The following is a 72,089-nucleotide window of genomic DNA, read 5'->3' as shown; positions in this document are numbered from 1 at the left end:
ACCCATGTCCTATGACTAGCAACTCTACTTCTAGGTATATATCCAAGAAAATGCATATGTATGTTCACTAAAAGGCATGTATAAGTATGCTCATAACAGCACTATTTGTAATAGCCCCAAACTGGAAAAAAACCAAATGTCCATCAACAGTAGGATGAATCAATAGTGTTATAAGTATATAAAGGAGAACAAACTAACTACAAATACACATGACAACATGGATGAATCTCACAAACCTAATATTGAGCAAAAGAAGCCAGACACAAAGGCGTATACACTGAATGATTCCTACAAAAGAGACAAAACTAATTGTCAGGAGAGTGGTTACAGTCCTTGGGCATAGTCACTAAAAGGGGGCATAAGAGAGGCTTCTGGGGGGCTGGTCGTGTTCTGTGTCTTGATCCAGAGGCTGGTTATATGGGTGTCTTCATTTTATGAACATTCATGAAGATGTACTCTTAAGATATGTCCATTTTTCTGAATGTATATTGTACTTAAATAAAACATTTTGAAAACCTGACTAATAGGATGCTTTCTTATACATGGCTCCCACCAGTTGAGTTGCATGTGTACCACAAATCATCTTTTCCTCAAACAGGTTTATTCCACTTACACTGTTGCAAACCAACAAAATATGAATGCAGAAAAAATTTTGCCAAAAATATTATAGACTAATAATTAGATTATAGAATATGTGAATCACCCGTAAGAAGAAATACTAAAAGACAAACAAAAGAAAAATGGGAAAAGGATATCAAAAGGCAATTTATAGAAGAGGAAATACATATGGCCAGAAAACCAATGATGTTCACCTCATGAAATAATCTGGGAAATGGAGATTCAAACACTAGGGAGATGCTCATTTTCATCCATTAGATTGGTAAGAAGAAATCTGGAAATACTTATTTGCAAGAATGTGGGGAATATGGGAACTCTTCTACACTGCTGATATGCATGTAAATTGGTGCAATTACTGTGGCAAGCTATTTGGTAGTCTAATCAAGTTAAAGATGCACATAATCTGTCATTTAGCAATTTCACGTCTAGGGGACATGTTTATAGACTAACAGGAAGCTACAGCAAGAATATTAATTGCAGCATTGTTTGCAATAGAAAAAAAGGAAACAACTTAAATGTCCACAAGAATAAGAATGTATCAACTATGGCAAATCCATATAATGGAATATTATATATCAGTTAAAATGGATGTACATATGTTACAGTATAAACATGCATAAATCTAGCAATCATAATGTTGGGTAAAAAACGCAAGTTGTAGAAGATTACACATAGTGTGATATAACATGTCATGATGCAAAAATCACCAGAAAACTTGACAAGCTAATAAATGCAATGGGATAATGAAGTAACCATTTGAGGAAAAAATTTAGGCAGAATTTTTTTTTTTTTTTTGCTGAGGAAGATTCTCCCTGAGCTAACATCTGCTGCCAATCTTCCTCTTTTTGCTTGAAGAAGATTCACTCTGAGCTAACACCTGTGCCAATCTTCCTCTATTTTGTATGTGGGTCACCACCACAGCATGGCTGATGTGTAGGTCCATGCCTGGGAACTGAACCTGCGAACCTGGGCCATGGAAGTGGAGTGTACGAACTTAACCACTAGGCCAGGGGGCCGGCCTCTAGGCTGATTTTTATATAACAACTTGTAGTATAAATTCCAGAGGGATCAAAGATTTAAATGTAAATTATAAAAACAGAAAAGTACTAGAAGGAAATGAGTAAATATTTTAATCATCTCAGAATGTGAGTAGTCTTTCTGAGCACGGCAGGGAAGTAAAAAAAAAAACAAAACAGAAAGCAATTCATTTTGTGCATAATTCTAGGTATTTGGGTTCAGTGAACAAAACAGAGATCTTTGCCCTTGTGGATTTACATTTCAATGGGGAAAGATTGAAATAAAACAATAAATATAGTAAGTAAATAAGTTGTGTCATGTGTTATACAGTGATAAAAGCAGAGCGGGGTAAGGCAGATGGAGAGAACGGGGATGGGCAGGTTGCAGTATTAAATAGCATAGTTCAAGTATGCCTCATTGAAATGGTGAGATTTGAGCCTTGAAGGAGATGAGAAAGTTTAAACAAATGGATATCTTGGACAAGAGCACTGTTGGGGGAAGAGGGAGAATCTCCCTCTGCCCTTTTCCTTAAAGTTCTTATGGCTGGCCAAATAATCAACAAGACAGGTTAGCAAGAGAAAATAATACCAAGTTTAATAACATGTATACATGGGAGAAACTCAGAAATGAGCAACTTGTCCCTCTGTCTAAGCTGCTTCCTTAAGTATTGCAGCTAAAGTCGAGGAACGTGTTGGAGGTGGATAGTGGTCTGGGACTTCAGAGGGCAGGAAGACAATTCTTTTCAGGGTCATCTATAGATAATGTGGTCAGGGAGAGACAGAGTTTTTGATAAAAGAGGCTTGGTGCCTTTCCTATTGTAACCTCTATCTTACATTATCTTTACAGCCATCATGATAATAACTCCTTCTTGAAACAGATCTTTTGTTTTAAATTCTTTAGGCAGTTTGGGAGGGGAAACTCAAATATTCTTCCTGAGTTCTCTGAGTCCTTATTGTCTTCAGCTCAAAATAATCCGCATACCAGAGTGGTGCCTCCTGGGGTAGCTTGCCCTGAGCACCATCAGCACTCCTTCCCGAGGGACATTACAAAGCCCTTATGGCAATAGTGAGCCTGGCTTGTTTGAGGAACAGTAAGGAGATCACAGATGGGACACAGCGAGTGAGGAAGAGAGCAGATGGAAAGGTCAGAGATATAATAGAGTGCCAAAAAATGTAGGGTTTTTGTAGAAACTTTGGCTCTCACTCTGAGTGGAATTGGGTAACTTTGCAGGATTTTGCGCAGAGAAGTACCATGATTTGATTAATATATTAAAATGATTACGTTAGTTTTTTGTGTTGAGAATGTACCATACAAGATCAAGGATGAAAGCAGAGAGACCTGTTAGAAGGCTATTGCAGTTATTCAGATGATAGATGATGGTGGATTAGACCTGATATATAGCAATGGAGGTAGTGAGAAGTGGTTGGATTTTGGATGCATTCTGAGGTAGAGCCAAAATGATTCCCTGGTGGTTTGGGTATACAGTGGGAAAGAAAGGAAGGAATTGAAGATGATGTCACGATTTTCGGCATGAGTAGATGGACTGATGGAATTGCCGTCAATTGAGATAGAGAAGGCTGTAGGAGTAGTTTTTGGGGAAAAGATTAGAAATTCAGTCTGCGACATTTTGAGTTTGAGATCCGAGTGGAGGTGCTGAGTAGGCAGTTGGATATATTAGACTGTAGTTTGGGATACAAATCTTGTCTGCAGACATGAATTTGGGAGTTGTCAGCAGAGAAATGGTTCTACAGCCATTGGACTGGAAGCGATCACCAAAGGAGTGTAGACAGAAATGAGAAGAACAGGGACCCAGCCCAGCGGCACTCTCATTTTAAGAGATCTCGGAGGAGAGGAGGAGCCAGTAAAGGAGACTGAGAAGGAGAAGCCAATGAGGTCAGGGAATACCAGGAGAATGTGGTGTCCTGGAAGCCAAGTGAAGAATGTGAACCAAGGAGGAGTGACTCATTAGCTAACTAGTGACTAATTACCTTGTCAAATGCTGCTGATAGGTCAAGTAATACAAGGACTAAGAATTGACCATTGGATTGAACAATGTGGAAGTTATTCACGACCTCGACAAGAGCAATTTCAGTGGAGCGGTGATGAACTCTTGATTGGAATGTGTTCAAATGAGACTAGGAGGAGAAAAATTGCAAACAGTGAATAGATACAACTACTACAAATGGGTGAAGAGGTAGTCCAAGTGGATATCTGGGGGAAGAACATTCCTGACAGGAACAGACATTGAAAAGGCCCTAGGCAACAGTGAGTGTGGCTTGTTTGAGGAACAGCAGAAAGTCCATAGCTAGGGCAGAGTGAATGAGGTGGAGAACAGGGAGAGAGGGTAGGGGGCTAGAGAAGGATGGTTGTCTGGGGCTCCCTCTTGACACCAGATTGATGTAGGTAGAAGGCCTATGGGAATGCAGTCGTAGATCAGGAACATTGGTTCAAATGATGCCTTCAAATATTTGTGTATTCAATAATATTCAAATATTGCACATGGAAACATAAATCACCTATTTCTGTAAAAGAGATTTGCATCAAAGGGGAGCAAAGAAATGGGGTGATAGTAGGTGGGGGAAGTGGAGTCAAGAGAACATATATATAAAATAATGCATATATAATGATGAAAATGTGTATGTATGAAGATAAGAAATGACAGCATGATTGTATCCTGAAAGAAACGACCTATCAGAGAGCACAACACTGATGATGTTGGAGATAAGGGGGAGAAACATGGTAGTGGTATCACTGAATTGGTGTGAGAGAAAGAGATCTAGTAGGAAAGGAGAGGGGCTGGCTTTAAAGGGGGATCTGGGATAGTCTATTCTATTCTAGGGCTGCCATAACAAAGGACCACAGACTGGGTAGTTTAAACTACAGAAATTAATTTTCTCACAATTCTGGAGGCTAGAGGTCTGAGGTCAAATTGTCTACAGGGTTGGTTTCTGGTGCGACCTCTCTCCTTGGCTTGCAGGACTTCTCCCTGTGTCTTCTCATGGTCATCCCTCTGTCTGTGTTGTCTGTGTCCTAATCTCTTCTTATAAAGACACCAGTCATATTGAATTAGTGCCCATCCATATGACCTCATTTTACCTTAAATGCCTCTTTAAAGAGGTAATTGAGTCACATTCTGAGGTACTGGGGGTTAGGACTTCAACATATGAATTTTGGGAGACACAATTCAGCCCATAACAATCATATATGATATCAACAGGAAGGCAATGTATACAGATGCAGGAGCTTGTGGGTGAAGCAATGTGGTGGTAACAGTCTGTGGAACTTCTCTTCTGATGGCTTCAATTTTTTAGTGAAATAAGAAACAAGTGAAGAGTTGGGATATGAAGGTGGTGCTGGGAGTTCGAAGAAAGAGAAGGTATGAAATGGTAACTTAGAAAAATTGGAAAGTTAAGGGACAGGAGACCTATAGAGCGAGTGCCTGGCAGCATTAAGGGCCCAATTGAGGTTCATAGTCATGAATTTAAACTGAAATTAGTCATGTGGTTGTGTATTTTCCTCCAGAAAGTTTTAGCAGCACGCGTTCAGGTTCCTTGAGGTGTATTTAGATAGAGTCTAATTTAGATTGGTTAGAGTTATGATTTTGCCAACGAAGCAATACAAAGTGAGAGAGGGGCAGGAGAGCGGAGAGTATATGTAAATGAATAATTATAAAGACTGAACACGACATTTGAGCTGGGGAAGGAGAGAGAAGACAATAAGGGAGCAAGTGATGGTGAAAATCTGGTAGGACCAATGAACTGGAGATTCTGGTGAGATTGAAGAATAGTGGAGTGTGGGTACCAAAGGAAGTGAGCTGGAAAAAAAAAAGGAAGTAATGGTCATAGAGAGGGATGTTTGAAATTGAGATTATGGAGGTGTTGCTATAATTTCAATGACAAGGCCTAGGGTATGGCCATGCCAGTGAGTAGCTGAGATGGGGTCAAGGACAATGTCATGGAGGAGAAATGTTCAACGAACTGAAAGAATCAGTGTGTCAGAATGATCATTCTTGAGCTCACTAGGAATTAAGACAGGACTACCACCGTTGAAAGCAACAACATTCCAGGAGTTAAAATCTTTGAGAAATAAAGGGGAGAAAACTGAAGTTTGGTAGACAACGATAACAATGAAAGCTAGTTGGTAACAAGCTGTCAAAAGCTGGAAGTTTTCAGGGAAGTGGGAAAGGAATGGTTTAAAGGCAGCAATGAGAAGCAAGGAAGACATTTTACCTGACCTTCAGGCTCTGTGGTACAATGGTGGTGCAAGAGAAAAATCACCTGCTCCTCTTGAGTGGGCTTCAGGGGACACAGAGTCCTCAGGGAAGAGCCTAGTTTCTGTTAGGGGAAGACAATGAAGGGCCTGTTCAGAGAAGAGGTTGAGGATATAGAGGAATTATTGTGGGTACATTATTTTAGGAGTAGGGAAGGGGTATGAGAAGTGAACTAAACAGGGGATGTGGTCACAACCTTATGGCGGTTAGAATGAGGAAGTTGAGGGGTGTGGTACAGATTTAGGGGTTCTTGTGGTTATCACACAAAATTAGAGTACTCTTGCCCAATGAGCATAAAAGATGCCAATTGTTATGGCATCAGCTTTTGGGAAAAGAAACCAGCTTTATTGCTAGATTGATCTGCAGGGAAACAAGGGCATATGCTCTCAGATCTGTCTCCGTGATCCAGGGCTTGGGGCACAATTTACAGGCTGAAAGCAGGACAGTCTGAAGTGTGGAGATAGATGATTGGAGGTAAGGAGAAGTGAGGTAACTGATGATCTGCATAAGTGTAATCAAGCTTCATACCTCCTCATAGGACACATGTTCACCAAAGGGCAGAGTTACCATGATCTGAGGGTGGAGTTTTTAGCTCCTTGATGTCAAAAAGGTCACTCATGGAACATTTGTGCAGGCCCAGTTGATGGGTTGATGGTCTCAACTAGCCTGAACTCGACAAGCGTTCTCAGTTCCTGAAAAACCACTCTTAATTGCTCTGTTGATAAGATGGGGTCAGTTGAACTGGTCCTGGAGGGCCTGCGGTTACATGGTCACTGGGACAAATGGGGACAAACGTCATCATTAGATGAGTTCTGATGGATTCAAGGCAGATAAACTCAAAATAGATTTTGAAGTTTGGGCTAGGGAGGCGTGGGTGGGTGTCTGGGGCTCCCTATCAACCCTAAGTGATGTTAGGAGTTCAGTCTTAGACCTGGAGCATCCATACAATGCTCCATATTGCTCCTGGAAACAGAGATCACATAAATCTGTAATGATAGAAAAGTGGACTAGAAACTACATATCACATTCAGGATAGGACTACCCCTGAGGAAGTGGGAAGATGAATGGACGTGTGACAAGGGGCAAGGAAACCTCAGTTTTTCTGTAATGTTTTTATTCCTTTAAAAAAAAAGGACAAAGCAAATACACCCAAATGTTAACAACATTCAAATCTGAGTGGTGGAAACACTGGTGTTTATTACATTTAATGCCTGGGATATTGTAGGGACTCAATGAAAATTATTTGTTGAATGAGTGTGGCTTTCTGTTTTAAAAATTTCTCCAACAAACATACAAAACTCTCAAATTAACACAACGTGCTACAAGACCACAGAAAAGGGCACGGAGAGAGGTGGGGAAAACTTGAGAAATCCTTGTGGAGAGAGTGATTGCTGATCTATGCAGATCTCTACCACCATACAGGAACCATATGGAACATATGGGGTACAAGCTAAAGACATAGTCCTATCTCCATTTTACCTTAACACTCTAAGATTCTGGGTGAGTATCCAGAAAGACCTTGAACATTTAGTCCTTTCGAGGAACTACCAGATCCACCCTCTTCTCCCCCAACATATACAGTGGGTGGTGCTGCTGTCCAAAAATTCTGCTCTATCATGGATTTATTACTTCAATCTACAGACAGGTATTTGTCTAGCGTCTCCTGTGGGCCAAAAGAAGTGGTAGGGATTGGGGAAATAAAGATGAATAGCCTCAGTACATGCTCCTCTGATTACCTAAACTGACTAGTACCATGTTCAGCGGCTGAGAAAATCGAAAATGTGACTTTTACGTAGGAGAGCACCACTGTCACAGAACTGTCCAGCTGTGGGGGTGAATGACCCTGAACCGCCCACCCTCTCCATGAGCACCCTTCCTCCATGACCTGGCCGGGGGTTAGAACAGACAACACTGAGCACCGCTTCCAAACCACTGTTTGGTTTTCACAGCGTACTTGGGCTCCTACGGCTAAAAAAGGCCAGAGAGGCTGATTAGGGCTCCTTGAGCTTGGATCTCAGAATTCCAGACGTTGAAAGCTCACTGGGCAAGAAGGGTCTGCTTATGGTAGAGGCCCCAATCATCATGGAGGAGCGAGTATACTTCAGAAGGGAAGTGGACCCTCAGGACGAAAGTAGCGGGAGAGGCAAGGGAGGCAAGCTGCATTTGGATCCCTCGGCGAATCAGAGAGGGCTTGGATGCGGTCTTGGGAGGCCGGTCTGGTGTGACGTCATCAAGACCCTGCTGCAGCGGGGGAGGTCCTGAGCAGAGGGGAGACCGTCTGGACTCAGGCCGACAGGGCTAAAGCGGAGCGACGGGCGAGGAGGCGGGCCAGGGATCCCTCGGCCAATCGGAGAGGGCTGGGGCGGAGTCTGGGGCGGAGTCGGCTACGCGGCAGAGAACTGGAGCTTCGGCGCGGGAAGGCAGGCTCGTTCAGTGTGCGGCGCCGTCTCAGCCCAGCGGTCTGTCTTTCACGGGTCTTCAAGCCTTCAGGTGAGGACGGGCGGCCCCTCCGGAGCCAGGACTGTGGGGACAGGGGACGCGGCGGCCGCGGGCCGGGGGGTGTCGGTCCTTCGGGAACTGGAAGGGCCGGGTTGGGACTGGCGTTTCGTATCTGCGCCTCCTGGCGGGTCGGCGCCTTTGTCTTCCGCGGCGCCGCCTTCTGCGCGCGACGCCGGGCCTCCCGGGTTGGTCCCTGGAAGGCCCAAGGGGGCGGCCCCCGGAGCGGCCCGTCGGCGGGGGCTGCTTGTCCGAGGCTGCGAGGACGAGGAGTTTGGCGGCACCCGCAATGGGCCCTCTGGGGCTGGCCCTTCGCTCTCTCCCCTCCCGGGGCCGATAGGTTAGGCTGGGCGCCCCGACGACGATGATGGTGATTTGATAATGTAAGAAAACTACCCTTGACAAACTGGCGTATGCACCCGGCCATGTCATTATTTATGTATTGGTCCTGGTTTCCCTAACTCTGGAGATTGGCGTCTGATCGCTTGTCAAAGGAGGGTTTTAGAGTGACCTCGACGGAAGAGAGGCACACTGGGGACTTTTGGCTGCTTGGGGGCCTGTCCGTCCTACTCTGGGCACTAGAGGTGTCTGACCCCACCAGGGCGGGGCCAGGCACGCGCATGAGAGCCCTGCTTTCCGGTTTCTGGAGTCTGCTCTTGTCTCCTCCTCTGGACAAACCCGAAATGGTCATAGGGCACCTCGTCTTCTAGCCTCTCCCTTTGCAGAGAGAACATGGTGAAATAAAAAGCCACTCTGTTTGGTTTATCCCTTTCTGCTGAAGTCTTTGGTCTGATCCTAGTTAGCTGTGCCATCTTACAGCATTTACAAACCTGTAAGAACCATAAGGAGCTATTATGAGAGGTGTAATTAGTTATGACCAGATTAAATCCCTCCCTCTCTTATTGTAGCTCCTTAATCTAGTGTCTTTGGGCAGATAAAATGGAAAGGAAGTAATACAACTTATGCCACCTTTTTTTGTCTGCTGCTCCCAACCCCCCCCAAGAAAAATGTCCCCCAAAAGTAGTTGAGTACAACGTGAAGGTGCTCAAATAACGCTATCTCCTTTTACAAAATCATTAGCTGGTTGAACCCAGTCCTTATTTTTTCTTCTATCCCTATTACTCCTGTGTTTCTATCACTTCCATTTTACCTTTGCTATGATTTTAAAAGAGTCAGACATATTGGCTGCAGAATTCTAGAGCATCTTGGTTTCTAGTGCATCCTGATTCAATGGCATTTACTGTCTATCAGTAAATGATGTGGAATAAAAACTATTCTAATAAAAACACAACTCTTCTAAGATCTGTTGCTCTTTTCCTCTAGAAAATCACCAGGTAAAATACACAATGATATTAAATGTGAGAATTTTGGCTGTTACTCCTTAGTCTGATAATAGTTCTACCAGATAAATTTTTAAATTTTTTTTCAGTCTTTCTTTTAGTCAAGATGAGTGATAAGCCAGACTTGTCTGAAGTGGAGAAGTTTGACAGATCAAAACTGAAGAAAACTAATACTGAAGAAAAAAATACTCTTCCTTCAAAGGAAAGTAAGTCATGGGGGCTCTCTAGTTGAGACAAACAATGATGAAAGTTCATAGGTTCAGTAAATAAACTCCTCTAGTAAATTTTGCCACAAAGTAAGCAATAAGTGGAGTACCAATGTATTTAATGCAACGTTTAAAAACATCAAATAGTTGCCTTCTTACAAATAGGTTCTTACAAAATAGGCCATAGTAGTAATGGGGGAATAAAAAAAAGAGTTTTTTGTTGGAAAATTACTAAAAACCACATTAAAACCAATCTTGGAATATTAGACTTAGTATTAGAAACATCTTAGTTTTGTCCAATTTTTGGTTATTTGCCGTGTTTCTGCATCTAGCAGTTTGTGTCTGTGATCTCATCCCTATAGAGCCATACAAACTCTGGGGTTTTGTCCTTCTCTACCCGATGACAAGATGAGGTGGGAGAACTAGTATAGATCTTGGGTATACTCAAGTCTTCCAGGGATCAAGGGATCAATTTTGCCCTCCTGATTTACAGCCTACTGGAGAAACTTCCTGATTGTATAGCAATAAATAAATCTGAAGAAAATGCTTCACTTGCTCCTCAGCCTCAGAATAATCTGTGGAAAAAATGACAACAGCATAAATCTACCTCTCAAAGGGGAAAAAAACACACAGTTGATGTAGATTCTAGTGAACATTCAGCTGGTTAACATGTGTGCGTGCACACACACACACACAGCCCTGACTGAGGATTTATGGTTAGTGCCTTGGCATTCGAAATTTAAAGCAGGTATGGCAGCTTTCAATGACTTGGCAAAGAGCTCCTTTGGAAGAAACTGAACTTAGGAAAATACCCTCTTCATGATTTTTTGTGTTTTTTTTTTTCCCAGCTATCCAGCAGGAGAAAGAGTGTGTTCAAACATCGTAAGATGGGGATCTCCTCTCAAGATCAGATTTCACCACTGCCTGAGTGTCTTGGATTTCGGCTTGTTTTTTTTGTAAACCTTTGTGTTGTAGAGATTTTAGGCATCTTCTGATGTCTTCTCACCCATACTCCCTGGCTAAGAGTCAGGGGTAGCCAATGTTTCCTTATGCTCATTTGTAAACTCTTCATTGGTGCATAAATTCCGGCTGGCAGATGCTGTCAGTAATTTCACCATTGATGACCTTTGTGTGTGTAGTCCATGCAGTTTCTACAGGATAAACCACTTTTAATCTTCTGCAATGGGTGCCTCCATTGCTCCATAATCTTCATGAAGTTGCATGCATTTGCAGCTTCTCACAGTTTATTTTCATTTCTAATGTAGCAATAAAATAATAAATATAATCATTATGTTGAGACTCCTGTGGTCCATTCTTGGTGGTCTTCTAAGGAATGGAAGTACACAAGGGCACTCTTTTCAGCCAAACAAAATGGTTGCAGGAAAGCCGCTTTAGCAGGTTAGTTGCATGGGAAAGGCTCTCCTCTGTCCAGGTCCAGTGGGTCCTGACTTGGGGATGCTAGGTGCTTTTTCCATAGAGATGGAATCATAGAATTAGAGAACCCCCTTATTTCAGAGATGAGGAAATGAAAGCACAGGGTCTGAAGTGATCTAAGATGAATAAGGGCTGGAATTTTATTTGGGCTCTCTTGTTTTCTGGGAAGTGCTTTCAACTTAATGGGAGGGGACAGCCAAGGCTGGGATTGGATAGGGGAGGGGGCAGGAAGCACTTGCTAACATGCACTGTGCTGAGCACATCACATCTATTGAACATAAACTTGGATATCTAATAACGTGCTAATGACCCACAGTGCTGAACCTCTGGTCTTGTTCTTAATTCACTGTTTTATGAACCAAGTATTTTTGGTGTTTGGGGGGAGTGTAAGTGCTATGGACTGAATTGTTCCCCCTCCTCCGAAACATTCATATGTTGAAGTCCTAACCCCAAACGTGACTAGATCTGGAGATAGGAGGTAATTAAGGTGGTTAATTGAGGCCATAAGGGTGTGGCCTTAATCTAATAGGACTGTGGCCTTAAAAGAAGAGGAAGAGACACCAGAGATCTCTCTCTCTCTCCCTGCCATGTGAGCACACAACAAGAGAGTGGCCATCTGCAAGCCAGGAAGGGAGTTCTCACCAGAAAGTGACCCTGTGGGACCTTGATCTGAGACTTCTATCCTCCAGAACTGTGAAAAAATAAATTTCTGTTGTTTAAACCACCCAGTCTATGGTATTTTGTTATGGCAACTCGATCTGACTAATACAAGAAGGAATACATATAAATATGCAAGTCTTGATCCCTGCCCTTAAACAATACTTTCATAACTTGAAAATTTATAAGAACCAATCACTTATAATCCCACCAATAGAACTGTTAGCATTTGAGCGTATGACCATTCAAACTGTGGTCTATCAATATTCATATCTTTTCCTACAAGGAGATTATGCTGTCCGTACCTATTTGCAAGCTCAAGTATTATCTTACCACCCTCTTCTAAGAGCTGACATTCTTAAATAATCACTGGGTTTACAGGAAGTGGAAGCTGTTTTCTCTGCAATAACAAACTTCGATAAGCAAAACGGTAGGTGGGTCAACTCTGATCAAATGTCAATGAAGTGACACAATCACAGGGCTTAGTGTAGCCAGAGGATTTGAGAATTGAAAGTAATCATATTGGTCACCAATACCTTACCTCTTGCCTGAAACAATTATCCAGTAGAGTCACTCAGCACCCTGCTGTGACAGGCTGCTTACACTGTGCCCAAACCTGCCTCCTTGTAGCTTCTATTTAATAGTCCTAGGACTGTGTGCTGGAGACCCACACAGCATAGTTAACCCTTCCTCCAGTATTTGAGGTCACCTGTTGTGTGCCTGCCTCTATACCTCCAAGTCTTCTCCTGATGACACTTCCCAGATCCTTTGGATCCAAGTTACACACATGGGGAACCATGCTGGTTGCTGATGTGCTCAAACATATTTGCTTTCCTTTCAACATTGCCATTTACGAATTTGAGAAAGATACTGTACATCCATGATAGATTCAGCATCCTCCGCATTTGCACACTATTTAGGCTGTATTTGCACAAGATTAGGCTCATTTCAAAGGGTCTAAAGGAAAGAATGGACGTTGCAAGGTGAGCTGGGGTTGGATAGTAACTCCCATTGTTCAGTTATATTTGGTAGTCATTCTTTTCATTAATGTATTGATTCCATCCAGAGCAGTGTAAGTGTTAAATTGAGTGGGAGCAGATGAGAAGTACATGGTGGCAGGTGCAAGACATATATCTATTAAGTGAGTACTCATACAGATATGAGATGGGAAAAACAATTGCTCACCTAGAGTAGTTTTACTCAGCATTTCTTAAATACATAATGTGGGGCTACTCTTCTAGTAACTAGAATCACTTCTCTGTCTAACCAGAGAGATTTTTTTCTTCTCCAATAAACGTACTATTAACAGGGATTGAGGTTTAGCGCCCTGAACAAACAACGGACAAAAAAAATATCACGTCAATTTCCTCCTCAGTCTCCAAGGATGAACACCAAAGACGGCACTTACTGGTTCACTCCTGGGTTACCTGCTCCCACTTTGAACCAATGACTGTGGGTCAGGTTCTGCAGATCCTTCATTGGCTGAGCCAGTGGAGGATGGGACTTGGACTGCTCTGATTGACCACTCCCATCATCCAGTGATGCATATTTGCAGGTCATGAAGATTTGCATGTTAAATAACAAAAGAGTACAGACTGGAAAAGAATAGAATCGGATAAACCTGAACAAGTTAGACTAGGTACTTCAGTTTCTAGGAAGCTTGAAAAAGGTACTGTTTCATGAACTTTTGGATTTAGCTATTTCTGGACTGTGTTTGGGTCCTTGATTATTTATATAAATGAATTCCACAATAAAGTTCATGTTGAAAAAAGTTTGTATGGGGTATTTTGTTTTATGGATAATATTTACCCTGATTTGATGCTTGTAATTTGTTATTTACAGCAGTAAAGCTGTTTCCCTTATTTAGTATTTTCTGAAATGTGACACTAGATTTATTTAATAATATTTGAAGTAGGATTTTTGTATCCTTATTTATAAATGAGATTTCTCAGAAATTTGTTTAGCATGCTTTCTTCAATAGGTTTTATCATTGTATTATATTTTCTAGAAACAAAAAGGAATTTTTTTCCTTCGTTATCTGGAACTATTTTATTAGCGTAGAATTACCTATTCCTTGAAGGTCTGATCAGATACACCCTTGGAAGCCTAGAAATTTGGTATGATAGCTTATTGATGACCTCCATTTCTTCGATTCTTCTTTACCCTTAAGTCCACGTTTGGTTCAATTTCTATAATTTTTTTTGGTTCTATAATTTGTTTGGTTTGACTTCTAAACTGTTTTCCATTCATACATGTAGAAATATCTTTGCATGTATTATCAAAGATTCTTTAAAGGGTTATGCTTTTAATTTAAAAATATTTCCCATTTTATTGATACTTTTTCTCTCCTGAAACAATACTTTCATAACTTGAAAATTTATAAGAACCAATCACTTATAATCCCACCAATAGAACTGTTAGCATTTGAGTGTATAACCGTTCAAACTGTGGTCTATCAATATTCATATCTTTTCCTACAAAGAGATTATGCTGTCCGTACCTATTTGCAAGCTCAAGTATTATCTTACCACCCTCTTCTAAGAGCTGACATTCTTAAATAATCACTGGGTTGACAGGAAGAAGAAGCCAAGGCGCTGCTGCCGCCGCTGCCTCGACGGTTTCACCACCAATTTCCCCAGGGTTCTGAAGCAGGTTCACGAGGGCCTGAGCCGTTCTCAGGAGGCCCTGAGCATCATGGATTCGTTCGTAAAGGACATCTTTGAGTGCATCGCTGATGAGGCTGCACTCCTGGCTCTCTTCACCAAGCGCTCCACCATCTCCTGCAGAGAGATCCAGACCGCTGTGCGCCTGCTGCTGCCATGGGAGACTGGCAAGCACGCCGTGTCCGAGGGCACCAAGGCCCTCGTCAAATACCTCAGCCACAGATGAGCTGCCTCAGAACCACCTGAGCATCGCCACCCAAAGGCTCTTTTCAGAGCCACCTCACTTGGCGGGAAAAGAGCTGTAGCTCTAAAAAGTGGGATCTACTCTAGTTTTTGGATCACGTGGCATTTGGCCGATATGTAAAGTATTTTTTACCGCAAAGAAATCATTATCAACTCTACTTTAATATACATATTTTAGAGCAATTGGTTCCAAGGAAAATCATAGATTTTCCTTAATCATGTTTCACTAAATCTCTTTCCTAAATGGTCATTTCTATTAATTATTTTTCTACATCACCCTTTATAGGGATGTAGACAGTCAACAAAAGGTTCCTAATAATTTTATTTACCATTTTCATTCTCCTTCCTCCAATAATCATTGTGGATTTTTTAGAAGTACTTTATCTGTGATATGCCATTAGATAAAGTGAAGAAGCAGGTATACCCAACAACACACCCCACTTAAACTTTTTCAACATATTTCATAAGATCAATTTATCTCCATACATAAATGAGGACTCAAACATAGTATAAAATAGCTAAATTAAATTTTGAAGAAACAATTCACTCTTCCAGTGAACTAAACTCTGAAATTATTATTTCAATTCATTCACATTATCTGCTTCTGTTCTTTTTCACCCAATAGTCTTTTGATTTTTAAAACACAAAGCTGCATTCCATACAATTCTGCATCACTGGGTGGTGGGATTGTCCAATGAGAGCAGCTCAAGCCTCAATCTCCACTTGTGCAGCCAATGAAGGACTGGCAGCCCATGAGCAAACCCCATTCACCCAAAGTTTGATGGCTTGACTAGAACTGAACCAATAATAGCATTCCTGTGGTATTTTGCCTGGAGATTGAGGGAGAAGGGATGTGATTCTCTGCCTATTGTTTGTTTTTCTTGTATTTAATCACAGTGATTTAAAGATATGAATCCAGAGCGGGTAGTGAGACATGTTTCTGACCCTTGCATCAAATTAAGAGGAGGATGGTCAGCAATTAAAAGAACAAATATTTTTCTTTTTCTTCAGGCATTTGAATGTTAATATTCATGTGAACGTTAATATATTATAATTTTTATTGTGTTTTTCTTCTTGTCCCAATGGCTTTTTATTGTACAATTTTTCCTAAACTATATTGCTGAATTTTGAAGAAGTTTATGATTTTCTAAATGTTTTCCTTTTTAAATTAATTTCTAGTTTCCTACTCTGTAGAGAGAGAACATACTCTGGGAATTAAATCCTTTGAATTGTATTACATTTTGCTTTAAAGCTCAGTATTTTATCATGGTTGTTAAATGTTTCATTTGAAGTTTTATAATAAGTTTTAAATAAACGATTCTATTTGGATGTAAAAAGTTTGAAAGGATGTTACTCTCAGCCAAACAATGAGACAAAAGCTAGATAAACTACAAAAATAAAAACTTTTCTTGAGTCCATCAGAAGAGAGATAAGCTTCTCCCAGGAGAGACCTACACCAGAGTATTCCACATTTGACAGAGCACCACTTGCTCTAAAGAAAAATGAGGGCAGGTTAGGATGCTAGAGAGAGCTTCACTGAGAGTTGCAAGTATGAAAGGGAGCAATTTTACTTTCAGAGCTTCTCTGTGACGGCAGTTGGGATGGCATTTCTGACAAATAAGCCTCCTTATCAGGATTATTACTTATCATTATTCTGGAATATTAGAAAAATCTTGTAAAGCACATTGAAGAAAGAGCTTGCTGCACAAGAGACCTTGAAAAACTACTGTGAAATGAAGTTCAAGTGGATGCCACATTGTGGTTCCTAGAAATTGATGTGTACACCCAAACAAAATTTTGGGAGCCAAAGGCTCTTTGTAGAGCCATGACCCCTTTCAGAGAAACACTTAGGACCAATTGGAAAAAAATGCACTTCACTAAATCACTTAATTTTAATCATGCTAATTGTCGCTGCTTCAAAATTCCAGTGTTGCACATATGACGTACAAATGTTTTTCCAAAGTTATTCTTGCACCCTGGTCTCAAAAATATATTGTGTGAAAAGTCGTTTTTATAAAATGAATATATTAAGATATTTTTTAATGTGCTTTGTTTACACTTGTAAATTGAGGAATTAGATAGGAGCATTAGTAAAATGACATTTAAAATGCACCATAACTGGGTTGAAGAGTGATAACTGGGACCTCAGGGATGACTGACACACAGCAAATCTAGGATGGAGAAGGGAAAAACGGAGTTTGATGTTGAAGATTGGAAGGGGAAGCAATAAATAGTAATTATTCATTTCATTGGATGATTAAGGAAAAATGGAAGCCTAGTGAGCAATCACGATCTAATGGTTTACTGTAAAGACAAATTGAGGGAAACGGCTTCACTGCTTAAATAACAAATGGTAGCCCTAAACCAAGGGAAAACAGTATTCATAGGACAAATATATCCCATTCATAATGGTGAATGGTTTTCTCACCATTACCCTTGTTATGAAATTCATTTAAATGGAGGACCCAAACACAGTACAGAAATAACTAAATCAAAATGTTCAAGAAACAAAACCGATCCCAACTTCTTATAATCTGAAGTACTACTATAGCTGGTTCAGATAATCTGATTCTATTCTTTTCCAGAGTTAAATCTTTTGTCTTTGAAAACGCAAGTCTTCATGACTTGCACCTTGGCATCAAGGGGATTATAGGAGAGTCCAATCAGAGAGGCTCAAGTCCCACTAAGCTCTGAGTCAGCCAATGAGGGACCCGCACAGCTGCACCACAGACATTTGACTGGTGTGCAAGCAGGTTTTCTTGGCTGAACCAATATGTGCCTTCCTGGAATGTTCAGCCTTAATGACAGAGAGAGTAAAGGATGTGATTTTCTGCCTGCTGTTTATTTCTTTGATTTGTTTTATGCTGTTGCTCATGGTTATTTAAAATATTAGTTTTCTAGGACTGCTGTAAAATGCCACAGATTGGGTTCTTTAAACAACATACATTTATTTTCTCATATTTCTGGAGGCTCCGTGTCCAAATCAAGGGGTCAGCTGGGTTGGTTTCTCCAGAGTGTTGGGAGGGAAGCATTTGCTCCAGGCCTCTCTCCTTGGCTTGTAGATGGGGGAAATCTCCCTATATCTCTTCTGCATTTTCCTCCTTATATTCATGTCTCTGTGCCCAAATTCCACCTTTTTATATGGACACAACTCACTTTAGAATAAGGCCCATCATAATAAATGTATTTTAACTTGATTACCCCACTAAAGACCCTATCTCCAAAAATGATCACATATGAGGTACCGGTATTTAGTCCATCAATATATGACTTTTAGGGGGACACAATTCAACCCATAGGAAATATGAATTTTGTGCTAAAGGTGGGCATTTTTTCTCCTGTTACATTAAGAGAACATTGGTGACCACTTAGGGAAATAGGGTGACCGCTCCTTGGTCATTTTCCATGACTATTAGAACGTTGAGTATTTTTATTTTGATATTTTATTTCTCCTTCCTTTCTCTGTGATGGGAGAAGATACTCTGTGGTTCAATCCTTAGAAAGTATTATCATTGCTATAAACAATTTTATGTATTCCATTTGTACTTTTAAAATAAGTCATCATTTCCCCTGTTGATTAGGATGTAGAAAACTGTTAAGGATTTCACTTTCAGCCAAACAATGAGACAAAAATTTGTATAATCTACAGAAACCAAACTATTCTTGAGCCCCTCAGAGGAGAGACAGGACTCTATAGGAGAGACAAAACAAAAGACTATTTAACATTGACAGCAGGTAAAGAATTATACTTACTGTCCCCTCAATCTCCGAGGCTGAATAACCTGGAAGAGTTTTATTGGTTCAGTCCAAGACACCTGATCACACATTGGGCCAATGACTGTGACCTAGCAGCTACAGGTCCCTCATTGGCTAATTAAGAGCTGAGTGCACTGATGGGTTTCAGGGCAGGCCACCACAAAATATGGCATTTTGGCATATTGGTTATTTTGAATTAAAATTACTTGAGAAACAGCCAATACAAGAAGAACACTCTGACCTTCCTTTGTTCCCCCTGAAAGCAGGAAACAAGGCTCCATGGGAATGTATGCCGGGAGGATGGAGGGCATTCTTATCACCAGAGACAGGGAATTCAGGGTAGAGGAAGCTATAAAAGAAACGTTGTTACTTCTACATTAACTTGTTATCCCAGGCCCAAACTGACTTGTTTTGTCAAATCTTCACCGATAATTGTTTCTTTGTCTAAAGGGTGTATAAACAACCTGCTTTGGTCACTTCTTTGAGCATCATATTTTTATGATCTCCTGTACATACATAATAAATTGGTTTTTCTCCTGTTAATCTGCCTTGTGTTAATTTTATCATACTTAACATTGGCAGAGCCTCATAAGCTAAAAAGAACCAATGGGAGCAAAGCAGGATAGTAGAGAGATCTTCTTTGAGTAGTTCATGCACAAAAGGAGGCAATGCCTTTTCAAAGAGGGGACATTAAGGTCTGTGATTTTTGTTCCAATGCAGAAGAACTCTGATGGGCCGTTATACCTCCAGAGCTCCCCTTGAGATCATTAAAGTAAGCATTTAGGATAAAGCAGTTCCCTTGTCAGAAATATTTATTATTATTCTGGAATATTAGAAAACTCTTATGAAAAGATTTTAAAAAATAATTTGTTTTCCAAGGAGACCAGTAAATACTACCACAAAACAACTACAGGTAAATCTCTCTGGGTGGTGCCTCAAGATATTCTGACATATCTAAAACATAATATTATATGAGAAAAGCTCAGTGCAGAGCCATTTCATTCTCAAAGACAGAACTATGGACCCATTTGAAAAAACAGTACTTAATCACTTAATTTCTATCATGCTAATTGTTGCTGCTTCAATATCCCAATGATTGCCTGTATGACATACAAATGTTGTTACAAACTTGTTGTTGCACACTGGTCTCTTACATATCATATTAAGTGAGAAGTCATTTTAAGAAACCTAATTCCCTAGGATATTTTTATTGTGCTTTGTGTTATTTGAAATTGTGAATTCAGGAATCAAATAAGAGCATTAGTAAAATAATGTTAAAACTGTATCATATAGACTGTGAAGAATGGATGCTGGGGTGAATGATAGATGTGAAATCTAGAAAGGAGAGAGATGAAATGTGATTTGATTTTGAAAACTGGGAAGGGAAATTAGTACATGTATTTTCTCACTTCAGAGGATGATTGAGGAAACAGGACAATGAGCAATCATCATCTAATGGTGTCAATTACTAAAAAGACAAAGTAAGGGAAAGAGATTTACAGCTTCAGCAACAAATTATAAAGAATAACTGTGAGAAAATAGAATCAGTGGAGCAAACATACCTCATTCAAACTTTTTTCAACATTACCAATATTAAAAAATCTATCAAAAACATAGGTAAGAACCCAAACACAATAGAGAAATAAGTGAACTAAAAATTCAAGAAACAATACCTATTCCAGGCTCCCTAGAATTTGAAATTGCTACTCTAACTCCTTTAGACTTATTTGATTCTGTTCTTTCCAAGCCTGTAATCTTTTGTTCCTGAAAATGCAAAACATCATAACTTGCATATCAGCATCATGAAGATGATAGGAATGTCCAATCCAAGCAGCTCAAGCTCCTGATGGGAAGGGGGAAATATTCCCCTTACCCCTCTTGAGTTCTTGTGCCTGGACTAATCATAAAATTAACACAAGACAGAATAACAGGAAGAAAACCAATTTAATACGTACATAGGGAGATCGTAACAATATAATCCTCAAAGAAGTGACCAAAGCAGGCTGTTTATATACCCTTTTAGGCAAAGAAACAATTATTGGTAAAGATTTGACAAAACAAGGGGATTTGGGCTTGCAGTAGCAAATTAACGAAGAAGTAACAAAGTTTGCTTATATAGCTTCCTCTGCCCCGAGTTCCCTATCTCTGGTGATAAGGATGCCCTCCATCCTCCCGGCACAGGGAGGATACCTTCCCACGGGACCTTTGTTTCCTGGTTTCAGGGGAAGAAAGGAGAGTCAGAGTGTTCTTCTTGCACTGGCTGTTTCTCAAGTAACTTTAATTCAAAATAATCAATATGCCCAAGTGGCATATTCTGGGGCAGCCTGCTGTGAACTCCATCAGTTCCCTCCTCTGAAACTTCCTTGGAAGTTTCACATATTAAAAGTTGAGCTGGTAGATTGCTCCATTATTTCACTGAACCAGTTTCTTAGTCCCGAGAATAGGTTAGTTCGGTTAAAACCATTTTAGGAGGTGGTGATACAAGTGGGTTCCCAAAGTTAGGACTATATCACGCAAGCAATCAGGTACTTAATGAAGCATTTCTATGGAAACAAAAGAAAAACAATGGTTAATGATTGGAGTAGACTATAATCCCAGTTTATGAGTTCTGAGAGTAGCAAGTAGAGAAGATTTCTGGATGTCAGGCTTGAAGCCTCTTCAGATGGAGTGAGGGCAGGCAGTGACAATCTGACAGATTTTCCTGGTTTTCAGTTTGAATGTCTCTGATGATGTCATTGGGTGTACCAGCAAGCTTTCAGAATGGCCCATATAGCAACAAACATGAAGAAGATTGGCTTAACATGAGCTATTGTGGTGATTTCGCTGAAGTTTATATCAAGTTGTTCATATTCAGTTTGCAGGGTTTTGAGGAAAAAGGACAGCTTTTGTGCTTAATAATTCCAAGTCAAACAGGTGAAAGAAAATTGGAAATGTTAGTTTGGAGAACTGTAGCCAGATATGAGGAAACTAGGAGAATTCAGGATCCAGTCTAAAACCTCAAAGACAATGAACAGCACTAGAATCTAGTATCCACTAGCGTGTGTCATAGTTTCTACTGAAATATAATTTTTCTTTCTAAAATCACCCTCATTTCTACCAAAGATAGCCAAATGGAGACTCACTTGCTTGCAAAATAAGTCTAGTCTCAATAAATTTGGCCTGATTATTTATATAAGTGCAGCAAGAATAGTGATTGACCATACAGGCTCTTTTAAATCTGCTCCGCTGGAACTTTTCCTAAGGAGTCTGAGATTGAACTTTTGAAAGCCTCTTAAGGCTGAGAAGCCAAGCCAGGGACTTGCCATCAGACTTCACCTGTAATACCTACATATTTGGGTGAATTCCTCTCTTCTTGCAGTTCCCCAAATATCCTGAGGTTTCAGTATCTGCCAGGAAGTGACCTTGCTTACTCAGCTGGTTAGGCTTCCAAGAACCTTGTAAGAAAGATACCAGCTGATAATATCAGCTGATATTGATAATATCAATGAAGCCAAGGGGCTTCATTGGCTCCATAAAGTCAACCTTAGTTCCTAAAAGCTGTCTTGTCATATCCAAGTCTATGCATATCTTTTTTAAATATGACATTCCAGCCAAAGACTTGGTAACATAACCAATGTTTTCAGTTGTGTCTTGTTACAAGGAGAGCAGATTCTTACTGAACTCTTGCAAACAACTATATTGCCTTGAAAATAAGAATACTAACTGAGAGTTTTTGAATTTTGGAGGAATCAGGCAGGCACTAAAAGCAATTGTTTCATCTTTGTTCACAAAATCATACTTTACCAAATTGCTCTAAGTCATAGCTTAAGAGAAAAAAAAATTTTTCCTTAAATCTGGAAAAGCAAGATTAGAGAATCAGCAATATTTCAAACAAAAAGTCATAAAAATTATAATCATCCTCATCAGTTCATTGTGTCCTATGTAATTAATTCTTGTTGATCTTGATCTTTTGTTACAAGATTTATGAAGCCATCAGTTTCTCCATTAGAGTTCTGTAAATTCTTATCCAGTTCATTGTTATGATCTGAAAGTCATCAGAAACTTGTATTCTAGAGTACTTGTCAGAGTCCTTCCCATGAATCTCTCTGAAGATGAAGCACTTTTGCAGGAACACTTTTTTAAAAGCATGAGAGTAAAATAATAACTGTAAATGGCAAAAGACTTAAAATGGCCACAGCTAAAGATCTGATCAGAATTGCAATTGACAAGGAAATTTGGTTATTACTGTGACACACAACACTTCAAGATAATAAATAGAATTACAAGTGATAACATACTAGGACATATCAGATTTCTAGGAATTTCACAAAATTTCTGGAATACTTATGTTAACAACAGATATCCACACAGATATAATCTAAGAAGGTTTAGCATCACTTATTTGACAATGTTTCCCACATAATTTAACATAACAAATAAGCCTATTTAGTGTAATAGCTCTCCTTTCATAAGGAGAGAAAACAAATCTTTGATATGTTCCAGAGCCCCTCTGGAAAATCCCAAAGTTAGTTCGAGGCCAAAAAGACTTCATTTAGAATTTGAATTATAGGAAGTTTGTCAAAAATATCAAAAAATTTTGGACACTTGACTAAAAAGGAACACAGATAATTATGAAACAATACTTAATTATCTATTTGACCACAGTGACAATAAAAGATTTTCAAAGGCAAACACAGAAGGTTACATAGTTGTGAGAAAACCAATCAAAAGTCTGATAAAGCACAGGAAATTACTTTGATAAAATACAAAATCATCACTTTCAGGCAGATTGCTTAAATGGTAAAGAAAAACCTACCACAATATCTTATCAAGAGCAGACCAATAGTCCAAGAAGACTTTGTCCTTTTAAGAGAGAGAAAACCGAATTCTAATTTTGCACCAGTGTACTTTTGATATTAAAAAATTTTTGTAAACTTAAATGAATCCATTCCAATCTTAGCTTGACCACACATAAAATTCCTTTCTCAAGATTCCTTTTCCACAAACCTTCTACAACTTTTTATATCCATTTATGTTTTATCCTATCTTTTTAACAATCATTTTATTTTAGGACAAATTTACTTTCCTTTACCCTTTAACAGAAATGCGTCTCCATTACTCATACCTTCTTCAACGGATAACACATATCATACTTTTCATATACAGTTGGCCCTCTGTTTCCACAGGTTCCACATCTGCAGATTCAACCATAGATTGAAAGGATTACGATGGTTGCATCTGTACTGAACATGTACAGACTTTTTTTCTTGTCATTATTCCCTAAAAAATACAGTATAACAACTATCTACATACCATTTACATTGTATTAGGTATTACAAGTAATCTAGAGATTACTTAAAGTATATGAGAGGATGTGTGTACTTTATACGCAAATACTATGCCATTTTATATAAGGGACTTGGTACCCACAGGGGGTCCTGGAACTAATCCTCCATGCATATTGAGGGACCACTGTACAGTCATTTTCTTTCACCCTTATTATTTCTACTAGTTTTGTAAAAAAAAGAAAAACTCAGCTCTTTTACAAAACAATTTTGACAAGGGAACTTCTATAGTCATCTATTTTTATTTTTGCTGACAATTTCAACTTTAGTAGTTCAAATATTATTTTCTCAATTTCAAAAACTTCCAAAGTTTATCTAGAAAAGAAATGATACAGGCAGTTGTTTAGAATAACTACAGATTTACTCTTAGAGGATAGCATAATTGCCTATGCATTATGTTAAATAAATGTAAGCTCCTTCTATATAATATAGTTAAAATAAACCATACACTTTTTGGAAATTATGGTATGAGATTCACTCTTGTCTATAGGCTCATCCTGACATTGTTCTGCTAGACTGGGAATGATAGAACAAGCAAGGGCAACAGAATCCCCACATCATTGCTGAAGAGGGGTGCTCTAAGTTGAGTAGGCAGAATAAAGATTTGAAAGATGGGACAACAACTTCTAAACTGATGGCAGAGCTATAAATATCTGGGAGGCCACCACCAGAATTCCCAGTCATACAAATAGTCATAGAAATGGGAGTTCTTTTTTTGATGTTGCTGAGGAAGATCTGCCCTGAGCTAACATCCATTGCCAATCTTCCTCTTTTTTTTTTTTTTTGCTGAGGAAGATTGGCCTTGAGCTAACATCTGTGGCCAATCTTCCTCTATTTTGTAAGTAGGTCGCCACCACAGCATGGCCACTGATGAGTGGTGTGGGTCCACGCCCGGAACCGAACCCAGGCTGTCAAAGCAGAGTGCACCAAACTTAACCACTAGGCCATGGGGCTGGCCCCAGGAGAAGTTCTTGTGAACAAAGATTGCTGCCTGGCTGCAAATCTGAACAGACAAGGCAACAAAGTATGAGCCTATCAAAGAGTGATTACAGCCTGGCCTTGAGGAGTTATAATTGTGTGTGTACGGGACAGAAAGAGTGGCTGTTCTTGTATTGGCCTTTTCATTTGGCTGCAGAGAACTTTTGGTTGTTCAACTTACTGCAGTATCAGAGCAGTGGCTTTCAAACATGTTGGATCATTCCACAGTAAGAAATATAGTGTATATTGTGGCCCAGCACACACCTACACTTATAAAACCACATAAGTAACTGAAATAAAAGTTTAATAAACTGACATGTATTTCCTATTTTTGGTATATGCCGTGCATGCATTCTGTTTTTCACTTTATGACATTACCCTCTTTCATTCATATATAGATAATAAATAAATCTATAATAAATCTATTTATAAATTAAAGACAGAATTGAAGATATATATCATCAATCCATCCAAATAAATAAACACAGACACTGTGTACATTTTCAATTCAAATAAGTGTTAATTATAATTCACCAACTGTCTATGACCACAGTTTGAAAAACAAGAAGTTACAGTAAATCCTCACATAGAGGGGGAAGCTCTTATGGGAGCTCCACTGCTTCTCACCTTCCAAAGGGGCACCTGCTGCTTTGCCTGCATTCTCTCAGCACCAGTATACACAGTTTGCTCAGTTAATTTATGCTTATTAGTCTAAGTTTCTGACATTTTCTTTTTGGTTCATTTTGTATTCTCAGTTTCTCAAACAATTTTTTTTATTTGTAATATTTGCTTTCCGGTGAAAACTAGGAAGCAGGCAATTGTGAACTGCCTATCATATATCAGCATCCTGTAGTAGATTAGCAAACTTATAAATGCATTTCAAAATTTTTGGAAGTATATTCTTCCTCATAATAAATTTTCCAATGTGGCAGAAAACATGTTTACCAATAGACTCAAATATCTTTACTTCCTCTGCAAAGGAAACCAAAAGTAGATAAACCTATTTTTAGTAATGTTTCAGTATTTTATTTTACTTGGAGATGATCTACATATCCAATGAATTTGACTTAACTCATTATTTAACTTAACTTAGCAAAACTTTGATGTTTTGAGTAACCAAAAAGTTTTGGAAACTATTTGCTAAAAAGTTCACCTAGAAATTTTTTTCACATTTATATCTATTTAAATAATTTGTTATTAACAATTATGTTTAGATTACCTATAAAAACTTCATTAGATGTTAGACGAGGTCAGTCATCATCCTAAGTGATTTTTCTTGCTGACAAATTTTGTAAAAGATATAACATGAACTTATTTGACTAGTAAAGCAAGGCAGAATAAAAGTTGTTTTTATCTGCATTATTTTTAATGCTGATAACTCTGAAGATAGACCTATTTTGATTACACCAAACTTAAGCTAGCTTTTATTTACCAAAGATTATCTCAGATCATGTGAACTTGAAAAACATTTGGATTAGTTTCTATTATATCTCTTAGATTTAGAAATAATTTATTTATTTTTAGCCAGTTACATAGACCTCTTTACAAATTAGTTTTGGCAATACAATCCAGAGGTAGAAAAAAATCATACACCTCTAACATACACACGTAGACATATATAACATGCAGATAGAGACAAACAAAGATCTTATAGCTTTTGTTTTAAAATTTTAGCCATGAATCAGGTACACTATAAAACTCACTAATAATTGTATCTTTCCACAGGTACCAACAAAACAATTGTTTCAGATGAGAGCTCTCTAAAATTTTTCACTTTAAAAGTTTTTTCAAATTCAAAGGATCCATCACCTGGCTGTTGACGAATAGGATCTTCTTAACAGTGACTCAAACCAATAAACCTTTCTATGGTTTAACCATCGATGCAAGAGCCATCCACAAAGGAGAGGGCAAAGGTTTTTTGCTGAGGAAGATTTGCCCTGAGCTAACATCTGTTGCCAATCTTCTTCTTTTTGTATGTGGGTTGCCACCACAGCATGGCTGCCAATGAGTGGTGTAGGTCTGCATCTGGGAACTGAGCCCAGGCTGCCAAAGCAGAGTGAGCCAAACTTAACCACTAGGCCACGGGGCCAAGAGGAGCCCTGTTTTTAAACAGTTGTTCCAAAACACAAAGAATCGTGTGTTTCCTCCTCTTTTGTACAGGATAGACTGACTTACCAAGCCAAAAGTTCACCCATATTTTTAGATTCCCTAAGCTTGGATCCACAGCCTCTTTGGCTGTCCACCAGATGCATATGCATCCTCTGACTAGCAGGGACCAGAGAGAATATTCTCACTGGTCATAAAGTAGACAAAACAATGAATATCCCTGCAAGAAGAAAGATCAATAGTAAAAAAGAGTACTCATAATATATTTTTACCAGAGTCACTAATCCCGAGGCACTAGGTCTACAAATATTTTCTTTTGGTAATCTAAATACACACACACACAGAGAAGAGAGAGAGAGAGAGAGAGAGAGAGAGAGAGAGAGAGAGAGATAAAAGACTCTTACCACCTTCATTGCCAGCAGAGTCTGCAGACAGAGTTCTGGAAGGCTGATGTAAGAAATGCTTACCTTCTGCCAGCTTCTGTCAGACATCCTAGGATCTCTTCCTCTGCAGTAGTCCCAGGGGAAAGCAGTTTTCCAGCCAGTGATTCCCCTGGCTGGCTTGCCAAAACTGATGGGAGGGAGAAATTTTCCCCTTACCTCTCTTGAGTTCTTGTGGCTGGACTAATCACAAAATTAACACAAGACAGATTAACAGGAGAAAAACAAATTTAATATGTTATGTACAGAAGATCATAACAATATGATGCTCAAAGAAGTGACCAAAGCAGGCTGTTTATATACCCTTTTAGACAAAGAAACAATTATTGGTGAAGATTTGACAAAACAAGTCAGTTTGGGCCTGAGGTAGAAAGTTAATGAAGAAGTAACAAAGTTTATTTATACAGCTTCCTCTACCCTGAATTCCCTATCTCTGATGATAAGGATGCCCTCCGTCTTCCCAGCATAGGGAAGACACCTTCTCATGGGAGCTTTGTTTCCTGGTTTCAGGGGAACAAAGGAGGGTCAGAGTGTTCTTTTCGCACTGCCTGTTTCTCAAGTAACTTTGATTCAAAATAATCAATATGCCAAAGTGGCATATTCTGGAGTGGCCTGCCATGAAACCCATCAGTGCACTAAGCTCTGAATTAACCAGTGAAGGACCTGCAGCCACTATGTCACAGTCATTGGACTAATGTGTGATCAAGTGTCTTGAGTTGAACCAATATAAGTCTTCCAGGGTTACTCAGCCTCAGAGATTGATGAGGAACTTGGTATAATTCTTTACCGGCCGTCCACTTCTTTGATTAGTTATATGCTTTTAATCACGATGATAAGAATATGAATCCAGACCACCGAGTGGACATATCTCCTGTATCATCCACCAAATTTTAGAAAAATAGTGCCAATTAATAGTATTAAAATGATTCCCCCTCACTCAACAGGGTGTTTTTCCTCTGGGTATATGACTTTATTTTTCTTTTCATCTCCAAGCACATGAACCTGACAAAATAAAACCTCCTCATTAACTTGGCAAGATGAAAACGCAGCTGCCAAGGCAGGAACCAATAAAATGGGGTTGGTCCTGATTTCTGATCCATCATTGCCCTCCTCCTCTTTGATCATGGCCTATCACTACTGAGTGATAGAGGAATGAATGTAGGGTGGGAGAGAAGTAAGCTTGAAAAAGTGGACTTTTACTCTTTCTCCTTATAGTAGGGACTTTGTAAATAAATCTAGGATCACTGGTGGACATTAGTGGAATGTTAGAGCACCCAGACTCCCCTTTAGGAGGTCATCAATAAAGTCCTTGCCACGTTGCCTAATGTCCATCTGAGGGTTGTGACATGGCCAGTGCTGCCCTGCACAGACTCTGTTGTTGCCCCAGGATTCTTCCGAAATTTTAAAAGCTGTCCATTATGTAACTACCTCTTCTTCCAAGATATTCCTACAGAGGCAATGGTGAACAATGTCAACCCACGGGAGATGCAGTTACACAAGACAATATGACTTTGGGTGTCCTTGATGCTTATCCTGGTATTTTGTCATACACCACTGGGAATTTTGTTTAAGGAGAAATAGTGTGCACAATTACTGTGCCAATGATAGTAACTGGACTGGCATACGGAATTCTTTCCTTTATATGAATGCAGTGTTCTTTCCCAGATGGGTTAATACCAGATTTAGGGAAAAATGGGGCTGTAGGAGATCTCAGCTTCCCCATTCCTTCACAGCATCAACGATTAGACAGCTGTACATGAACAAAAACAACTCCAGTAGACTTTTAGATTCCACTTAGGAAGTTCTAGCAACACCTTGGAACAACAACAGCAACAACAACAAACAGAATAATTGCACAAAAAGAGAAGGAAGACAACTTTACTTTCCCTGTGTCATTCTATCCTCCAAGAGAGCATTGTTCAGGGCCAAGAAAGAATGCCCTAGCTAGTAAGAATTTTTCCACCCGGGAAGGAAAAGTGGAGTGAGTGACCAGTTTCTCTAGCCTCTTTTGGCGCTGTGTGAAGGTCCAGCTTCAGTTTCACCCCACCCAGCTTGGCAAAGAGAGCTGGCTAGGATCAAGGAAGAAAAGCGAATGTTATTATTAGCAAACACACAACGGGAGTGCCTATGGGTCATAGAGACCTTTCTGTGGGCAAGCATGGCAGCTTCCGCCACTGATGAAGTCACTATCTCACTGCGCAGATCCTGCCAGCTGCCCCAGAGTTATTTAAGTTCACTAAAGGCAGCTATGCCCCAGTCCTTTATTGCTCCCTCCCCACCCCTTCCTACCCCTACCCACGTTGCCAGAGCCTGGACCTTCACCAGTAGCCATCAAAGCTCTCTGAGGCTGTGCAAGTGTAGGACATTAGCCCTCTGGGTCTCTCCCCGCCTCCACCACAACCCAGGAGTTAAGCTGGCAGCCAACCCAGTCTTCTAGCAGCTGTGTGAGTGCAAGACGCCAGCTTGCTTGGCTGATTCCACCAGCTTGCCTGCACTTGGGGCTAGCCTTTCCAGCTGTGCACCTGCATTCCATGGCCTGATGCTCATCATTGTCCTCCAGTACAGTACGTATGCACAGAGGTGAGAGTGTGTAGCCAAGGGTGAACACACCAAGGGGCCCTGTGCAGCTGCTTGTGGTTAGGAATCAGATCTTGCCTTCTGTCACTGGCCAGCAACACCATGCCCACCTATAGCTGATCCCTCAGTTACGGACCTGCATATCCCCCAGCCTCACCTCTGTCACTGTCTTCCACCGCCATATATATGCCTGGGGGTAGAGTATGGAGCCATAGGAGAGTATACTGACACCCAGGTCTTCCACAGATGCCAATAAGTGCAGTTTGACTCGACCCTTGCTACCTACCCTAGACCCCATCACTACAAGTATGTCTGCAAGTGATCTCTGCTACCACATAGGGACTTGTAGTAGGCCCTTACAGCTAAGCGTGTGACACCACTGAATTGGGTCACCACTGTTGCCTGCCCTGGTCCCTAGATACGAGTCCTGGAGGCACCACTTTGGAGCCCAACAGCCCTTGCTGACACTGTGTTCCCCCTGAAGTGCTCACCAAGAAACACAGTTGTTGATACTGTGGACTCCAGTGGCCTGAGCTGGAGAGACATCACACCCTCCTTGCACTTGGGGTCACCACATGCCCCTGAACTTAGTGCCCTGCACCAGTAGACCCAGGGTCATAGCACAATCCAGTGTGCCTCCATCCACAAGTGAAAGGCTTCCCTTTCCGAAATCTGGAAGAGGTGATTGCTTCTTCAAATGCACAGACACCTACGCAAGGCTACAGTGATCATGAAGAATCAGGGAAACATGTCTCCACTAAAGGAACGCAGTAAACCTCCATTAACTGACCCCCCAAAAATGGAAATTCAGGAAGCGTCTGACAAAGAATGCAAAATAATTCTTCTACAGGAACTCAGAGAGCTACAAGAGGTCACAGATAACAAATTAACAATAAGAGGAAAACAATACAAGAACAAAATGAGAAGCTCAACAAAGAGATGGAAAACATAAAAAAGAATGAACCAGAAATTTTGGAGGTGAAGAAATACAATTACTTAATTAATTGAATAATTCAATAGAGAGCTTCAACAAAAGACTTGGACAAGCAGAAGAGAGAATCTGTGAGCTAGAAGACATATCAATTGAAATCATACAATTAGAAGAGCAAAAAGAAAAAACAATGAAAAGCAATAAAGAAAGCTTATGGGAGTTATGGGACACCACCAAAAGAAATAATATATGAATTATTGACATTTGAGAAGGGAGGGAGAAATGAGTAGAAAGCTTATTCAAAGAAATAATGGCTGGAAAGTCCCAAACGTGAAGAGAGTTTTGGACATCCAAGTTCATGAAGCTAATAGGTCACCTCAAAATTTCAATCCAAAACATTCTTCTCCAAGATACATAATAATAAAATTGTCTAAAGCCAAAGATAAAGAGAATTTTAAAATGAGCAAGAGAAAAAAAATTCTCTCATACAAGGAAATCCTCTTAAAGTTATCAGCGGATTTTTCTGCAGAGACCTTAAAGGCCAGGAGAGAATGAGATGATATATTTAAACTGCTAAAGAAAGAAACTGCCAACCAAGAATACTTTACCCAGCAATTGAAGGTGAAATAAAGACTTTCCCTAATAAACAAAAGCTGAGAGAACTCATCACCACTAAACCTGCGTTATAGGAAATGGTGAAAGGAGTCTTCATGCTGAAACAAAAGGATGCTAATTTGTAACATAAAAACATATGAAAATATATAACACATTGGTAAAGTTAAGCATATAGTCAGATTCAGGATACTGTATTACTGTAATATGGTGATGTGTTAACTACATAAATCTAGAATAAAGGTTAATAGATAAAAGTATTAAAAATAGATATAGTTTCAACACATGTTAACGGATACACAACAAAAAAATGTAAATGATGACATACAAAATGTAAAAGGGCAGGGAATAAAAGGATAGTGTTTTTGTATGCAATCAAAGGTAAATCGTTATGAGCATAATATAGACTGTTATATCTATAAGATGTTTTATGTAAGCCTCATGGGAACCACAAAGCAAAAATCTGAAATAGATACATAAAAGATAGAGAGGGGAATCAAAGCATACCATTATGGAAAATATTTGATTTACAAAGGAAGACAGCAAGAAAGGAAGAAAAGAAAAATGGAACTACAAAACAGCCAGAAAACAAATAATAACATGGCATTAGTAAGTCCTTACCTATCAATAATTATGCCATTAATAGATTGAATTCTCCAATCAAAAAGCATGCAGTGGCTGGAAGGATTAAAGAACAAGATCCAACTGTATGCTACCTACAAGAAACTCACTTCAGCTCTAAGGACAGATGTAGATTCAAAATAAATGGGTGGCAAAAGATATTCCATGCAGGTGGAAACCAAAAGAGATCAGGGGTAGCTAAACTAACATCAGGCAAAATACACTTTAAGACAAAAATGTTAACAAGATACAAAGATCATTATTATATAATAATAAGGGGGTCAAGTCAGGAATATATAACTATCATAAATATATATGCATCCAACATTGGAGCACCTAAATATATTAAGCTAATACTAACAAAATTGAAAGGAGAAATAGACAACAATACGATAATAGTAGGGGACCTCAATACCCCAATTTCAACATTGGATAGATCGTCCAGGCAGAAAATCAACATGGAAACAATGGACTTGAGCCGTACTTTAGACAAAAGGACCTAACAGACATATACAAAACATTTCATTCAACAGCAGCAGAATGCACATTCTTCTCAAGTACACATGAAAAATTCTCCAAGATAGAACACATAATGGATCATAAACAAGTCTTAGCAAATTTAAGAACATTAAAATCATACCGAGTATCTTCTCCGACTACAATGGTATGAAATGAGAAATCAATTACAGGAGGAGAGCTGGAAATTTCACAAATATGTGGAGATTAAACAACATTCTCCTGAATAACAAATGGGTCAAAGAAGAAATCAAATGAGAAATCAATAAATATTTTGAGACAAATGAAAATGGAAGCACAACATATCAAAACATATAGGTTGCTGCAAAAGCAGTTCTAAGAGGGAAGTTTATAGCGAGAAATGCCTATATTATGAATCAAGAAGGATATCAATCTAACTTTTAACCTTAAAGAACTAGAAAAAGAAGAACAAACTAAGCAAAAGTTAGCAGAAAGAAGGAAATAACAAAGATCAGAGTAGCCATAAATGAAATAGACTCCAGAAAAACCACAGAAAAGATCAGTGAAAGTCAGAGCTGGCTTTTTGAAAAGATAAATAAAATTGACAAATCTTTAGTTAGACTAACAGAAAAACAGAGAGAGGACTCAAGTAAATAAAATAAGAAATGAAAGAGGACACATTATAACTGATACCACAAAAATACAAAGGATCATGAGAGACTATACTATGAACAATTATTTGCCAACAAACTAGAATACCTAGAAGAAATGGATAAATTCCTAAAGCATACAACCTATCAAGTCTGCGTCATGAAAAAATGGAAAATCTGAAGAGACCAGTATCAAGTAAGGAGATTTAACCAGTAATCAAAAACCACCCAAAAAAGAAAAGCCAAGGATCAGATTATTTCACTGGTGAATTCTTCCAAACATTTACAGAAGAATTAATGTCAATCCTTCCCAAACTCTTCCAGAAAACTGAAGAAGAAGGAACATCCCCAAACTCATTTTATAAGGCCAGCATTATCCTGATGCCAAATCCAGATAAGGACACTACAAGTAAAGAAAATTATAGACCAATATCCCTGATGAATATAGATGCAAAAATTCTCAACAAAATATGAGCAAACCGAATTCAACAGCACATTAAAAAGATCATTCATCATGATCAAGAGGAATTTATCTCTGGGATACAAGGATGGTTCAACATACACAAATAAAATACTGTAATATACCATATTAACAAATGAAGGATAAAAATCATAAAATAATCTCAATAGGGCAGGAAAAGCATTTCACAAAATTCAACATCCATTTATGATAAAAACTCTCAACACAGTGGGAATAGAGGGAACATACCTCAACATAATAAAGGCTGTATATGACAAGTCCAAAGCTAACATTATACTCAATAGTAAAAAGCTGAAAGCTTTTCCTCTAAGATCGGGAACAAGAAAAGAATGCCCACTCTTGTCACTTTTATTCCACATAATATTGAAAGTCCTAACCAGAGCAATTAGGCAAGAAAAAGAAATAAAAGGACATTCAAATGGTAAAGGAAGAGGTGAAACTGTCACTATTTGCAGATAACATGGTATTATATATTGAAAACCATAAAGATTCCACCAAAAAACTGTTAGAACTAATAAATGAATTCAGTAAAGTTGCAGGATGCGAAATCAATATAAAAAAACCTGTTGCATGTCTATACAATAATGATGAACCAACAGAAAGAGAAATTAAGAAAAAAACTCCCATTTACAATTGCATCAAAAAGAATAAAATACCTAGGAATAAATTTAACCAAAGAAGTGAAAGATCTGTACATTGAAAACTATAATACATTAATTAAAGAAATTAAAGAAGACACAAGTAAATGGAAAGAAGTTCTGTGCTCATGAATGAAAAGAATTAATATTGTTGAAGTGTCCATACTACCCAAAGCAATCTACAGATTCACTGCAATCCCTAACAAAATTCCAATGGCATTTCTCACAGAAATAGAACAAACAATTCTAAAATTTGTATGGAACCATGAAAGACTCCAAGTAGCCAAATCAATATTGAGAAAGAAGAACAAAGGTGGAGGCATCAGGCTCCCTGATTTCAAACTATATTACAAAGCTATAGTAATCAAAACAGTATGGTATTGGCATAAAAACAGACACACAAATCAGTGAAACAGAATATAGAGCTCAGAAATAAACCTACACTTATATGGTCAATTAACTTATGACAAAAGAGCCAAGAATATACAATGTGGAAAATACTGTCTCTTCAATAAATGGTGTTGGGAAAATGAGACAGCCCCACACAAAACAATGAAACTGGACCATTGTCTTACTCCAGACACAAAAATTAATTGAAAGTGGATTAAAGACTTGAATGTAAGGCCTGAAACCATTAAACTCTTAGAAGAAAACATAGGCAGTAAGCTCCTTAACATCAGTCTTGGCAATGATTTTTTGGATCTAACACCAAAAGCAAGGACAACAAAAGCAAAAATAAGCAAGGGGGACTACATTAGACTAAAAACCAACTTCTTCTTTTTTCCAAAGAAGAGATACGGATGGCCAATATGTATATGAAAAGATGCTCAGCGTCACTAATCATCAGTGATGCAACAAACCGCAAACAAAATCACAATGAGATATGACCTCACATCTGTTGAAATGGTTATTATCAAAAAGACAAGAAATAAGTGTTGCCAAGGATGTGGAAAAAAGAGAACACTTACGTACTCTTGGTGGGAATGTAAATTGGTAAAGCCACCATGGAAAACAGCATGGAGTTCCCTCAAAAAATTAAAAATAGAACTATCACAGGATCCAGTAATTCCACTTCTGGGTATTTATCCAAATAAAATGAGAACACTAACTCAAAAAGATATATGCACCCCCATGTTCACTGCAACGTTATTTACAATAGCCAACACATGGAAATGACCTAAATGTCCACTGATGGTTGAATTAATAAAGAAGATGTGGTATATATATAGACAATGGAGTATTACTCATCCATGAAAAAGAATTAAATCTTGCCATTTGCAACAACATGGATGGATCTTGAGGAAATTATGCTAAGTGAAATAAGTCAGAGAGAATAACAAATACTGCATGATTTCACTTATATGTGGAATCAAAAAAAAATAAGCTCATAGATACAGAGAACAGATTGGTGGCTCCCAGAGGCGGGGTGTGGGGGGTGGGTGAAACAGATGAAAGGAGTCAAAAGGTACAAACTTCCAGTTATAAAATAAATAAGTCATAGGGATGTAATATACAGCATGGCAACTATAGCGAATAATACTGCATTGCTATATGAAAGTTGCTAAGAGAGTAATATTAAAAGTTCTCATCACGGGTCGGCCCTGTGGCTTAGCAGTTAAGTGCGCACACTCCGCTACTGGCGGCCCGGGTTCGGATCCTGGACACGCACCGACGTACGGCTTCTCCGGCCATGCTGAGGCCGCATCCCACATACAGCAACTAGAAGGATGTGCAACTATGACATACAACTATCTACTGGGGCTTTGGGGAAAAAAAGGAGGAGGATTGGAAATAGATGTTAGCTCAGAGCCGGTCTTCCTCAGCAAAAAGAGGAGGATTAGCACGGATGTTAGCTCAGGGCTGATCTTCCTCACCAAAAAAAAAAAAAGTTCTCATCACAAGAAAAAAGATTATGTAACTATGTATGTGATGGATGTTAACTAGACTTATTGTGGTGATCATTACGCAATATATACAAATATGGAATCATTATGTTGTACACCTGAAATGAATATAATGTAGTATGTCGAATCATACCTCAACAATATCTATATATATTTTAATAAAAAAACTAAAGAACTAGAGAAGACACACCCTATCCAAAGAGAGCAATCGCTACACAGCTCCAGCAGCCTGTGGAGAATATGAACCCAATGTTGCCGGATCATCTGAGTTTTTTCAAGATAAGCTAGAAACACACACTTTTTATTTTGTGAGGAAGATCGGCCCTGAGCTAAATCTGCCAATCCTCCTTTTTTTTTTTTTGCTGAGGAAGATGGGCCGTGGGCTGACATCCATGCCCATCATCCTCTACTTTATATGGGACGCCGCCACAGCCTGGCTTGACACGCAGTGCATCAGTGTGTGCCCAGGATCCGAACCGGCGAACCCCAGGCCGCCCCAGCGGAGCGCGCGCACTTAACTGTTTGCGCCACTGGGCAGGCCCCTAGAAATACACACTTTTAATTGTCAAATCACTCAATTTTTAAGCGTTAGCGATGATTTAATTGCAAACATTGCAGGTCAAACAAAACATTTCTGCTGGCGGGATATGGCCTGGTTTTACATGCTTTGAAGTCAGACAGACCTGGGTACAAATCCCAGCTTTACCATTTACCTGTTGTGTGGCATTAGGGAAGTTCTCTGAGCCTGTGTTTTCTCATCTGTGAAAAGGGCATGATAATAGTACCTACCTCATAGGGCTGTTGTGAGCATTAAATGAGAAAATGAAAGTGAAATGATTAACACGATAGACATAATGAGCTCTCAATAAACTTTATCTGTAGCATTTCCTCCCACACAGCACAAGAAGTCAGCCCATTCACCCAGCCCTGGCCTTCCTGTCCACAAGCTGGTTACTTTTCTTCAATCCCATAACTGTGAACTGGTTATAAAAAGGTCCTCATTGGCTGCTAAACACCCTCACCCACTCCCTTCTTTAGTGAGGGTTTAGCCTTGGCAGAAAAGCTGTACAGGGCTTGCTTTTCTGTCCCCTGCCACACATGTTTTACTGACAACTGTGGTGGGTTGAAATTGCTGTCATTTTTTTCAAGCATCATCCAAGGCTATCCTGACAACTCGGGCAGGCCCTTAACCAGTTGGCACCTCGTGTTCTTCAGTACATTTTTTAATATAGAGCCCACTCAGCTACTTTTCTCCTTTCTAAGACAGCAGCATATTGGAGTAAAAGTAAAACATGCTTAGAGAGTGGATCAATGTTTTCATTAGCTCTGCTGTGTATGATGAATGATTCTCCCGCACTGCCCTTCCACCTGCACCCACAAAGCATCACCAGCATCTACCGGAATGCAAGTAATATTCTGACCACGAGGTCGTGACTTCTCTAGGAACATCACTAAATGTATTTCACCTCTCTGACTCCAGGGAAGAAAACCACATCCCGCTTGGTTTTTATGAAAAGGGGTTTGAACAAAACTTGGGAGATGAAGGGTAGCCTGTGGGTTAAATGTGTTATATAACGTAATATATCCCAGAGTGTGGTATACATACCACTGCAGGCACATGATGTGATGTTAAGTGGAACAAAGAGTTTTTAAACACTTAAGCAGGTTAACGTGTATTAAAAATATATAAATACCATGTTATCTGTGATTTCATAGATATGAAGGCTTAGGAAAATATAAAAAAGTCTTGAAAATGAGTTCATTAAAATAGCTGTATTAAATAAACAATTGTACATGATATGCACACATGGAAAAAAGCATGAAACTGTTAGAGGAATGAGTGCAATAGCTACATGCCATCAAAATGGTCATAACCTCAGGAGTCAGACAAACCTTGTCAAAATCTGGTCTACCACTTACTAGCTGTGTGACTTTAGGATCGTAACCTAATCTCTCCGATGGTAATAGTACCTGCTTCATTGGATTGTTGTTAAACTTAAGGGAGGGGTTTTACAGTGTAGTGGTGGGGTGCACAAAATCCAGAGCCAGGTGTCCCACTTCAAATCCTAGCTCTACTACTTACTAGCTAAGTGATGCTGAGCAACGTACTTAACCTTTCTGTGCCTTAGTCTCCCCACCTGTAATATGGGGTTGTTATGAGAGTTAAATGAGTTAATACATTTGAAGTGCTTAGAAATATTCCTACTATATATTAAGTGTTATGTGTTTGTTAGATTAAAATTAAATGTATACAAAGCTCCCTACACCTAGTAAGTCCTCCTGAAATGTTACCCATTGGTGTTGCTTTGTATTCCCAATGCCTGGAACAATAAATCTGCAATCAGCATTTGATTCAGAAAGAGCATTTAACTGCACAGCGCTCATAGAGAATTGACAGAGTCCAGCACCTCTCTGCAGTAGGAATCAGAAAAGAGGGCCCATAAAAACTGGGTGATCTTGAAGGACTGCCAGGAATGGGGTTGGAGACAGGGCCCAACTACCGTTCTCTAACCTGTTAAGGTAGGTGTGGGTCACGTCAATGGACAGATGAAGAAATTAAATTTCAGAGAAATTAAGCCAGCTGCCTATCGTCACAGCCTATCAATGATAGAGCCAGATGAAGTGCTACCTTGCTGGAGGACTTATATCCCAAGTGGAGGAATATAGAATGGGTCCACTGGGGTGACAAAAGCAGTATTTTATGGAAATTAGTATGGTAGAGGTTTGGTGATGATGATAGACATCTAACAACAATACCATTAAGTGAGATTTCACCACTATTATTGAGTACCTTTAAACATTCTCAGGGGCCGGCCCCCTGGCTTGGCGGTTAAGTGCACGTGCTCCGCTACTGGCAGCCCGGGTTCGAATCCCGGGCGCTCACCGAGGAACCGCTTCTCTGGCCATGTTGAGGCCGCGTCCCACATACAGCAACTAGAAGGAAGTGCAACTATGACACACAACTATCTACTGGGGCTTTGGGGAAAAAAAAAAGGAGGAGGATTGGCAATAGATGTCAGCCCAGAGCCCGTCTTCCTCAGCGAAAAGAGGAGGATTAGCACGGATGTTAGCTCAGGGCTGATCTTCCTCACACACACACAAAAACATTCTCAAATCTCTCCAATCCTAAAAACCTCTTCTGTGATACCACATGTCTCTCGTCCTACTTACTGACCAGTGTCCCTTTTCTTTCAAAGAGTACTCTATTTCTATCCCCACTCTGCACCTCCCACTGACTCGTCAACCGACTGCAGTTTGGCTTTTCTTCTCTAAGCCATCACCGCCCGCTGTGTGACTCCAGCAAATCCACTCTCCTCAATCTTCATGTAGCTAGGCAACAAATATTGAGTCTCCACTAGGTGCCAAACACAATTCTCACCACTGATGCCTGATAGCAAATGAGACAAGGTCTCTCTTCTCATGAAGCTCGCAGTGCAGGTGGGAATCAAAGATAATAAATAAGGAAACGAATATGTGAACAAAATAATCCTATGAAGAAAAAATATATGTGTGTGATGGACGAGAGAGCAGTACTTTAGATTAGGTGGTCAGGAAGACCTCAATGCAGAAGTAGCAAACAAGGGAAAATAAAACCCCAAAATGACTGTACTAAGCAGTTCTAAGAATTGAACGTGAAGATCTGTTACACAGGTTATGAAGTAAGTTATATGTGAATTTTAAAATATGATGAAAATGTAAAATAATAAAGTGAGAAAAAATCTAAAAGCAAACAACTGTTTGAAATCAAGTTAAGCTTAATTTAAATACAGGGTATTTGGGCAAAAAAGCAAATTCTAGAGCATGCATATAATGAAATGGAAAGGAGAGCAGCAACAACCTACTAGGTTGAATTTGATTTCACACCAGTAGACTGCCATTTAAAACAAGTACTTTAACTGACCATACTCTTATTTCATCAACTCACAGGATTCTGAACAAAAATCTTTGGATCTGCTGACTGGGTGCTCCTAAACTAGTTTACTCAGTGATGGAGAATGTCACTAACAGCAGGGCACATGATGGTCATTTCCTCAGAATAGATGCTGTTATCAGGTTGAACCTGTTTCAGCACCTTCTAAAGGTAGGTAGAGCAGAAAGCTCCAGGCAGCACACTGACATTCTTCATCTTAGTCAGGGCATCTTGGAGCCCTTCTTGTGATAAGATGCAAAATCAATTACTCAGGTATTGTGACAATGACTCCTTTTCAAGAAAGAGGAATGAACTGGAGAATGAAGTAGGGTGATTAGTGTAGGGCTTGCATTTAAATGAGGTTAAGAAATAGATGTCAATGTTGATAAAACTAGGAGTAATGGAAGATCTCAGATAAACTTATAGCTTCCAGATCACTTCTGATTGGAAGTCAGGCCTAAACGACTGCAGAAAAAGGTCACACAGTACCCTCAGGCTACATAATTCCTCAAACTGCCTCCATTAAGGGGTTCCCTTCCATAAATTTAAGGAGAACTTAATATTGGAAAATCTATAATTATAATCTACTTAAGAGAGAGGAAAAAATGTTCTCAACAGCTGCTAAAACTACTGAAAGGGCGCTGTGAATACTATTAAGTCATTTAAATGGTCTAGAAAATGAAAATTGTTATCTTGAGCACATAGATCTCAAAGAAAATCCCGATATCACCTTTGCTGATGAAATGCCACTATCGTTCCTATTAGGGTCAGAAAAGGGACAAGAAAGCTTTTTATCAGCATTACGATTTAAAAGTATTTGTGAATACTTGGCAATTAAATTTTAAAAAGGTTTAAACACCGAAAAAGAGTAAATATTTTCAGTAGATCTGATTACACTGCAAATGACTAAAAATCTACACCAGTTTTCCCTCGAGAAACTTCACACTTTTCAAAATAAATAGCCACATGAAGAGCTACTAAGTCAGTAAAATCTGCCAATATTTACTGCATGGAATATTAAAATTTAAAATTTATTTTAAAATTCATTTAAAAACAATAAAAGACCATTATATTATGTTAACATAAATGACAAATTCCTATGAAAAATATTTTTTAAAGAAATAGAGAAGAGATTGATATTGTTCCAGATATTTGAAAATCGTCTTAATAATCTGGCCTGACAAAGGCAGAGGGATTCTTATATCTGCTTCTACATTTTATCTCTTACCATACCACACATAATGAACTTCTGGAAAATTCCACCATGCATTCGTGAGAGAATGAGAGTGAAAATGGAAAATGCACTTATAACAAAAATACCCCCATTAAGGCTGACCCAGAGAAATATCTAACAGAAATGACCGTTTAGGAAAGCCATGCAATGTAACAGGGTTGAGGATGTTCCATGGAATAAACTGCACTGAAATATATATAAAGCAGAGTTGATAATGTTTTCTTGGAGGTAAAAATACTTTACATATTGGCAGAACGCCATGTGATCAAAAAACTAGAGTAGGTCCCTCTTTTTAGAGCTACAGCTCTTTTCCCGCCAAGTGAGGTGGCTCTGAAAAGAGCCTTTGGGTTGCGATGCTCAGGCGGTCCTGAGGCAGCTCACGGGCGGCTGATGTACCTGATAAGGGCCTTGGTGCCCTCGGACACGGCGTGCTTGCCAATCTCCCCCGGCAGCAGCAGGCGCACGGCGGTCTGGATCTCTCTGGAGGACATGGTGGAGCACTTGGTGGAGCGGACCAGGCGCGCGGCCTCGTCGGCGATGCGCTCGAAGATGTCCTTCACGAACGAATCCATGACGCTCACGGTCTCCCGAGAAAGGCTCAGGCCCTCGTGAACCTGCTTCAGAACCCTGGGGAAATAGACGGCGAAACTGTCGGAGCAGCGGCGGCGGCGGCGCCTTGGCTGCTTCTGCTTCAGGCTCTTCGGGTCGGCTTCCGTGGGCTCCTTCGTGCCCAGGCTTTCCTCAGAGGACATCTCAGAGACAGGCTCAGCCATGTCGGAGCTGCTCGAGGAGAGGTTGGAAGGCTATACAACCCCGACTGCTGAGAGGCGGTGGCCCACCTATGGCGCTGCCTCTCTGACGTCACGGGCAAACTCCATATCTGATTGGATAAAAGGCAATGCACTAAGCCACGCCTTCTCACACGTGACTGCTTATCCTCCTGCCTGGCATCACCTCAACAAACCAGATTGGGAATCTGGCGACCTCTAAGCTTCCCGTGACCTCCAGCGCAAAACTTTTGAAAGATGCCAGAGAGGGCAAAATGTCATCTGACGACGTCAGCTGGTTGATTCCCCAACAGGGGAATTTTGGAAAGACCTTACCAAAAGCACGCAAATTGTAGAAATTTGTTTTGGCTCTTTGAGAGAGTATGACCTCCATATCCCAAGTTTTGGCTGCCGTCAGAATGACTCTGGCCACATTGGGTCCTTTTCCTCCCACCCTGTTGGAATCTACTGTTGTCCTTGGCTAAGCCACTCTGGCTAGAGCAGGAACTATCTGACATGGCCAGCAGGGTGCTCCTGAAAATTAAGGGATGTAATTGGCCAACTGCTGCCTCCAGAATTTATCAAAACCCTCAGGGAGTCAGAGAAAGGTGAAATAAGAAAACCACAGTCTCCAAACCCAGAACACAAACAGAAATGGAATACTTATAAAAATATTAAAAATACTTAAATATTTACCAAACTTAAAATTCTTTTCTTAACATTACTTAGGTCCCAAAATGTATCCCACATACTTGAATTGGTGGATTAATATGTGAGCTGTTGGTTAAAAAAAAATGATTAGCTTAATTCTCTAAGAAACTACCATGGGAAGAAAAATAAACCATAATAGGAAAGACTTGAAAATTAATAGCATATCCCTTTTCAAGATGCTCAATGGGGAAAGGTTGAAAGCTTTTCCTCTAACATCAGGAAGAAGAACAGGATGCCCAGTCTCACCACTCCTATTCAACATAGTACTGGAAATCGTAGCCAGAGCAATCAGGCAAGAAAAAGAAATAAAAGGCATCCAAAGAGGAAAGAAAGAAGTAAAATTGTCTCTGTTTGGAGATGATAAGATCTTACATACAGAAAATCCCAAAGATTCCACCAAAAAACTGCTTGAACTACTCAACTAACTCAGTAAAGTTGCAGGATACAAACTCAACATACAGAAAACAGTTGTGTTTCTATTCGCCTACAAAATCTGAAAAAGAAATAAAGGAAACAACCCCATTTACAATAGCATATACTGAGGAATACATCTAACCAAGGACGTCAAAGATCTGTACACAGAAAACTATGAGACTTTGAAGAGAGAAGTTAAAGAAGACACCAACAAATGGAAAGATATTCTGTGTTCATGGAGCGGAAGAAGTAACATTGTTAAAGTGTCCATATAACCCAACACCATATATAGATTCAATGCAATCCCTATCAAAATCCAATGGAACTTTTCACAGAAATAGAAAAAACAATCCAAAAATTGGCATGGAGCCACAAAAGACCTTGAGAAAGTATCCTGAGAAAGTAGAACGAAGCTGGAGGCGTCACACTTCCTGATTTCAAACTATATAACAAAGCTGTAGTAATGAAAACAGCAAGGTGCTGGCATAAAAATAGACACCTAGAACGAAGGAACAGAATAGAGTGCCCAGCCATAAACCCACTTCCGTATGGTCAACTAGTATTGGACAAGGGAGCCAAGAATACTCAAAGGGAAAGGATAGTCTCTTTGATAAGTGGTGTTGGGAACACTGGATAACCATATACAGAAGAAGGAAATTGGACCCCTATCTTACACCACTCACAAAAATGAACTTGAAATAGACTAAAGACTCAAATTTAAGACTGAACCAATAAGAGTCTTCCTGGGATGTTCACCTTAGTGACAGAGCAGTGACGTGTTGATTTTCAGCCTGCTGTTTTTTTCTTTGATTGGTTTTATGCTCTTAATCACAATTATTTAAGAATACTAGGGGCTGGCCCATGGCCTAGTGGTTAAGTTTGGTGCGCTGTGCTTCTGCAGCCTGGGTTCAGTTCCCAGGGGTGGACCTACACTACTCATCAGCGACCATACCGTGACGGCAAGCCACATGCAAAATAGAGGAAGATTGGTGCTCATGTGAGCTCAGGGTGAATCTTCCTCAGCCAAAGAAAGAGAGAGAGAGAGAGAGAGAGAGAGAGAGAGAGAGAGAGAGGAAGGAAGGAAGGAAGGAAGGAAGGAAGGAAGGAAGGAAGGAAGGAAGGAAGGTTGGTTATATTAGTTACCTAGGGATGCTGGTTCTGTTAATTGTCTTTGAGGTTTTTATTTTCTATTTGTAAACTGGACTGGATCCTGAATTCTTCTAGTTTCCTCAAATATCTGGTACAGATTTCCAAAGTAACGTTTTCAATTTTTTTCTGTCCTTTTCATTTGGAATCATTAAGAACTAAAACCACCCTTTTTCCTGAAGCCCTACAAACAGAAGCTGGACAACTTGATACAGAGCTAAGAGAGAGCACCATGATAGCCCCTGTTTGGACAATCTTCATGCCTGTTGCTGTGTAAGCCACTCAAAAGGTTTACCTGAGTGCCTGATGACATCACTGGAGACATTTAAAACTGCAGGGGATGCTTCAACCCTGACATCTAGATATCTTATTGACTGACTATCCCCTGGGCTCAGAAATTGGTTTATAATTTGCTCCTACCATTAACTTTTTCTTCTTTTTGTGTCCTCTAGAAATGCTTCTTACTAAATGCCTGGTTACTTGCTTACACAATATAGGCCTAACTTTGGGAGACCCTTCCTATGTTCTAAAGATGATCCAAAAGACCTGGAGGGAACTCAAATTAAGTAGCTAAACATTGTCAGATGTTTCTCTGCACCACCTTTTTCCTAGAGACTGGGTCCTATTGAAATCCTGGACTTTAGCCTGGATGGATAGGACAATACAAGAAATGTCACAGGGGACATGAAACATGCCACAGAAAAACATCACAACTGGGATCACCCAAACTTTGGATGACTTCATACTCTGGACACTGACTTTTCTAAATGGACAAATGAACGCCTGACAGACGGCAAGTTGCTATACAGAAGATGGTCTCCTAAAGATAAGTAATGAATGACTCCCAGGTTCTTACCTTATTTGTTGGAATGTTAGACAGCAGGCTACTTGACTGCATCACATTTCACCTGAGGTTCTAGGCACTAACTTTCACTGGTTTACAGGCCTCTTTGCCTAGATTCCCCAAGGACTGAGGTCTATTATGGACGGGATGCTAGAATTTGGGCCATCTATTTTCTAATTGGTGTAGTCGTCTGTATAATTATAAAATATGAACTTAAGTGTTGTTCCAAAGCCATTGATCAGAGTACTAAAATATTAGTCGTACAAAGCATGTCTCACTCTCCCCATCTGGTACCCAATAATATCTTTAAGAAAAGGTAAGTTTCATTCCTCTGATCCTGATCTTCACCCTTTCACAGCAAGAAGTAGCAGAGCAATCTTTGCCCACATTCCCCAAGATTGGGGAATGATCATAAGACGGTGGGGATTGAAACCGAGGAAGAAGAAGTTAAAAAATCTTCCCTAGGGAGTGGCGAGGATTTCTGGAGCGAGTGCGCCCAAGGCTCCCCTCCCCACTCCTGGTCCTGCCCACCTGGAGGTGGCATGCCAGCCCCGCCATGCCCACCCACCTCAGCAGCACCTGGAACCTGCTCAGCAGTGACAACCTCGAGGGCTACATGCTGGCCCTAGGGGGCGTCTGAGGCACCCAGGCAGCGGTACACCCGAGGACTGAGGTGCTGGAATCTCCAGAGTAAGTGGAAGGAGGCTCCAGGTGACTTGGCGCCAGCAACTTCGGCCCAGCGCACTCCAGTTCCAGCTGCTTTGGCCCAGCACACTCCAGTTCCTCCTTCTTCAGCCCAGCACACTCCAGTTCCAGCTTCTTTGGCCCAGCTCCATTCAGTTCCAGCTTCTTTGGCCCAGCGCACTCCAGTTCCAGCTTCTTTGGCCCAACGCACTCCAGTTCCAGTTTCTTTGGCCCAACGCACTCCAGTTCCAGCTTCTTCGGCCCAGCAGCGCTCCAGCTCTCCCTTCTTCGGCCCAGTGCACTCCAGTTTCAGCTTCTTTGGCCCAGCGGTGCACCAGCTCTCCCTTCTTTGGCCCAGCGCACTCCAGTTCCAGCTTCTTTGGCCCTGTGCACTTCAGTTCCAGCTTCACTGTCCCAGCGGTGCTCCAGCTCTTCCTTCTTTGGCCCAGCACACTCCAGTTCCAGCTTCTTTGGCACAGCAGCACTTCAGCTGTAGCTGCTTCAACCCACCAGCACCTGAACCCCAGCTGCTTCCGCCTAGCTGCGCTCCAGCTTCAGCTGTTTCCACACTTCCCCCCAGCAGCCTCCATGCAGCCACAACGCTGATCAGCCGGGGCCCACAAGAGTGCCCATGGATTGAGGCAGGTGAGAATACACAGCCCTTGACCCCCACCCAGCGGAAGCAAGAGGAAAGTGTGACCATATATTTTCACTATGAGGAAAGGTAAGCCAACACCAACAGGCACCATGCAAAAATATATGAAATCTCCAGACTAAAAGGAAAATGACAAGCACCCAGAAACCAACCAGGAAAGCACAGAAATGTATGACCTTAACGACAGAGAATTCAAAATAGCCATCATAAAAAAGCTGAATGCAATACAAGGAAACACAGACAGACAATTCAGTGAAATCAGGAGTTTCTTCACAAAAGAGATTGAAACTATAAAAAAATCCAATCAGAAATCTTAGAGATGAAAAACATAATAGAGGAGATAAAGACAAATCTGGAAGCCTTAAGCACCAGAGCTGACACTATGGAGGAAAGAATTAGCAATATCGAGGACAGCAATGCAGAAGTGCTCCAGATGGAGGAGGAAAGAGAAGTAAGACTAAAAAGAAATGAAGAAACTCTCCGAGAAATATCCGACTCAATTAGGAAATCCAACATAAGGATTATAGGTATTCCAGAGGGAGAAGAGAGGGAAAAAGGATCAGAGAACTTGTTCAAAGAAATAATATCTGAGAACTCCCCAGACCTGGGGAAGGAGCTGGAAATACCAGTGAATGAAATCGATAGATCTCCTAAACATATGAACACGAAAAGACCTTCTCCAAGGCATATAGTAGTAAAGCTGGCAAAAGTCAATGACAAAGAAAAATATTAAGGGCAGCTAGACAAAAAAAGATAACATACAAAGGGTTTCCTATCAGGCTATCGGCTGATTACTTGACAGAAACTTTACAGGCCAGGAGAGAGTGGAACGATATATTCAAAATTCTAAAGGACAAAATCTTTCAGCCAAGAATACTCTATTCAGCAAAAATATCCTTCAGTTACGATGGAGAAATAATAACTATCCCAGATAAACAAAAGCTAAGGGAGTTCATTGCCACAAGACCCCCACTACAAGAAGTGCTCAAGAAGGCCCTCATCCCTGAGGAAAAAAAGAGAAAGGGGATTCAAAGTTTTGAACGAGGAGGAAAATAGGTCGACAAAACCAGAAAAATTCCAGTCCTCTATCAAAATAGATTAGCAAACACTTAATTATAAAACCAAAGATCAAGGGAAGGTAAGCACCAAGCATAAATATAACCTCATCATATTAAACACGAACTCACAACACAAGAAGGAATAAGATGTCACAACAACAACATAGAAGGGGAAGAGGAAAGGGAACGAATCGACTTAGTCTAAGGGAATAAGAGGCCATCAAAAAATGGACTATCACATCCACGAGATTTTTTTATACAAACCTCATAGTAACCACTAACCAAAGAATCAGAACAGAATCACACACGGTAAAGAAAGAGAAAACTAAGAGAAACCCCATATGAAACTACCAAACTGCATTGGTAGTCAGAAACACATGGGACGAGAAACAAAAGAAATGCAAAAGAACTGGAAAAAGAGTTATAAAATAAAAACAACAAGCCCCCATATATCAATAATTACCCTAAATGTGAATGGACTGAACTCTCCAATCAAAAGACACAGAGTGGTGAGATGGATTAAAAAACAAGACCCAACAATGTGCTGCCTCCAGAAAACACATCTCAGCTCTAAAGACAAACACAGGCTCAGAGTGAAAGGAAGGAAGACAATACTGCAAGCTAATAGCAAACAAAAGAAAGCAGGTGTTGCCATACTTATATCAGACAAAGTTGACTTCGAGATAAAACAGATAATGAGAGACAAAGAGAGGCATTATATAATGATAAAAGGGACACTCCACCAAGAAGACATATCACTTTTAAATATATATGCACCCAATACAGGAGCACCAAGGTACATAAAGGAGATATTAACAAACTTAAAAGGAGATATTAAGAACAACACAATAATAGTAGGGGATCTTAACACCCCACTCTCATCAATGGACAGATCATCCAGACAGAAAATAAATAAGGAAATAATGGACCAAAATGAAAAACTAGATGAGATGGACATAATAGACAAATACAGAACACTCCATCCAAACACAGCAGATTACACATTCTTCTCAAGTGTGCATGGAACATTCTCAAGAATAGACCACATGTTGGGAAACAAGGCATGCTTATACAAATTTAAGAAGATTGAAATCATAACAAGCATCTTTTCAGACCATAATGCCGTGAAGTTAGAAATCAACTACAAGGAAAAAACTGGGAGAGTGACAAAGCTGTGGAGACTCAACAACATGCTACTAAACCACCAATGGTTCATTGATGAAATTAAAGGAGAAATCAAAGCATATCTGGAGACAAATGAAAATGAAAATACACCATACCAACTCATATGGGATGCCGCAAAAGCAGTCCTGAGAGGGAAACTCATAGCAATACAGGCCCACCTTAACAAACAAGAAAAAGCCCAAATAAGCAACCTCAAACTGTGCCTAACAGAATTATAAAAAGAGGAACGAAGGCTAAAGTCAGCAGAAGGAGGTAAATAATAAAAATCAGAGCAGAAAAAAATGAAATTGAAATTAAAAAAACAGTAGAAAGAATCAATGAAACAAAGAGCTGGTTCCTTGAGAAGATAAACAAAATTGACAAACCCTTAGCCAGACTCACCAAGAAAAAAAGAAAGAAGTCTCAAATAAATAAAATTAGAAATGAAAAAGGAGAAATTACAAAAGATACCACAGAAATGCAAAAGATTTTAAGAGAATACTATGAAAAACAATATGCCAACAAATTGGACAATTTAGAAGAAATGGATAGAATCCTAGACTCATACAACCTCCCAAAACTCAGTCAAGAGGAAATAGAGAACCTGAGTAGACCAATCACAAGTAAAGAGATTGAAACAGTAATCAAAAACTTCCCAAAAAATAAAAGTCCAGGACCAGATGGCTTCTCTGGACAATTTTACCGAACATTCAAAGAAGACTTAAGACCTATCCTTCTCAAACTATTCCAGAAAATAGAGGAAGATGGAACGCTTCCCAACACATTCTACGAGGCCAACATCACCCTGATACCAAAGCCAGGCAAAGACAACACTAAGAAGGAAAACTACAGACCAATATCCCTGATGAACATAGATGCAAAAATCCTCAACAAAATATTGGCAAACAGAATACAGCAATACATTAAAAAGATCATACATCCTGATCAAGTGGGATTTATACCAGGGACACAGGGATGGTTCAACATCCACAAATCAACCAATGTGATACACCACATTAACAAAACAAGGAATAAAAACCATATGATCATCTCAATAGATGCAGAGAAGGCTTTTGACAAGATCCAACATCGATTTATGATAAAAACTCTCAACAAAATGGGTATAGAAGGAAAGTACCTTAACATAATAAAGGCCATATATGACAACCCTACAGCCAACATCATGCTCAATGGGGAAAAACTGAAAGCCATCCCTCTGAAAACAGGGACAAGACAAGGGTGCCCACTCTCACCACTCTTACTCAACACAGTACTGGAGGTTCTGGCCAGAGAAATTAGGGGCAAGAAAAAGAATAAAAGGAATCCAAATAGGCAATGAAGAAGTGAAACTCTTGCTGTTTGCAGATGACATGATCTTATATATAGAAAACCCTAAAGAATCCATTGGAAAACTATTAGAAATAATCAACAACTATAGCCAAGTGGCAGGGTACAAAATCAACTTGCAGAAATCAGTTGCATTTCTATATACCAATGACGAACTAACAGAAAGAGAACTCAAGAAGACAATCCCATTTACAATTGCAACAAAAAGAATAAAATATCCAGGAGTAAATTTAACCAAGGAAGCGAAAGACCTATACAATGAAAATTATAAGACATTATTGAGCGAAATCAATGATGACATAAAGAAATGGAAAAATATTCCATGCTCTTGGATTGGAAGAATAAACACAGTTAAAATGTCCATACTACCTAAAGCAATCTACAGATTCAATGCAATCCCAATCAGAATCCCAAGGACATTTTTCACAGGAATAGAACAAAGAATACTGACATTCATCTGGGGCAACAAAAGACCCCGTATAGCTAAAGCAATCCTGATAAAGAAGAACAAGGCTGGAGGCATCACAGTCCCTGACCTCAAAACATACTACAAAGCGATAGTAATTAAAACAGCATGGTACTGGTACAAAAACAGACACACAGATCAATGGAACAGAATTGAAAGTCCAGAAATAAAACCTCATGTCTACGGGCAGCTAATCTTTGACAAAGAACCTAAGGACATACAGTGGAGACAGGAAAGTCTCTTCAATAAATGGTGCTGGGAAAACTAGACAGCCACTTGAAAAGAATGAAAGTAGACCATCTTCTTTCACCATACACAAAAATTAACTCAAAATGGATCAAAGACCTGAAGATGAGACCTGAAACTATAAAACTCCTAGAGGAAAATATAGGCAGTACACTACTCGCCATCAACCATAAAGGGATCTTCTTGAATTCCATGTCTGCTCAGACAAGGGAAATAAAAGAAAAAATAACCAAGTGGGACTTCATCAGATTAAAGAGCTTCTACAAGGCAAATGAAACCAGGATCAAAATGAATAGGGAACCCACCAGCTGGGAAAAAATATTTGCAAACCGTATATCTGACAAGGGATTAATCTCCATGATATATAAAGAACTCACACAACTGAATAACAAAAAAACAAACAACCCAATCAAAAAATGGGCAGAGGAAATGAACAGACACTTCTCCAAAGAAGATATACAGATGGCCAATAGGCACATGACAAGATGCTCAACATCACTAGTCATCAGGGAAATGCAAATCAAAACCACACTAAGATATCACCTTACCCCCGTTAGAATGGCTATCATCACCAAGACAGAAAGCAACAAATGCTGGAGAGGCTGTTGAGAAATGGGAACCCTAATCCACTGCTGGTGGGAATGCAAACTGGTGCAGCCTCTATGGAAAACAGTGTGGAGATTCCTCAAAAAATTAAAAGTAGAAATACCTTATGGTCCAGCTAGCCGACTACTGGGTATCTACCAAACGAACCTGAAATCAACAATCCAAAGAGGCTTATGCACCCCTATGTTCATCGCAACATTATTCACTATAGCGAAGACATGGAAGCAACCCAAGTGTCCCTCGACTGATGAATGGATAAAGAAGATGTGGTATATATATATACACCATGGAATACTACTCAGCCGTAAAGAAAGACAAAATCATCCCATTTGCAACAACATGGATGGACCTGGAGGGTATTATGTTAAGTGAAGTAAGCCAGAAAGAGAAAGGCAAACAGGGCATGATTTCACTCATATGTGGAAGATAAACCAACACATGCACAGATAGAACTGTTTGGTGGTTGCCAGGGGCTACAGGGGTAGGGGGTGGGCACAAGGGGTGGAAGGATGCACTTATATGGTGACTGATAAACAATAATGTACAACAAAAATTTCGCAATAAAAAAAGTCCTCTTTGGAGGAAGAGAACATCATGCAAGGTCTTAAATTGTTTCTACAAATAACTTTTCAAATACAATGTACAGTAAACAAGTTAATCAAGTACATAAGGAGATAAGACTCCATGACAAGGAAACTCTGGGAGGTGTCAGGTATGTTTATTACCTTGATTGTGGTGATGGTTTCACTGGTGTTTGCATATGTCCAAACTTGTTAAATATGTGCAGTTCTTTGTATATCAATTATGTCTCAATAAAGCTGTTAAAAAAATCTTCCCTAGGCTAGAGTAAGAAAACAAAAACTTTGAGATAAGCTTTGCTCAGTGCAGCTGTGCATATTCAACTGTTGTTTGAAACTAACCAGGTCTTTCTGTCCCTCCTTGGTACATGAGCGAGCTGTCTTTCCCAGGAATTCAAGGTCCAGACATCAAGATTCAGTCTTCAAGGCCAAGTGCAGGCTGAAGATGAAAACTAACCAGAAAAGTCCAGACAGTCAAGGGAAAAGAAATTCAGTCTTTAAGTTCAAATGTAAGCTGGTGGGAAGGTGCCAACCAGCAAGGCCACATGCTCCCCCTTCCCTACCTAAAACCCAAGCACATGTTCTCCCTCCCCTACCTAAAACCACAGATAAAAACCTCTACCTTTTTCCCTTCGGGGAGGTGCATCTGAGTTCTGACTCCTATCTCCTCATCTGACTGCCTTTTGATAGTAAACCTCTTTCCTTGCCACAAGCCTGGTGTTTCAGATTTTTTTCTTTATTGGCCCTAATGTGCAGTGGGTAAATGAATCTGTTTGTGTTTGGTAACAACCATGCTTCTCTGGATTAACCAGCTCAAAAGGAAGTACTTTAGGATAAAAGGAAATGCAGCCCTGATTTTCTTCACCTACCTCAATCTCCTTTTGGGAATTAATTCAAATGGATTTGCCCTGGCAAGTGTTTCCCTTAAGCCTACTACAATAGTGTGGGATTGCAGATATCAGGGACTGTTTCTGCTTTTCTTTCTCCATCAATTCCACCTGTGACCCCAAACCTGCCCCATTTTATGACTCTGAGGACATGTACATTTGTAGGCAAGATGGAGAGAGATGGATTGCAATGAATGTGTCAGGTGTTACGGGAACCCTGAAAGAAGAGGACTGTGAGGAAATTCAGAAAACTCAGTGGCTTCAAATCAGGAAACCTGATACTGGGATCTGTTTCTGGTACAGTTCTTTTCAGCATGTACTGACTTGATACATTCTCCTTTCTGTCAATCTGTGTGTCTGTCTCTGCCCAGGGATCCGGGAGTGGGAGAGGATGTCCATAATGGTTAGGGACTTCATGCCACTTAGGGTGAAAGCTCTGCCTTGGCTTATAGGGATCCACTACATGGGCGAGGTCATCCAGATAGGGGTAAGTCAAGTGAAGAACTATTCCAGAGTTTACTACCGTGGCCCAGGGAAACAAGGACTTTTTTGTATGACATACCATGTACGTGACACCCAGCAGCATCTCAAGAAGGAGGTGTTGCATGGCACTGTTTGTCAGATTCCTGAAGGCTCCTCATTCCTGGACACTTCTTCCTTTGATAAGGCATGTCTGCTTTCCCCTGTTCTTGATTCTGGGCAGGCCTGTCATTGCTTTGACCAAAGGAGTATGGAGGAAGTGATGTTATGCCCATTACAGAGCTAATCTTTAAGAGGACACGTAGCTTCTGCCTTGCTGTTTCCAAGTTCTAAACTGCCAAGTAAAAGATCCGCCTATCCTACTGGACACTCCCATGGACAGGTCCCTCCATGGCACCAATTTGTGACTGTTAGTTGTCTCTTAAATTGCAGAGTAGTTTAGACATCAGCTGAATACCATTTAGTGACCCTAGCCTGGTTTATATGTTTAAGGGTCACTGACACTTCTAATTTGGACAATAAATGGGATAAAAAATATAAAAATTTTCTATTCAAGCCACGAAAAATAACTTGACAAAATCATTACATACATTGTTTTTAAATGCTCACCTTTGTGTGAAAAGTGACAGAAGTTAATAGTCCACTGAGACCTTTAATAACTGTAGATGCTTGAATGACTGAACCCTAATGAAAAACTGGACTTTTCTTATCAGGAAAGGAAGATGCCAAAGAAAATTCTATTCCATGTTCTTGATTTTGGGTGGGGGAAAGTCTCCTTGGGAGTTTGTTATCACAAGTGTGTCCTCATGTAGCTTTGGGGCTCATATTAACACTACCATCATGGTCCAAATCATTCCCTCTGGTAAACTTTCTTCACTGGTTTTATCACCATAATATATTTTCTAGTAATAAAAATTAGCTTTTTCCCTTCATGATTGGGACCATTTTATTAGCAGTAGAATTAGCTGTTTCTTGAAAGCCTCGCAGGAAATAAGCTTGGAAGTGTGACCCTTTGGATCATAGCTCATGGAAGACCTCTACTTCTTCAACACTTCTTAAGTCCTTTCGGTTCAATTTCTGTAATGTATTTTTATATAAATACATTAAAGAAATGCCTTTGCCTGTATTATCATAGACTTTTGAAAGGAATGTATTTTCAATTTTAAACTATTTCCCTCTTATTGATTCTTTTTCTCTCACTCTGGTGGTTTCTCAGAGAATTAGGATAATCATTTTTTTCAACTAACAGCTCTTATATTTATTCATCAATTTAAGTATTTGGGGTATTTTGAGGACCTAAGTAATGGTAAGGAAACAATTTTAAATTTGGTACTAACTGTTTTTAGTATTTTTATAAGTATCCCCATTTCGTTTGATGGTCTGTCTTTGGAGAAAGTGGTTTTGCCATTCCCTTTTTTTTCTTATTCGCTAAGGGTTTTGATAGGAACTGGAGGCAGTAGCTGGTCAAGCGTGTCCCATGATTTCCAGGAGCGCTGTGCTGGCCACGTCAGACAGTTCCTGCTCAAGCCACAGTGGCTCAGCCCTCGAAAGAGTAGATTCTGGGTTCAAGGACAAGGGCCCCAAAGTGGCCAGACTCACTGCGATGATGGTACGGACTTGGGTTGTGGAGGTCAGACTGTGAAGGCACTGAACCTGAAATCTCTACCATTTAGGTGTTTTTGGTGAAGTCTTTTCAAAGGTCTCCTACCGTAGGCATCAATCAGCCGTTGTTGTCAGTTAACGTTTTGCCCTATGGGGCACCTGTCAAAGATTTTATGCTGGAGGTCACAGGAAGCTTAGAGTTCGCCAGATTCCTGTTCTGATTGGTTGAGGTGATGCCAAGTATCCAATCACCTGACAAGGCGTGGCTTAGTGACAGGCGACCCTGCATTGCACTTTATCCAATCAGATATGGAGCTCGCCCATGTCGTCAGAGAGCACAGCGCTATAAAAGAGCCACCCGCCCTCAGCAGTCCCCCTTGTCCTTCCTTCCAAGCTTTCGCGGAGCTGCCTGTGACATGGCTGAGCCTGTCTCTGAGATGTCCTCTGAGGAAAGCCTGGGCACGAAGGAGCCCACGGAAGCCGACCCGAAGAGCCTGAAGCAGAAGCAGCCAAGGCGCCGCCGCCGCCGCTGCTCCGACAGTTTCGCCGTCTATTTCCCCAGGGTTCTGAAGCGGGTTCACGAGGGCCTGAGCCTTTCTCGGGAGACCGTGAGCGTCATGGATTCGTTCGTGAAGGACATCTTCGAGCGCATCGCCGACGAGGCCGCGCGCCTGGTCCGCTCCACCAAGCGCTCCACCATGTCCTCCAGAGAGATCCAGACCGCCGTGCGCCTGCTGCTGCCGGGGGAGATTGGCAAGCACGCGGTGTCTGAGGCCACCAAGGCCGTCATTAGGTACACCAGCCGCCGATGAGCTGCCTCAGGACCGCCTGAGCATCGCAACCCAAAGGCTCTTTTCAGAGCCACCTCACTTGGCGGGAAAAGAGCTGTAGCTCTAAAAAGAGGGACCTACTCTAGTTTTGTGTGTGTGTGTGTGTGTGTGTGTGTGTCTGTGTGTGTGTGTGTGTGTGTGTATGAGGAAGATCAGCCCTGAACTAACATCCATGCCTGTCCTCCTCTTTTTTTTTTTTTTTTTTGCTGAGGAAGACTGGCCCTGGGCTAACATCCATGCCCGTCTTCCTCCACTTTATATGGGATGCCACCACAGCATGGCCTGACAAGTGGTGCCTCAGTGCGTGCCCGGGATGTGAACCGGGGCAACCGGGGCCACCAGCAGTGGAGCGTGCACACTTAACTGCTAGCCACGGACGGGCATTACTCTACTTTTTTGATCATCTGGCGTTCTGCCGATATGTAAAGTATTTTTCCCTCCAAGGAAACAGTATCAACTTTATTTTATATATATTTCAGTGCAGTTTATTCCATGGAAAATCGTGGATTTTCCTTAACCCTGTTGCATTTCAGGACTTTCCTAAACGGTCATTTCTGTGAGATATTTCTCTAGGTCAGCCTTAATGGGGAGCATTTTTGTTATAATGATATTTTCTTTTTTCGCTGTCATTGCCTCACGAGTATATGGTGGATTTCTCAGAAGTTCATTATGTGTGATATGGCAACAGATAAAGTGTAGAAGCAGATATGAGAATCCTTCTTACTTCCGTTAGGCTAGATTATTAAGGAGATTTTCAAATATCTGAAACAATGTCAATCTCCTCTCTACTTTTCTGGAAAAAATATTTGTCATATGAATTTGTAATTTATGTTAACGTGGTGTGGTGGGCTTTTTGTTATGATTTTAAGTGATTCTAAAATGAGTGTATTAAAGTTTCTGTTCTAATATTTTGCACAGTAAATATTGGCAGAATATAACATGCATAAAAGTTCTTTGGGTTCCTTTTAATTTTTAGAAGTGTATAGTTTCCTGAGACCAAAAACGTTTCTAGATATTTACTCATCTGTGGTGCAATCAGATCAACTGAAAATAGCTTCCTTTTCAGGGGTTAAGTCCTTTAAGAACTTCAATGCCTAATATTCATCAAGACTTGCAAATCCTAATGCTGAGAGAAAGCCTTCTTGTCACCTTCCTGTCTCTGGTAGGAATGACTGTAGCATTCGTCAGCAAACATGATATTGGGGTTTCATTTGAGGTCTATGTGTTCACAGTAGCACCTTTGGTTTTCCAAGCATTTTAGTTAACATATCATAGGTATCAAACATTCACACGTGCCATTTTAGCAACTTGTGAGATTAAGGTGCTTTTTATTTTTTGGCTCATTCATATAAATCATATTGATAGATTTTCCAATGTTAAATCATGCTAGCATTCTTGGAAGGAAATCCCTTCCTCCTGCGTGGCTTTTGCTGGACATCATTTAGGTGCTCTCCTGTGCTTACTCATGTGCACGGTCACCAACAGGTTGGAGCTCAGATTTCTCGCGACTTCTTGGCCACTTGCTTCCTTCAACAGTCCCCAAAGCTCGCCTGTGTCCCGGTGCCTTCAATTTTCCAGAAGCAGCCCAGAACCAAGGCTTAGCTGAGCTCGATCTGCAGCAAGAACCTGGACTGTGGTATAAGGCAAGCCAGGGGATAGAGGAGTGGCCTTGACCCTTTAATTACTCTTTCCTTCACCTGTTTTTGTCTGAGTCTCCAACTTTCCACGCGCCTCATATTTGAGGCACAGCTGTGTTGAGGGGGCAGGCTGTGCTCAACCCTGCCCGCCCCCAACTAGGCAAGTTCTGCATTCCGGGCATTCCTCTACCCCTGTTCCTTGACCAGTCCAGTCCCAAAGAGCTGGGTTGCACTCAGAATCCCCTCAAAATCACATTCTTAGTTTGTTTATTCCTATTCCCTCCTCAAGGAGAGGCTGGCTACTCCTTCCAGAAGGTCGGACCCCATCGTCACTCGGGGGAGCTGCAGATCCTTGCCAGCACACGTGTCAGGGTTGCAAGAGACCTGAAGTGTGAGGCTTCTTTGCCTCTTCTCTTTGTTGGTAGGGTGACCATATAATTTCTTGTCCAATTAATGCGGACACTTTTGAGAGTAAAAGGGGCGCTACGAATAATTGTGCAGGGACAGCAGGCAAAATCAGGACGTCTGGACACCCTTCTAGGGAAAAGATCTGGGGGACAGAATAAGGGCATAGCTTGGGTCTTGGGGATTTGCAGAGCACAAAGGTTAGTGGGAAAACGAGAGTGCATCACCTTTTTTGTGATTTGTTCTCTTCGAAGTTCTGGTGCCTTTGTTTTCTGGAGACAAGTAGTGTTGCTAGGCTGCGTTAACAGGGAAAGGAGACACGACATGGTGAGAGTGTTTCTTTGGGTCCTATAACTGCTGTGAGCTAGTGGGACTAGGCTCTACAGCAAGAGTGATGCAGGGCGCTGATTTTGGAGTCGGATTAAACTCTTGGGTTCAAACAATAGCTGTGCCTCTTACTAGCTGTGGTGCCTTGGACAAGTGACTTGACCTCTCTGAACCTCGGTTTCCTTCTCTGTAGAATAGGGTATACAAGATTGTTGTGAGGATTCAGTGAATAATGCAGACAGAGCGCCCAACGAATGGTGGCTATACTTATTCTCGGTCCTGAGGTTTGTGCCCTCAGGCAATTGGAGGCATGGGGGTGAGATTTGGTGCCAGACAGCTGTATGGACATGCTCTCCTGCCTAGCTTGGCCCCATCTGTTTGCTTAGGGCTGACAGTGAGATAAGGGAGGATGAGTTTTCCCTCCTGAGCCTCACGTTAGCGAAGTTGCAGAGATAACGCTGCTCTGAGTTGTGATGGGCAGTTGCTAGGGAGCAATTGGAAAGTGCCTCGTTGCCTCGCTGGCTTTGGGCATTGCCGACTCAGGGCTTTGTTGGCAAGCTGTTCCTCCTCATTCCCAGGAAAACTTGCCCCTTCACCCTCTTCCTGTCCGAACCTATTCACCTTTCAAGTCTTGGCTCAGATCCTACCTCCTCTGTGAAGATGACCTGGCCATCCCGGCCTACATGACTGCTCCCTCCTTGAGCCTCAGGACCTTCAACTGTAAAATGGGTGTAGTCTTTATAAACGCCCCTACAGAAGGGCTGTGATTAGGATTGAAGGAGAGAATCGATGCAGCATGCCAGATGCAGTGTCTGGTACTGGCCCACGATGAGTTCCCGGCCTCTTTCTCTTCCAACTCTCTGAACTCCCACGACATGTGCATCGTGGTCTTGATCAGACACAGCCTTCTATTGGTAGTCATTCGGGAGCATGGCTGAGCTAGCTCTCCATTCAATTGTAATGTCACAGAGGTTGGAGGCCTCATCTTATCCTTCCTCCCCTTCCAGTATCGGGCACTACACAAATCGCCATAATAACCATGTTTTTATCGAGCACCGTATGATTCCACGTGGCAGGCACTCTGCAGTGTATGTTATACAGATACGTCTAGTCTTTACGCTTTGCCCCTATATTTTCCTTCCAGGACAGGCAGGCATAGTTCTCCCTGTTGAGGAGAGTGAAGCTCAGAGAGGTTGGGTTAACTACTACCCAAGCTCACATAACTGGTAGGTGGCGTAGCCAGGAATCAGATTCAGGTTTGACTCCTATGCTAGATTAAGTTTCCAATGAATGCCTGTGACTGGGTGAATGGGAGGATGGACCAAAGTAGAGACCAGAATAGGAGTGCCTGCACCTTCACTTTTACTTAGTAGAGGGAGGTTTGCTGGAGAAAAACCTACAGGTAATAAAGATATAGGATTCAGTGGGTCCCCAAGCCTAGGTAAAGGGGATACGGTACCTCTTGGACAGGAAAATAGAGGGAGGTCAAGCTAAACGCCAGGGCAATTGTCCCAGGAAATTCCATGGTGGCTCCAAGATCCCAAAAATTAGCAGTGGAGGACCCACCCGCTGACCATCCTCAAGGTGAACTCTAGAGTAAGCGTGCGTCAACGAGCCTCCTTCAAAGAGGGTTGTTAACCTAGAAACTTTTGAATTTCCTTGGAGTCAAGGCTGGGCATTCCCTCATAAAGCTCCTTGGGAAAAACCAGGACAGAAAAACAAGCCTGGGATCTATGATTAGGTGTACTCTGCTGTGCTCTTGCATCAGGGGCGATGATGGGGAGAGCAGAGGGGATTTGCCATTTAATTCAGCATACCCAAAGCTCACATGGCTTGAGACTGACCTGGGAACCCATTGCTATGACCTTGCAAGCTAGAAGGCTGGTAATCCTGGGCAGAACACAGTGCCCAAACCTCTGGCCCTGGGCCAGCGCACTTCAGGGTCATGGGACCGTGCTCTGCGAGGCTTCATCTGGGCCCAGTAGAGCGAGGCCTCTTACAGGTGAGTGCTTCAGGGGTCCATGAGCTGTCTCTTTGGTTCCCCCAGACCTTCCAGGGGCCTCACTCAGACCAGAGGGAAAAGCCCTTCCCTGGCTGAGTTCCAGGGTTTCCAGCTCTACCCCTGCCCTGGCTCCCAGGGATTAGGATTTGGAAGCTTCAGCGGGAGAGCAGGGGACATCCAGGCTCTCCCCCTGCCTCCACTGGCCTGCCAGGGCAGCATCCAATGACACTCCCTGCTTCTACTCACAGGACACCTCCCTGCTGCCCCGTTCAGGGAGGCGACATGGTACAAGGAACAAGAAGGTGGGCTGGGGTGTCAGGCGGAGCTGGGGTGTAATCCCAGCTCACCTGGTTTCTGAACTGCGTGAGGCACGGCTATTGACTCAACCGTCTAATCCATAGGCGTCTTCTTTGTCCACTGGCATTATAAACAGCGCTCACCTCACAGGGTTTAGAGATCCATGAAGGGGGTTATCATGTGCCCCCACCCAACTTCCCAGAAGGGGGGAAGAATCAACTGTCAGAAATGCAATAGAACTGTCAAATCTGTGTGAAATCATCTATGTGAACTGTACAACATAACTTGGAGTATTATTTTTTGTTGTTCTGTGTGACAGGATAAAAATCGGTAACTGTTAAGGTAGAAAAAAAAAGCAAAAGAAAAACCTGGAATTGCCACATATGTAATTTTCAGTTCTCCGACCACCACATTGTAGCCACGCTTTCCTCCAGAAAGGTCAGGAACTCTCATGTTAGGGTTTACAGCACAGCCTGCATTCATCTGTTCAGTTATTCAACAAACATTTACTGAGTGCCTACCATCTCAGGCACTGCTGAGTGCTGGGAATCAGAGACGAATAAGCTGAGAGCCCGTAAGCTGGTTACAGCCTACAGGGGGGAGGCAGATACTTTAGTCACATTTTTATAATATATTAAATGCTGTGAAAGAGATGTGCTTAGGTTATTTGGGGAGCCCAGATGAAGGGCATCCTACCCAGCTGGGTGTGGGGTTGGGGGGGCCTAGTCAGGAAACTCTTTCTGGGAGAGGTAAAGTCTAAGTTATGTGGGTTTTGTAGTTGTCTCGCACGTTTTATTTCATAGTTTGTTTATTGTTCATGTTGGGTCCTGTTTTCAGAATGAGAAGGAGGCAGGAGGTAAGGGAGACAACCTAACGGGTGGAAACAGCAGGAGCTGATTCAGCCCCAGAAGCAGTCTGGAGGCTGGGGAAGTAGGGCGACCAACTGTCCCGGTTTGCTGGGTACCGAAGGGCTTCCCGGGATGACTTTCAGGTATAACACCAGAAGGGTCCTGGTTTGCCTGTGACCGAGGGGCACCCACGATTCAGGACTGTCAAGTGCTGGGATCGGAAATGTCCTCGGCAAACTGAGAGGCGTTGGTGACCCTGTGCGGGAACTGCAAGGAGTTCAGCATCTTTGGAACTTAAAATGCAAGGCAGGAAGTGGTGGCAGAAGAGAATGGGGAGGAAAGCAGGGACCAGATCATGAAGGGCCTGGGGTTCCGTGTTAAGGAACTTGTACCTTGTCCTGTAGGCAGTGGGGAGCCTGGAAGGGTTTTAAGCAAGGAAGTGACAGACTGTCAGATTTGTGTTTTATGTAGATCACTCTGGCAGTAGTATACAGGCTGGGTTTGAAGAGGCCAAGACTGGAGGCAGGAGGTGGTTGCCTTAATCCAGGTAATGATGAAGGCTTGGTAAGAGGCAGTGGGATGGAGTGGAGAGCAGAGATTCAGGGACCACTTAAGAGGTAAAATTGGTAGCGTGACTGACTGGACGTGGGGACTGAGGGACGGCAGCGTTGACAACGATCACCCCCATTTAGAAGAACTTTACACAACATTTTGGACAAATGAAAAAATAGGAAACAAATTATAACCAAACACCCACCTACCCACCACCCAGCTTAAGGAACAAAACATGACAGACACCGTCAAACCCCCGTGGACACCTCCCTCATACCAGTCCCTCCTTTCCCCCCAGAATTAACCCCTACATTAAATTGCTGTTTCTCATTTCCATGAATTTCTTTACACAGATGTGAAGTGGTAACAACGTATACCGACAGCATCGTTCTGCATGTTTCTAAACTTTATACAGATTACATCATGATGTAAGTATTCTTCTGTAACATGCTGTTTTCTCTCACTATTGTGTGCGAGATACTGCCATAATGATATCAACAGCTCTGGTTCACTTATTTTCATTGATGAATGACATTCAATTGTGCAAATATATCACAGTTAGTTCATCCATGTTGATGACCATTCAGGTTGTTTCTAAATTTTTGGTTAAGAAATGCAGTGCTGCTAAGAACCTTCTCATACATGCCTCCTTGTGCTCAGGCCCCCAGATTGGGTACCTAGAAGAGGAATTGCTGCAGTCAGCAGTGCGTGTGTCTCCTGCACATTAATCGATAGGCCAGATTGCTCTCCAAAAGAGTCAGACCACCTCGCACTCCTACTAGCGATGCATGGGAAGTCCGCATTGCCCTGTCTCCTCACCAACATTTGGGGTGGTCAGTCTTTTTTTTTTTTTTCCTCCTTGCAGATCTGATGGTGTGAAAGAGTATCTCGTCGTGGCCTTAGTAGGCATTTCTCAGACTACTTGTGAGGTGATGCCTCTTCCTGTGTATTTTTTTTTTTCCATTTGTGCTTCCTCTTCTGTAATATGCCTGGTCAAGGCTTCCTAATTTTTCAGAAGCACCTGAGGCCATAAAATCCCCTCTAAGAGGCACCTAGCCATCACCATTATTGGAACTGTCTTATACAGTCACTCTTTGTTTCTATGTACCTATGTTTTTATTGCTCTACAGCTTTACTGTGACGTGTCCACATGTGTGTCCTGAGTCTAGGGAATCACGACTTTCCTTCGTTCTGGAAAATTACCAGCTATTTCCTCTTTGAATACTATCCTTCCCTGTTTGCCCAGTATCTCCTTCACAAACTCCTATGAGATGTGCTTTTTACGTTTTTGGTCCATGCCTTATGTCTCTTCACCTTTTCTTTCTCTTTATCTCTCTAGGAGGCATTCTCCATAATTTCTTTCATCTGTCTTCCAATGCACTCAATCACTATCCAGGGGTGTCTAATCGGTTATTTAAAATTACATCAACCTATTCTTCCAGTGGTTACATTTTTCACTTTCGGAAATTTTATTTGATTCTTTGTGATATTTGGTTGTTTCTTCCTCGTGATTGTTTATATCCTCTCATTTACTTAAATATGTTAAACACTTTTTTAATAGTCTGCACCTGATGATAAGTCTTTGGAGGAGTATATGTTTGGTTTCTTGAATTATGAGCATGTTTGGGAGGGCTTTATCAGTGGGAACCTTCTTAAAGCGTCAGTTAAGGGTAGGCTCCTCCAGAACGGATTTGACTTGCATTTGCCCCATGTCTGGGTTTCCGCCAGAATGCCTTGAGCCATGCTGAGAGTGTTAACTGGAACTCTGAAGCCACAGGAAGGCAGAATTGTGATTTCAAATTCTCAAGGGGGCCTTTTTCCCACATCCAGACCCAAGGCCAAGAGATACAAGTTGCCTTGTCATGTCCCTTTCCCCGCAGCAAAAAAGGCCAGCCTTTCACTGAGGCTGTTGTCTTTCAAGGGGCTGGGATTGACACAGAGGTCTCAGTTGTTGATTAATCTCTGGCTCTTTTCCAGCTCATCCAAGCATTTAAAATAAGGTTTATGATAATTTTTTCAAGCATTTCTACCTGTTTGGAATGTGAGGTTTTTCAATAATCTATTCCAAATAGTGTCCAAATAAGAACTGTAAGTGACCCTTAAAAGTGTACACCAGACCAGGGTCACTCAGTGGTATTCAGCTGACTTCTAAGCTACTCTTCAAGGCTCCAGACAATTGCACTCACATGCCTCTTGCCTTGGAGGGGCTGATTGGAAGGTTGGGCTCATCTGGGTCCCTGTCCCGCTCCATAGCATCTCAGAGCCTTTCCATGTGGTGTCTCCAGCAGGATAGGCATACTTCCTACATGGCAGCTCAGAGCTCTCAAGAAACAAGGCACAAGCCACCTGTCCTCTTAAAGATTAAATCCGTTATCATCGTAACATCACTTCCACCACATACCATTGGTCAAAGCAATCACCAGCCTGCCCAGAGTCAAGAGCAGGGGAAAACAGACAGGACCTCTCAATGGGAAGAACGTCAAGGATTGAGGAACCTTCCTGAACCTGACACGTAGTGTCACACAACTCACATTTCTGGAGATGCTGCTAGGTGCCACACACTGAGTATATCCATACAACAAAGTCCTTGGTTCCCCGGTCCAGAGTGGTAGACTCCGGAATGGTTTTCCACCTGACTTGCCCCTAGCAGGGTGACCTGGCCCACGTAGTGGATCCCCCTACTCCAGGGCAGAGCTTTCACCCTGAAAGGAGCATGAAGTTTCTAACCATCACAGACATCCTCTCCCACTCATGGGTCCCTGGACATAGACACACAGACACACAGAGAGGCAGAAAGGAGGATGTTTCTAGTGAGTACTTGGTGAAAGGAACTTCACCAGGACCTGGTACCAGTATCTGACTTTCCTGACTTGGGGCCAGCGAGTTTCCACATATTCGTCATGGACCTCTTCTTTCAGGGGTTCCAGAGCTCTTGACACTTCAATTGCAATCCATCCCTCTCCATCGTGCCTACAGAAGTACGTGTCGACAGTCTTTAATCAGGCAAGGTTGAGGCCACAGACAGAATTTAGAGCGGAGGAAAAACAAAAGCAGCCCCCAATGTCTGTCATTCCACCCTGTTCGAGTTTGGTCAAGGGAAGCACTTGTTTATACATTTCAATTTGGATTAATTACCAAAAGGACATAGAGGTTGGAGAAGCAAATCAACACTGCATTTCCTTTTACTTTAAAGTATTTCCTGTCAAGTAGATCAATTCAGAGAAGCATGGTCTCTAGAGTCCTCTGATAGGCTCAAACACAGCAAGGCTGATACCAGACACTGAAGTGAGAGTCAGGAGATCAACCATGGTCCTGGTGTCAAATCTAACCCAGTAGTTATGTGACCTCGGGTAAGGCCCTTCATCTCTCAGGTAAGGTCTCATCTGGGAAAGGATATTGAGTTCCTAGAAGAAATAGAATTCACTATGCCAGCCCAGTTATTTTAACAAGCACAGTAATTATGCACATGACTCCTCCTTAAAGCAAAATTCCCAGTGGTGCATGACAAAATACCTGGATAAGCATCATGTCCACCCAAAGTCAGGCGGTACTCGCCTAACTTGAACGCCCACGGGCTGACGTCGTTCACCATTGCCTCTGTGTAAGAACATGTTGGAAGCAGAGTAGTTACACTGTGGACAGCTTTCAGGATTTCAGAAGAATCCTGGGGCAACAGGAAAGGCCGTAAGGGGCAGAACTAGCCCAGATGGATGCTAGGCAGCATGGCAAGGACTGGATTGATGACCTGCTAGAGGGGAGTTGGGGTGCTCTCACGCCCCTCCGATGTCCACCAGTGACACTAATTTTTGTTTTGAAAGTCCCTCATAATAAGGAGAAAGAGTAAATGGCCACTTTTTCAAGCTTTCTCTTCCCCCACCCCACACTCATTCTCCTCTCATCCAGGAGTGACAGGTCATGATCAACGAGGAGGAGGGTGATGATGGGTCAGGAACCAGGACCAACCCCATCTTACTGGTCCCTGTCTTGGGAGCTGGGTTTTCATCCTGCCAAGATGATGTGGTGGGTTTTCTTTTGTCAGGCCCACGGGCTTGGAGGCAAACAAAAAACAATTGAACATTCCAATAGCTACAAAAGGAAAACAGGATCGAATCAGAGGGAATTCTTTTAACACTCTTAATTGACAAAGAATCACAGCCCCTTTCCCCTCAATCTCCAAGACTGAACATCCCAGGAAGACTCTTATTGCTTCAGCCCAGGACGACTGCTCACATTTTGGGCTAATGGCTGTGCCTCAGGGGCTGCGGGTCCTTCACTGGCTGAGCCAGTCGAGAGCGGTGTTTGGGCTGCTCTAATTGGACGCTCCCATCATCCCACGATGCCGAGCTGCAAGTCATGAGGTTTCTATATTCCAAAATAAGAGACTATACCCTGGAAAAAAACAAAATAAGATTAATCTGAACAAGTCGGAATGGCGGTTTCTCGCAGATTGGATTGGTATTGTTTCTTTAACTTTTTGATTTAGTTATTTCTGTACTGTGTTTGGGTCCTCGCTTATGTTTTTAAATGATCTTCTTAGGACTAGTAATGTTGAAAAAACTTTGAATGGGGTACACTTGTCCTTTTAGTAGTATTTTCCCTGAGTTGATGCTTATAATTTGTTATCTAGGCAGTAAGGCCCTTTCCCTTAGTTTGTCCTTCCGGTAACCCACACCATTAGCTCATGATTGCTCACTAGGTGCCTTTTTTCCTTAATCACCTTCTGAAGTGAATAATCACTTGTACTCATTTCACCTTCCCGTCTAAGATCCTCTGGAGGTACCACTCAGAGAGTGTACTTGCAGTTGTTTGGCTGGTAGTTTTTCCTGGGCTCCTTGGAAATCAAGTTCTTTTCTCCAAATCTTTTCATAAGATTTTTCTGATATTCCAGAACAATAGATGTTAATGTTCCTGATCAGGGGCATCATTTATCCTAAGTCTTTACTCTAATGATCCCAGGGAGAGTCTAGGGGTATAACGGCCCATCAGAATTCTTCTACATTGGACCGAAAAAACACGAGACCTTTATACCCCTCCTCGATCAGGCATTGCCCCCCTTCATACTCGCACTACTCAGAGTAGGAAAGCTCTCTCTGATATCCTGTCTTGCCTCATTCTTTCTCTTGAGCTTGCGGGACACTCCCAAAGGTAAACAGACTTTCTGTTTTGTCTCTCCTGGACAGTGCTGTCCCTTTTCTCAGGACCTCGAAGAAAGTTTGGTTTCTGTAGGTTATCCAGATTTTGTCTCATTGTTTGGCTGAGAGTGACATCATTTACTGGTTTCTACACCCTAATCAGTATGGGAATTTACAACTTATTTTAAAAGTACAAATAGAATACTTAACAAAACTGAATAAATATTGTTATTTAAAGCAAATCACAATGCCTTTATCAGGACTGAAATTACAGAGTGTCTTCTCTCTTCACAGAGATAGAAGGCCAGAAATAAAAAATAAAATAAAATGATTCAACGTTCAAATAGTTGAGGAAGGCTACACGGGAGGAATCACCTTACTTCCCTTATGTGGTCACCGATGTGTTCTCTCTCTCTCTTTTTTAAATTAAATGAGTATCTACAAACCACTGCGTATAATCAAACATCAATATTAACACACAGGAAAGAGAGTCCTATAAACCATTAATCTTGAAGCAATGTAATATGGGCTATACCAGGGACCATGAAAACAGAGAGGACGACTACATGGGAATCCTGACTAAATACAGCCCAGATCAGCAGAAGCATTCAGCTGGCCCATAGAGACATGAGAAAAATAAATGTTTCTTGCTTTAATCCACTATGGGTTTTTTTGTGTGTGTGTGAGGGAGATCAGCCCTGAGCTAACATCCGTGCTAATCCTCCTCTTTTTGCTGAGGAAGACCGTCTCTGAGCTAACATCTATCGCCAATCCTCCTCCTTATTTTTTCTTCCCCAAAGCCCCAGTAGATAGTTGTATGTCATAGTTGCACATGCTTCTAGTTGCTGTATGTGGGACGCAGACTCAGCGTGGCCGGAGAAGCGGTGCGTCAGTGCGCGCCCGGGATCCGAACCCAGGCTGCCAGTAGCGGAGCATGCACACTTAACCGCTAAGTCACTGGGCCGGCCCCTAATCCACTATGTTTTGAGGTGGTTTGCCATCCAGCTGTAGCTAAATGATAGACTATTATGAAAAAATTCAATTTTTTCCAGATTGCTTAGGGATTTGGATGCTTTAATTAATCAACTATGTATCTGTTTAACTGAGACTGTTCATCAATATCCTATGCTTATAAGTGTTGCAAGAATTTTAAAACTGTAACTACACCTCCTAGTTGTCAAACTAGCATTTATGTGCTAAGACAATCAATGTTCTCTTAATATAATGGAAGAGTCAGGAGATATGCCCACTAATAGCTCAAAATTCATATCTCCTGTGGGTTTAATTCTGTCCTCCTAAAATTTATATGTTGATGTCCTAAACCCCAGTACCTCATAGGTGATTGTATATGGAGATAGGGTCTTTACTGAGGCAATGGACTTAAAATATGTTCCTTATGGTGGGTCCTAATCCCAGATGTCGTGTCTCCATATAAAAAGGGGAAATATGGACACAGAGACAGGCATATAGGGAGGAAAATGTGAACAGATATAGGGAGATCTCTGCCATCTAAAAAACAAGGAGAGAGGCCTGGAACAGATGATTCCCTTACACCACTCTGAAGGAACCAACCCAGCTGACATCTTGATTTGGACTTCCAGCCTCGAGACGTGTGAGACATTAAATGTGTGTTGGTTAAGGAAACCAATCTCTGTCATTTTTCACATCAGCCCTAGAAAACTAATATAATAATCTTAAATCACCATGATTAAAAAAAAAACACAATCAGACAAGGAAACAAACGGCAGGCAAATAATCACACCCAATACCTTCTCTGTCACCAAGGCTGAACATCTCAGGAAGACACTTATTGGGTTCATACCCGAAAACCGGCTTGCATATCAGACCAATGGCTGTGGCTCTGGTGCGGGTCCCTCATTGGCTGACTCAGAACTGAATGGGGTTGGAACCTCTCTGATTGGACGCTCCCATCATCCCCCATGATGCCGACGTACAAGTCAGGAAGGTTTGCGTTTTTAAAAACAAAGAGTAAAGCCTGGAAAAGGATAAAATTAGATCATCTGAACAACTTGGAGTAGTAACTTCAAATTATAGGCAGCCCGGAATAGATTTTTTTTCTTGGACTCATTGATTTAGTTCTTCTTTTAGTGTGTTTGGGTCCACGTTTTAAATGAATTCCATAACACAGGTAATAGTGAAAAAAGTTTGAATGGGGTATGCGTGTCCTATTAATACTATATTCCCTGGGTTGACACTTATAATGTGTTAGTTAAGCAGTGAAGCCTTTCCCTCAATTAGTCTTTACAGTAAACCGTAGCATCAGATTGTGATTGCTCACTAGGTGCCCTTCTTTCCTCAATTAACCACTGAAGAGAATAATCACAATCACCCACTTCCACTTCCAACCTTCAACATCAAACACCATTTTGCCCCCTTTCTTCCTAGATTTCATATGTGTTGCTCACCCTTGCACTGCCAGTCTTCACTCCCCAGACCCATTATGGGGCATTTTTAACGTGTTTTACTAATGCTCCTATCTGATTTCTGAATTTACAAATGCAAAACACCCAAAACACCATGAAAATGTTCTAATGCATTAGATTTCTTAAAATGATTTTTTACGTAATACCATAGCTAGGAGACCAGCAAGCACGAATAACTTTGGGAACACCTCTCTGTGTCATATTGACAAACACTGGCATTTTGAATCAGCAGCCATCAGCATGAGAGAAATTAAGTGATTCCATAAAGTTGACTTTTTTCAAGCTTATTTCCACACTTGTTTCTCTGAAAAGACACATGGCTCTGCAAAGAGTTTTGGCTTCTGAAATTTTGTTTCCAGTGTGTGCAACAAGTTCTAGTTATTACACAGAGAGATGTACTGCAGTTGCTTTGGGGTAGCTTTGTTTTTTTTTTTTTTTTGGTGAGGAAGATTAGCCCTGAGCTAACGTCTGTTGCCAATCCTCCTCTTTTTGCTGAGGAAGCTTGGCCCTGGGCTAACACCTGTGCTCATCTTCCTCTACTTTATATGTGGGACTCCTGCCCACAGCACGGCTTGACAAGTGGTGCATAGGTCCACGCCCAGGATCCGAACCAGTGAACCCCAGGCCGCCAAAGCAGAGCATGCGAACTTAAGCACTACGCCAGTGGGCCGGCCCTCATGGTAGCTTTTAATGGCAACTTGTGCAGCAAGCTCTTTTTCTCAAATCCTCTTATATGAATTTTCCAATATCCCCAAATAATAATAAGTAACGAACTTCATGCGGGGGGATATTTGCCTAAATTCTTTTTCTATTGATCTCAAGGGGAGCACTGGAGGTAATACTGCCCCCCTCCATCCTTGCAATAGTCAGTGAACTCTCTGTAGTATCCTGCCTTGCCCTCATTTTACTCTTGAGCAAGTGGTGCTCTGTCAAAGGTGGAATACTCTGTTTTTCATCTCTCCTGGGACGAGCCCAAGAAACGTTTTGACTTTTGTAGTTTATCTAGCTTTTGTATCATTGTTTGGCTGAGCGAGGCATCCTTTACAAGTTTCTACATTCTAGTCAAGAGGGTTATCTACAACTTACTTTAAATGCTCAAATGAAACACTTAATCATGATGAAACATTGGGCTTTAACGAAAATCGTAACAAATTGCAAGGGATTGAAGTCCCACGGTATATTCTCTCTCCACAGATATAGGAAGCTAGAAACCAGTTTAAAAAGAAAAGTAATTAGAAAAACTGGCAACTTCTTTGAAGTTCAGCAATACACTTATAGAAAAATGAAAGAAATAAAAATCAAACCCAACTCTTCATGGGCCACAAAATAAAAAACCGGAAATTAAAATAAATTAACCATAACATGAATATTAACATTAAATTGCTTGAGGAAAGGGGAGTCACGTTCGTTTTCTAAATTGCTGATAATCCTCCTTTAAATTGATGCAAGAGGCTGTTGAAAAAGAAATAACAGGCCCAAAATGGAGTCATTCTCCCCCAGGACAAAAAACCAAGACTTTTTTTTTTTTTCCCAAGAGATAAGTTTTTTTATTGTGGTGAAAAACCTATTTAAATTTACTGTCTTAACCATTTTTAAGTGTACAGTCCAATAGTGTTAAATATATTCATATTGTTGTGAAACGGATCTCCAGAAGGTTTTGATCTTGCAAATCTGAAACTCTGTACACATTAAATAAGTCCCCTTTTTCCCCTGCCGCTAGCCCCTGATAACCACCATTCTATTTTCTTTTTTCTTATATATTTTTTTTCATTTATTATATTCCTATTTATTTGTTTATTTTATTTTTTAATTTTTGTTTATTGCAGGAACTGGTTTATAACATTGTATAAATTTCAGGTGTACATCATTATACTTCTATTTCTGCAAAGATTACATCATGTTCACCACCCAAATACTAATTACAACCCATCACCACACACATGTGCGAATTATCCCTTTCGCCCTCCTCCCTCCCCCCTTCCCCTCTGGCAACCACCAATCCAATCTCTGTCTCTATGTGTTTGTTTGTTGTTGTTAGTATCTACTACTTAATGAGTGAGATCATACGGTATTTGACCTTCACCCTCTGACTTATTTCACTTTGCGTAATACCCTCGATGTCCATCCATGTTGTCACAAATGGCTGGATTTCATCATTTCTTATGGCCTAGTAGTATTCCATTGTGTATATAAACCACATCTTCTTTATCCATTCGTCCCTTGATGGGCACTTAGGTTGCTTCCAAGTCTTGGCTATTGTGAATAACGCTGCAATGAACACAGGGGTGCATGTATCTTTACGCATTGGTGTTTTCAAGTTCTTTGGATAAATACCCAGCAGTGGAATAGCTGGATCATATGGTAGTTCTATCCTTGA

The 72,089-nt window shown here is 41.0% G+C and overlaps 4 protein-coding genes across 4 annotated transcripts; 3 read left to right on the top strand and 1 right to left on the bottom strand.

Annotated features, from left to right (window-relative positions):
* The first annotated feature begins 8,310 nt into the window (after positions 1-8,310).
* Positions 8,311-11,238, top strand: TMSB15C (thymosin beta 15C). Its single transcript, XM_058536430.1, has 3 exons — positions 8,311-8,395; positions 9,843-9,947; positions 10,796-11,238. Exons 2-3 carry the CDS (start codon positions 9,848-9,850, stop codon positions 10,831-10,833), a joined length of 138 nt encoding a protein of 45 aa, XP_058392413.1. The 5' UTR covers positions 8,311-8,395; positions 9,843-9,847; the 3' UTR covers positions 10,834-11,238.
* A 1,769-nt stretch (positions 11,239-13,007) lies between these two features.
* LOC131400331 (histone H2B type 2-E-like) lies at positions 13,008-14,927 on the top strand. Its single transcript, XM_058535096.1, has 2 exons — positions 13,008-13,021; positions 14,615-14,927. The coding sequence occupies exons 1-2, from the start codon at positions 13,008-13,010 to the stop codon at positions 14,925-14,927; spliced, it is 327 nt and encodes a 108-aa protein (XP_058391079.1).
* Positions 14,928-41,573: 26,646 nt separating this feature from the next.
* LOC131401286 (late histone H2B.L4-like) lies at positions 41,574-42,356 on the bottom strand. The gene is made up of 2 exons (XM_058536429.1): positions 41,980-42,356; positions 41,574-41,598 (listed from the first exon to the last, which is right to left on the bottom strand). The coding sequence occupies exons 1-2, from the start codon at positions 42,354-42,356 to the stop codon at positions 41,574-41,576; spliced, it is 402 nt and encodes a 133-aa protein (XP_058392412.1).
* Positions 42,357-55,654: 13,298 nt separating this feature from the next.
* On the top strand, positions 55,655-56,117 carry LOC131401285 (late histone H2B.L4-like). Its single transcript, XM_058536428.1, has one exon. The coding sequence runs from the start codon at positions 55,655-55,657 to the stop codon at positions 56,048-56,050; it is 396 nt and encodes a 131-aa protein (XP_058392411.1). The 3' UTR covers positions 56,051-56,117.
* Positions 56,118-72,089: the final 15,972 nt, after the last annotated feature.

The sequence above is a fragment of the Diceros bicornis genome, chromosome X, assembly GCF_020826845.1.
Source record: "Diceros bicornis minor isolate mBicDic1 chromosome X, mDicBic1.mat.cur, whole genome shotgun sequence".
In the NCBI taxonomy this organism is placed as follows: Eukaryota; Metazoa; Chordata; class Mammalia; order Perissodactyla; family Rhinocerotidae; genus Diceros; species Diceros bicornis.
This window is presented reverse-complemented; position numbering and strand designations above follow the sequence as displayed.

Excerpts from the sequence above, each read along its gene's own strand:
- TMSB15C (XM_058536430.1), top strand. The coding sequence starts at position 9,848 with ATGAGTGATAAGCCAGACTTGTCTGAAGTGGAGAAGTTTGACAGATCA. Across the intron at positions 9,948-10,795 it reads TACTCTTCCTTCAAAGGAAA|CTATCCAGCAGGAGAAAGAG; the intron begins GTAAGTCATGGG and ends TTTTTTTCCCAG.
- LOC131401285 (XM_058536428.1), top strand. The coding sequence starts at position 55,655 with ATGGCTGAGCCTGTCTCTGAGATGTCCTCTGAGGAAAGCCTGGGCACG.
- LOC131401286 (XM_058536429.1), bottom strand. The coding sequence starts at position 42,356 with ATGGCTGAGCCTGTCTCTGAGATGTCCTCTGAGGAAAGCCTGGGCACG. Across the intron at positions 41,599-41,979 it reads GGCACCAAGGCCCTTATCAG|AAGTTCATTATGTGTGGTAT; the intron begins GTACATCAGCCG and ends GGAATTTTCCAG.